Source organism: Pan troglodytes, chromosome Y (assembly GCF_028858775.2).
Source record: "Pan troglodytes isolate AG18354 chromosome Y, NHGRI_mPanTro3-v2.0_pri, whole genome shotgun sequence".
NCBI classification, from domain to species: Eukaryota; Metazoa; Chordata; class Mammalia; order Primates; family Hominidae; genus Pan; species Pan troglodytes.
In genome coordinates this window covers 35,493,250-35,564,065 of record NC_072422.2, presented here as the reverse complement: position 1 = coordinate 35,564,065, position 70,816 = coordinate 35,493,250, and the positions used below count along the sequence as shown (strand labels likewise).

The following is a 70,816-nucleotide window of genomic DNA, read 5'->3' as shown; positions in this document are numbered from 1 at the left end:
GCACATACAAACATCTGCATGAATCTTCTCTGGTTCACATAACAAAGTGCCACCCACGGTGCAGGTTAGACAACAGAATTTTATTCTCTCCCAGTTCTGGAAGCCAGAAGTCTGGGATCAAGGTGTTGGAAGGGTTGATTCCCCCTGGAGGCTTCGAGGGAGATGCCTCCAAAAGGAGGAACTGACTCTCTTTGACCAACATCACATGATAGCAACCTGCCAGGAACCAGGAACCAGAGACACGTATCCAACCAAAAGGCACCTGCCTCTTCCCCAGCTCCTGCTGGTTTGCGGGGCAACCCTGGGGGTCCTTGTCTTGCAAATGTGTTGTCTAGCTCTCCTCCTGAATGAGGCGTCACCTGCATTCTCCACCTGCGTTCTTTGGAAGAGCTTTGCAGCCTCTCAGGAGAGCTGCTCACCTGTCCCCCCTGCCCTGCTCATTGCCCTGTGCAAACCAGAGTCCTGCGATGCTCCCCAAAGGCTGGTCCCTACCAACCCAGGTTGCCTCTTACTTCTTGCAACAAGACAGCAAAAGACGCTGCAGAAGGATCGCTTACCTTGTTTGGAAAGAGTGCCCACCCTTTCACCTCGCTGGCAAACATTTTCTTGTGTCCTAATGAGAACCCCAAGGAATACCCCGGGATGTGAGGAGAGGGAGCGTCCGCCCGGCGGCCCGCCCCAAGGAGCCTGAGGCTGTCCTGCACACATCACCACACACACTCTCTGCATTGCAGTCCCATGTTTATAGAGAAGATTACAGGTGAGTTTCCAAAATCCCAGCCCATGCTGCCCCTACCTGACGATGTTTGATTTCCGAATTCCTTTAATTTTGGCAAGTGGATATTGGCTGTGGGTCAGCATAGATTTTTTCCGGTTATTTAAACAACCTTTCAGATGCTTTTCCTGGCATCATTAGCTGAATGCTTCTACTGACAGCTGGAATCATTCAAACATCTGAGACAAGAGAGTGAACAGGACGTTCACTTGTTACCGTGTCTCCTGGCTTCTCAACCACCACCCCTGAAATTCGCAGAGTGTCACTCTGGGGAGCCTGTGAACGTGGCTGAACGCAAATGGATTTAAAACTTGACAGGTGTTTCAAGCATGGAAAGGAATAAGGACTATAACGGTGAATAATAATAATAATAATAAAAGACAAATTAGGGATCAAGATCCAGTCTGTTTTTGTCTCATTTATAGTCTTTTCTACAAGAGGTTGTAGGCTGGTACCATTTCACTAGGTTAAAAGCCTACGGTGTCAAGAGGTGCTAAGCTTTGCTGCTGTCTCTTGCTTGGCAAGACAAGCTCCGAGTCTTTCTGGAACCGACAATTGTGTGTGGGCATTTTCTTGTTTCTGGGGTTCTTTGCATGCATAGGGGCTGATCTTTGATATCCACTCTGGACTCCTCTCTGCAAACCTCTGGACATGCCACAGACAGCAGCTGTAACGTAGTGAGGTCAGCCTGCTTACAACCCACGTACCAACCCCCTGGAGGTGATTGTCGTATGACTAACAGCAGGCCGTTAAGGAGAAAGTCATGCTTTACAAACGAGTCTGTGACTAGAAATCACAGGACCCGATGAATCCCTCAGAAACCCAAGAAGGATGGACTAACATTGAGGGGGTTGTGGACTGTCCAGCCGTGCAGGGACAGTCTCCAAGAAGATGCTTTAGACACAACGGTGAATTCTGCAGGCACTAGTTTGCGTGCAAGTTTAGGGTAGATATTCAAATGCATGAAGGATGTCAGTTTTCTTTTCTTTCTTTTTTCCTTCCTTCTTTCTTTCTTTCTTTCTTTCTTTCTTTCTTTCTTTCTTTCTTTCTTTCTTTCTTTCTGTCTCTCTCTCTCTTTCCTTCCTTCCTTCCTTCCTTCCTTCCTTCCTTCCTTCCTTCCTTCCTTCCTTCCTTCCTTTCTAAGAGTCTTGCTCTGTCACCAGGCTGGAGTGCAGAGGCGTGATCTCGGCTCAATGCAACCTCCACCTCCCGGGTTCAAGCGATTCTCCTGCCTCAGCCTCCCGAGTTGCTGGGATTACAAGCATGCGCCACCACTCCCAGCTAATTTTTGTATATTTAGTAAAGATGGGGTTTCACCATGTTGGCCAGGCTGGTCTTGAACTCCTGACCTCGTGATTCCCCCACCTCAAATTCCCAAAGTGCTGAGATGACAGGCGTGACTACCATGCCCGGCCAAGAGTGCCAGTTTTCTAAACATAGGCACACACTTTATTTAATCTACAAATGTTTAAAAATGAGATGTGCAGCCTGGCATAGTGGCTCATGCCTGTAATCCCAGCACTTTGGGAGGCCGAGGCGGGTGGATCATGAGTCCAGGAGATCGAGACCATCCTGGCAAACACAGTGAAACCCCGTCTCTACTAAAAATACAAAAAAATTAGCTGGGAGTGGTGGCGGGCACCTGTACTCCCAACTACTCGGGAGGCTGAGGCAGGAGAATGGCGTGAACCCAGGAGGCGGAGCTTGCAGTGAGCCGAGATCGCGTCACTGCACTCCAGCCTGGGTGACATAGTGAAACCTCGTCACTACTAAAAATACAAAAATTAGCCGGGTGTGGTGGTGCGCACCTGTAACCCCCAGCTACTCGGGAGGCTGAGGCAGGAGAATCTCTTGAACCCGGGAGGTGGAGGTTGCAGTGAGCTGAGATCATGCCACTGCACTCCAGCCTGGGCAACGAAGCGAGACTCCATCTCAAAAAACAAAAAAAACAAGAAAGCAAAAAAAAAAAGTTATGCGGTGCACCTTAACATATGCAATTTTTTTCTGTCAATTAAAAAATGAAGTGTGCTCAGGAGGCTGAGGCAAGACAATTGCTTGAACCCGGGAAGTAGAGGTTTCAGTGAGCCGAGATCACACCACTGCACTCCAGTCTGGGCAAAAGAGTGAGACTCCATCTCAAAAAAAAAAAAAAAAATGAAGTGTGTAAACATTTCCAAAATGTACCCAGTTGCAGGGAGCAATGTTGCATATGTTTAAACCCAGCACTTTGGGAGACTGAGCCAGGAGGACTGCTTGAGCGTAGGAGTTTGAGACCATCCTGGGCAACATAGCAAGACTTCATCTCTACAAAACGTAAACAAAAACATTAGCCAGGTGTGTGGCTGAAGTCCCAGCTCCCTGGGAAGCTGAGGCAGTGGGACTGCTCAAGCCGAGGAGTTCAAGCCTGCAGTGAACCACGATCATGCTACTGGACTCCAGCCTGGGCAACAGAGCCAGATCCCATTTCTACAAAAATAAAAAATTTAGGCCGGGTGCAGTGGCTCATGCCTGTAATCCCAGCACTTTGGGAGGCTGAGGCGGGTGGATCACGAGGTCAGGAGTTTGAGACCAGCCTGACCAACGTGGTGAAACTCTGTCTCTACTAAAAATACAAAAATTAGCCAGGCATGGTGGCACGTGCCTGTAATCCCAGCTACTCAGGAGGCTGAGGCAGGAGAATTGCTTGAATCCAGGAGGCGGAGGTTGCAGTGAGCCAAGATTGTGCCATGGCAATCCAGCCTGGGCAACAAAGCAAGACTCTCAAAAAAAAAAAAATTTAAGCAGGCATGGTGGTGCATGCTTGTAGTCCCAGCTACTTGGGGGGCTGAGGCAGGAGGATGACTTGAGCCCAGGAGTTGGAGGCTGCCGTGAGCCATGATCAGGTCACTGCACTCCAGCCTGGGCAACAGAGCAACACCTCATCTCTACAAAACTAAAAAATTCAACCAGGCATGGTGGTGCATGCCTGTAGTCCCAGCTACGTGGGAGGCTGAGGCAAGAGGATCTCTTGAGCCCAGGAGTTGGAGGCTGTAGTGAGCCATGATCAGGCCACTGCACTCCAGCCTGGGCAACAGAAGCAAGACCCCATCTCTACAAAAATAAAAAAATAACCAGGCATGGTGGTGCATGCCTGTAGTTCCAGCTACTTGGGAGGCTGAGGCAGGAGGATGACTTGAGCCCAGGAGTTGGAGGCTGCTGTGAGCCATGATCAGGCCACGGCACTCTAGCCTGGGCAACAGAGCAAGATCCCATCTCCACAAAAATAAAAAAGTTATCAAGGCATGGTGGTGCATGCTTGTAGTTACAGCTATATGGGACGCTGAGGCAGGAAGATGACTTGAGCCCAAGAGTTGGAGGCTGCAAGTGAGCCATGATCAGGCCACTGCACTCCAGCCTGGGAAATAGAGACAGATTCCATCTCTACAAAATAAATAAATAAATAAATAAATAAATAAATAAATAAATAACCAGGCATGGTGGTGCATGCCTGTAGTCCCAGCTACTTGGGAGGCTGAGGCAAGAGGATCTCTTGAGCCCAGGAGTTGGAGGCTGCCGTGAGCCATGATCAGGCCACTGCACTCCAGCCTGGGCAACAGAGACAGACCCCATCTCTACAAAATAAATAAATAAATAAACAAACAAATAAATAAATAAATAACCAGGCATGGTGGTGCATGCCTGTAGTCCCAGCTACTTGGGAGGCTGAGGCAACAGGATCTCTTGAGCCCAGAAGTTGGAGGCTGCTGTGAGCCATGATCAGGTCACTGCACTCCAGCCTGGGCAACAGAGCAAGACCCCATCTCTACAAAAATTAAAAAAAAAACAGGTATGGTGGTGCATGCCTGTATTCCCAGCTACTTGGGAGGCTGAGGCAGGAGGATGACTTGAGCCCAGGAGCTGGAGGCTGCTGTGAGCCATGATCAGGCCACTGCACTCCATCCTGGGCAACAGAGCAAGACCCCATCTCTACAAAAAAAAAAAACAGGTATGGTGGTGCATGCCTGTAGTCCCAGCTACTTGGGAGGCTGAGGCAGGAGGATGACTTGAGCCCAGGAGTTGGAGGCTGCTGTGAGCCATGATCAGGCCACTGCACTCCATCCTGGGCAACAGAGCAAGACTCTGTCTCTATAAAAAAAATAATAAAAATAAAGATAAAATGTACCCAGCTGATGATATTCCACAATCACTTCAGTGAAAATCTGGTTTCCTTTGAGCAGACTAGATTTCTTTTTCTGACAGAAGCCTTCCTTTTTCCAACATGCTTACCGGTCTGACTGAACTCTACATAAAACCCTCTCCATTTTTGTTTGTTTGTTTGTTTTGAGACGGAGTTTTGCTCTTGTTGCCCAGGCTGGAGTGCAATGGCTTAGGGCTTGGAGGGAAGCTCTTAATGAAATATTCTTAGAACCTTGTCAGTAGCCTGGGTGTCCTAAGATAATTGTGTGTATATGCACATACATACATAATGTATATATGTGTATATATATAATTATAAATAATATATAGTAATATATAGCATATATTATATATAATAATTTATATATAAATTATATATAGTGTAATATATAACATATAGTATATATAGCATATATTATATATAATTATGCACATAATATATATTTTATATATTATGCACATAATATATATTTTATATATTATGCACATAATATATATTTTATATATTATGCACATAATATATGCATATGTATAGCATATATTATATATAATTATGCACATAATTATGCACACATAATATACGATATATACTATATATTATGTATAGTATATTACACTATATAATATGTTATATGTAGTATATATACTATATATTATATATACGATGTAATAGTTATGTTATATATTATCTTACATTATGTATGTATTATATAGAATAATTATATATACTATATACTATATATACTACATATAATATATAGTATAGTATATTATAATATATAGTATAGTATATTATATAATATAGTATATTATACATAATATATATTATAATATATAATATAGTATGTACTATATATAATATATAGCATATATTATATATGTAATTCCAGGCTAATACATAATATATATGTTATATATATTATATATAATTCTAGACTAATATATGTTTGTATAATATATACAAATGTTTGTTCTGTTTTTTCTATATATAATATATATTCTAGGCTGAAATATATATTTGTGATATATAATATTTTATGTATGTATATATATTTATAGTATATAATTTATTTACATATTATATATTTATAATATATAATTAATTTGTAATATATATTTAATTTACAGTATATAATATATTTAATTTCTAACATATCTTATAAATTTACATATTAAATATATTTATTATATATGTATTTATATATTTATTATATATAATATTTATTATATATTTAAACATATAATAAATATATATATTTATTATATATTTAAATATATAATAAATATATATATTTATTATATATTTATTATATAATAAATATATATATTTATTATATAATAAATAAATATATATTTATTATATGTGTATTTATATATTATATATATTATATATAATATTATATATTATATATAATATATTATATATAAATATATACATATCTTATATATTTACATATTATATATTAATATGTAAATATTACATATTTACATATTATATATTAATATGTAAATATTACATATTTACATATTAAATATATGTATTATATATGTATTTATATATTATATATATTTATTATATATTTAAATATAAATATTAATTAGCCACCACACCTGGCTAATTTTTGTATTTTTAATAGAGATGGGGTTTCACCATATTGCCTAGGCTGGTCTCGAACTCCTGACCTCAGGTGATCCGCCCGCCTCGGCCTCCCAAAGTGCTGGGATGACAGGCGTGAGCCGCCTCTCCTGGCCTGGGCTGAAGTGTATTATAGGGTCTCTGCAGTTCTGCCAGAGGATCAGGAAGACAGCTCAGTTCAGAAGCCACGGGCCAGCGAGCATCTCTCCGGATTTCCAAAGCTTGGGTCAAACCTCTGCAGAAATGTTTGTCTGTTTTTTTTTTCTGGAATCTTCTTTTTCAGCTGCTGTCCCCAATCTCAGGCCTGATTTCATGCACTTTTATGCACTTTCAGAAGTGCACGAAAGGGACCAAGAGAAGTCTCATTTGCAGCTGAGGACAGCCCTCAGCAGCAGCTCATTAAACAGCCACTTAATGCCCAGTGTTTCCAAACTTGATCATGGCTTGAAGTGGGGGGATTTACACTGTGGAGGCAGCATCCTTTCTTAATCCAAAGCTGTCACCTCGGATGCTACAACGGTGTGTGAAAATCTCTTGGGAGCGACAGAACCCAGGGCCACATGGTCGGCAGAAACGAAATGAAGAAATTACAGTAATTTTCTAGTTTAACGAGGTCGCGTTCCTTCTGTTGTCATTCACCAGCTACAACGAGAGGAGCCCAAATTTTCTGCCCCTGGCATTTTTTTTTAAACAGAATTTCATATGCAAACAAAAATAGATTGCTCTAAAAATGAGTGTTTTGGAGGTTTTCGGTACAGGCAGGTGGGAGGGGAAGAGAGGTTTTCAATAAGGAGAGAAGGCTCACTTTGGAGAACTTGTTTCTGTGTCTCATGAATAGACTCGTTTTTTATTACTGCTTTTCAATTTTTATGGTTTTAGAGACAGGGTCTGGCTCTGTTGCCCAGGCTGCAGTGCAGTGGTGCAATCATAGCTCACTGCAGCCTCGACTTTCTGGGTTCATGCGATCCTCCTGCCTCAGCCTCCCGAGTAGCTGGGACCACAGGCGCCCACCACCACACCCAGCTAATGTTTTGGTTTTTTTTGTAGAGATGGGGACTGTCTATGTTGCCCAGGCTGGTCTTAAACTCCTGGTCTTAAACGATCCTCTTACCTCAGCCTCCCAAGATGCTGGGATTACTATCTCTGGCCTGGTTATCGTCTTTGTTTATCAATGGAAAGGTATGCATTTTGCAGATACCTGGCTTGTAGCTTTTTGGGGTTATTTTGACACGGAGTCTCACTGTGTCACTGAGGCTGGAGTGCAATGATGCAATCTCAGCTCACTGCAGCCTCCACCTCCTGGATTCAAGCGATTCTCTTGCCTCAGTCTCCTGAGTAGCTGGGATTACAGGTGCCTGCCACCATGCCCAGCTAATTTTTGTATTTTTAGTAGAGACAGGGTTTCACTGTGTTGGCCAGGCTGGTCTCAAACTCCTGACCTCAGGTGATCCACCCACCTCAGCCTCCCAAAGTGCTGGGATTACAAGTGTTAGCCACCGCACTCGGCTGCTTGAAACTTTTATAGAGATGGGGTCTTGCCCTGTCTCTCTAGCTACCATGCGATGGCTTGGAGCTTCTCCAGGTCATCTTGGTCATCCAAGTCCATATAGCACCAACATCTTCCTGAGCTCAGAGAGCACTGAAGGCAAATAGAGGCCCTTGCCTTCCCTTCCCTTCCCTTCCCTTCCCTTCCCTTCCTTCCCCTCCTCTTCCCTTTCCCTCCCCTCCCCCTCCCCTCCCCCTCTCCTTTTTCTTTTCTTTTCTTTTCTTCTCTTCTCTTCTCTTTTCTTTCTTTTCTTTTTTTTCTTTTCTTTTCTTTTCAATGGAGTTTCACTCTTGTCGCCCAGGCTGGAGTGCAGTGGTGCAAACTCGGCTCACAGCCTGGGCAACATAGCAAGAGTCTATCTCTACAAAAAAATACAAAAAATTACCTGGGCATGGTGGCCCACACCTGTAGTCCCAGCTACTTGGGAGGCTGAGGTGGGAGGATCACTTGAGCCTGGGAGGTCGAGCCTGCAGTGAGCTATGATCATGCCACGGCACTCCAGCCTCAGTGACAGAGCAAGACTCTGTCTAAAAAAATAATAATAATAAAATAAAATGAATGTATATCTCTGTCCTTTATGTATTTCCTCTCTCTCTCTCTCTCTCTCTCTCTCTATATATATATATATATATATATAATGGAGATATATAAAAATATATAAATATAAGAGATAAATATCTAAAGGACATAGATATATTTATTTTATATTATTATATAAAATACATATAAAGGATATCTATCCTTTATAGATCTATCTATATTATCTATATTATACTGTCTATATTATGATCTACTATTATGTTATATCTATAACTATTATAGATATATCTACATTATATTATATCTATATTATCTGTCTGTTATTATAATCTATTATCTATAATATCTATTATATTATCTATGTCTATATTATCTGTATCTATATTACTTACATTATTTATATATATGCTTTATAGATCTATCTATATTATTTATCTATCTACCTATATTATCTATGTATCTACCGTCTATCTATATCATCTATCTATCTACCTATATTATCTATCTGTCTTATCTTATCTATCATCTATCTATCTAGATATATCTCAATATATCATGTAGGTGGGACACGGTGGTTCACGCCTGTAATGCTGGCACTTTGGGAAGCTGAGACGGGTGGATCACGAGGTCAGGAGCTCGAGACCAGCCTGGCTAACACAGTGAAACCCCGTCTCTACTAAAAATACAAAAAATTAGCCAGGTGTGGTGGCATGCATCTGTAATCCCAGCTACTCAGAAGGCTGAGGCAGGAGAATCACTTGAACCTGGGAGGCGGAGGTTGCAGTGAGCCAAGATTGAGCCATTACACTCCAGCCTGGGTGACAGAGGGAGACTCCATCTCTCAAAAAATATATATATATAAATATATATATGTGTGTGTGTGTGTATATATATATCATCATATATATGTCATATATATAGATACCTATATATATCATGTGATATATATATGTGTGATCCAATTTGCTAACATTTTAGATGTATCTTTATAGATAAGACACACACACACACACACACACACACACATATACACACACGCACACGTGACCCAATTTGTTAACATTTTATGAAGGATTTCTGTGTCTGTGTTTGTGGCTGATGCTGGTCTCCATCTCTTTTCACAGTGTCTTTGCTTTTTTGTGGTTTTGGTGTTGAGGTCCTACGGGCCCTCCAGAATGATTTAGGGAGTGCCTCCACCCCTCCACTGCTGAAAAAGTTTGTGAAGGTTTGCTGTGTTTCCTTAGACAGAATTTGCTAGACAACCTGGGCCTGGAGATTTCTTTGGGAGCAGACTCTTCATCACAGCTCCGATTTTTAAATGCTAAACAGGACTATCCACATTTTCTACTTCTTCTGATGTCAGCTTTGGTGACTTGTGTCATTCAAGGAATTTGTCTGCTTCACGTCAGTTAAATTCATCGCCATAAGGTTGTGGATGAAATTCTCTTGTCATGTTTTGAATAGTGTTGGGATTTATAACTTCCCTCCTTCCTAAAACACTATCTTTCAGAGTCACCTTCTCTTGGTTTTTCTCCTACATCCCTGGCCACCCCCTCTGAGCCTGCTGCATCCCAACCTTTGTCTCGCCCTATAAACATTGCACTGCCCAGGGCTCAGTGGACAGACCTCTCCTCTTCCCTATGCATGTTTAAGCCGTGGGGGATCTCATCCAATCCAATGCAATAATTCCCAAATATATCCATGTCTATCTCATCCCAGTCTCCTCATGGAGCTCCCACTCAGCAATCCAAGAAATGACTCCACATCTCAGAGGTCCAGTAACCATCACAAATAAAACAAGCCCAAAACAGGCCACCTTTCATCCCCCTAAAACTCCACTTCACATCCTCTGCCATTTTGGTGAATGTGCCACTTTGTATGTGGTCAGGCACGTAGGTCACTGAAGCCCTTTGGTTACTTCGAATGTGAAAGGTTTATTCCAGCCTCTTGTCTCTCCTTGTTTTTTTTTTTTTAATTAAAAAATACATTTTCATAGATTTAGGTGGTACAAGTGACTATGTTACATGGATGTGTTGCGTAGTGGTGAGGTGTGGGATTTTAGTGTAACCCGTCACCCAAATAGTGAACATTGTACCCAACAGATAATTTTTCAACCCTCAACCCCTCTCCCACCCTCAGGCCCTCTTGACCTTCCAAGTCTCTAATGTCTATTATTCTACTCTCTGTGATCATATCCACACATGGTTGAACTCCCACTTACAAGTGACAACATGCGGTTTTTGGTTTTTTGATTCTGCACTAATGTACTTAGGGGCTGTGATGAAGAGCCTGCTCCCAGACAAATCTCCAGGTGCATGGATGAAGACCTCCAGCTGCATCTATGTTTCTGCAAATGACTTGAAGTCATTCCTTTTTCATGCCTGCATAGTACTCCATGGTGTATACATACCACATTTTTCTTTTTTTCTTGAGACAGAGTGTTACCCTGTTGCCCAGGCTGGAGTGCAGTAGCGCCATCTCGGCCCACTGCAACTTCTGCCTCCCAGTTTCAAGCAATTCTCCTGCCTCAGCCTCCCGAGTAGCTGGGATTACAGGTGCATGCCACCACGCCCAGTTAATTTTTGTATTTTTAACACAGACGGAGTTTCACCATGTTGGCCAGGCTGGTCTCAAACTCCTGACCTCAGGTGATCCACCCGCCTCAGCTTCTGAAAGTGCTGGGATTACAGGCTTGAGCCACTATGCCTGGCCCACTTTTTTTTAATCCTGTACATTATTGATGTACACTGAGGTTGATTCCATGCCCTTGCTATTGTGAATGGTGCTGTGGTCACCATCCAAGTACATATAATGACTTCTTTTCCTTTGGGTAGAAACCCTGTCTGAGGATGGCTGGATGGAACACTAGTTCTACTCTTGGTTGTTTGAAAAATCTCCATACTATTTTCCATAGAGGTTGTAATACTTTACGTTCCCACTGGCAGTGTACAGCATTGCCCTCTCACCATATTGTCACCAATGTCTGTTGTTGTTTGACTTTTTAATAATGGCTATTCTGCTGGTGTGCGATGGTATCTCATTACAGATTTGTTTGGAATTTCTCCTGTCCTTGTTTTATCTGCTTATCATGCCCTTCCCTCCAGGGTCTCATAACCCCTTCCCTCACTTCCCCAAGATTCTGCACTAAATGTCACTTTAACTTCCAACTCTTTCTTTTTATTAAAAAAAATTATTTCCATAGGTTGTTGTGAACACGTGGTGTTTGGTTACATGAGTAAGGTCTTTTTTTTTTCTTTTGTTTGTGTGTGTGTGTGTGTTTTTTGTTGGTGGTGGTGGTTGTCTTTTTTTTTTTTTAACAACAATAGTTGGCATTTATTGACCCAGATAATATACAAGGCAAGTCAACAATGGCATCATAAATATTAATGAAGTCCTTCCATAAACACTGTATGTTATCAGCGTTATTTCCCCAGTACATCTCTATAAGGACATTGAGTCATAGCAAAAAGTGAGTCAGTATAATTTGAGAGCCTGGACCATTAATGACTTAGCTATAATCAATTTAGTAAGTAAAACGATTTTCCATTTGAATTTGTTTCTTTGGTTATTAGTGAGATGAACACATTTGTAATATTTTAGTAGAATATTTGAATCTTTTAATAAATGACCCTCTCAACACATTTTCATTAATCTGTTGCAGGGATTGTTCATTTTATACTGACATGAGTAATTTCTTTGGTGGCGATTGGTGAGATTTTGGGGCACCCATCACCTGAGCAGTATACACCAAAACCAATTTGTAGTCTTTTATCCCTCACCCCCTTCCCACTCTTTCCCCCAAGTCCCCAAAGTCCACTGCATCCTTTTTTTGTTTTGTTTTGTTTTGTTTTGTTTTGTTTTGAGATGGACACTCAATCTGTTGCCCAGGCTGGAATGCAATGGTGCGATCTTGGCTCACTGCAAGTCCCCAAAGTCCATTGCATCATTCTTTTGTTGTTGAGACAGAGTCTCGCTCTGTCACCTAGGCTAGAGTGCAGTGGTGCAATCTTGGCTCATTGCAACCTCCACCTGCCCGGTTCAAGTGATTCTCCTGCCTCAGCCTCCCGAGTAGCTGGGATTACAGGTGCCCGCCACCACGCCTGGCTAATTTTTTGTATTTTTAGTAGAGACAGGGTTTCACCATGTTAGTCAGGATGGTCTCCATCTCCTGACCCCATAATCCGCCCACCTTGGCCTCCCAAAGCGCTGGGATGACAGGCATGAGCCACTGCACCCAGCCCAGTCCATTGTGTCATTCTTATGCTTTGCCCACTTATGAGTGACAACGTACAATGTTTGGTTTTCCATTCCTGAGTTACTTTACTTAGAATAATTGTCTCCAGTTCCATCCAGATTGCTAAAAATGCCATTAATTGGTTCCTTTTTATGGTTGAGCAGTATTCCATCATATCCTTGACTCCCCCAGCTCCTTCTAAACAGCTCCTGCACCCCATCTCCTTCTCTCTCCCTCCATCTCTCTTTCTCTCTCTCACTTTTTCTCTCTCTGTATTTAGAGACAGGCTCTCGCTCTGTCACTGAGGCTGGTGTGCAGTGGTGCAATCACAGCTTACTGAAGCCTCAACCCCTTGGGCTCAAGCAATCTTCCCACCTCAGCCTCCCAAGTAGCTGGGACCACAGGTGCACGCCACCATGCCTGGCTAATTTCTAGTAGAGAGGGAGGGTCCCACTATATGGCACAGGCTGGTCTTAAACTCTTGGGCTCAAGTGATCCTCCCACCTCAGCCTCCTGAGTAGCTGGGACCACAGGTGCATGCCACCAAGCCTGGCTACTTTTTAGTAGAGACGGGGTTGGGGGGTCTCACTATATTACACAGGCTGGTCTTAAACTCCTGGGCTCAAATGATCCTCCCACCTCAGCCTCCCAAAGTGCTGGGATTACAGGTGTGAGCCACTTCACCCAGCCCCAATCACTGTCAGACTCCCAGCCTTTCAGTCTACTTACCATCTTGTGAGATTGTATCTGATTTTCGACTGATGTATTTCCTGATTGGCTGTGTCCTCCAGTAAGATGGGAACTCGGTGAGAACAGAGAATGTACTTCTGTATTTCCCGCTCGTGTGCCTGGAAGACAAGCAGGTGCTCATCTAAGTGGGTGGATCTGTTTCTTCTTGCAGCTGTAAAAAGTGATCCTAAATGCAATGGTTCCAAACGGCACCTCTTCATCATCCTACGGTCACTGTGAGTCAGACGTCAGGCACAGCGTCTCCAGCTGCATCCCCTCCTCAGAGCCTCCTATGGCCACAATTATGAGATGCACGCAGTAGGCTCTGACTGGGGGTCCTAAGAGATGGTCCATGTCCGCATTCAGGCAGGTCGTTTGCCCAAGCTCAGTTCCTTGGGGTTGCAGGACTGAGGCTCCCAATGCAGGACCTGGCTTTGCTCTTGGAGGTGCTCATGGTCCTTCTCCTGCCCCCACCTGGGGCCCCTGTAGCAAGGGCAGGCTGAGTTTCTCTGTGCTTGGAACCCTCCTGATGCCGTCTTCTCCTTGTCTCTCTGACTCCAGGCACAGAAAGTTCTTTGCTATGGAGAGCGCATCTGATTAGATTGGACCCACTTGGATAAGTTTGGCAAACTGAATCCCATCTTTAAAGTCCCCTTTGCCATCCAAGGTCATATTGAAGCTTAGAAAATGATACCCTAAATGAAGGCTTTATCAGCAGCCTGAGAGGCAAATGTTTCTCTCTTTGACCTTCTCTTATCCTCCTGCCTCTCAGTCCCATTCTCCTCTGAGACACCACCAGAGAAACTAGAATTTTTCTTCCCCCCGACATGGGTCTTGGAATTCAGAACTTCTTTTCCTCAAAGACATCATAGAAACTAGAATTCTTCTTCCCCAGCATGGGTCCTAGAACCAGGACCCCCTAAGCCAGGCACTGTGGCTCACACGTATAATCCCAGCACTTTGGGAGGCCGAGGCGGGTGGATCACCTGAGGTCAGGAGTTCGAGACCAGCCTGGTCAACATGGTGAAACCCTGTCTCTAGTAAAAATACAAAAACTCCCAGGCGTGGTGGCAGGCACCTGTCATCCCAGCTACTGGGGGGGCTGAGGCAGGAGAATGGCTTGAACTTGGAAGGCGGAGGTTGCAGTGAGCCGAGATTGTGCCATTACACTCCAGCCTGGGTGATGGAGCAAGACTCAGTCTCAAAAAAAAAAAAAAAAAAGAGAGAGAGAGAAAGAAAGAAAGAAAGGAAAAAAAAGAAACAGGATCCCTTTTTCCCCAAAGACACCAGAAAAACTAGAATCCGTCTTCCCCAACACGGGTTCTAGAAACAGGAGCCCCCAAGCCAGGTGCGGTGGCTCATGCCTATAATTCCAGCATTTTGAGAGGCCAAGGTGGGCAGATTGCCTGAAATCAGGAGTTCAAGACCATCCTGGCCAACGTGGTGAAACTCCGTCTCGACTAAAAATACAAAAATTCCCGGGCGTGGTGGCGGGCACCTGTAATCCCAGCTACTGGGGAGGCTGAGGCAGGAGAATCACTTGAACTTGGAAGGCGGAGGTTGCAGTGAGCCGAGATTGTGCCATTGCTCTCCAGCCTGGGTGATGCAGCAAGATTCAGTCTCAAAAAAAAAGAAACAGGAGCTCTTTTTCCCCAAAGACACCATAGAAACTAGAATCCCTCTTCCCCAACATGAGTCCTAGGAAGAGGAGCCCCCAAGCCGGGCACGGTGGCTCACACCTGTCATCCCAGCACTTTGGCAGACCAAGGAGGGCAGATCACCTGAGGTCAGGAGTTCGAGACCAGCCTGGCCAACATGGTGAAACCCTGTCTCTAGTAAAAATACAAAAACTCCCGGGCGTGATGGCGGGCACCTGTAACCCCAGCTGCTGGGGAGGCTGAGGCAGGAGAATCTCTTGAACTTGGAAGGCGGAGTTTGCAGTGAGCCAAGATCATGCCACTGAACTCCAGCCTGGGTGACAGAGCAAGACTCAGTCTCAAAAAAAAAAAAAAAACAGAGAAAGAAAGAAAGAAAGAAAAAGAAACAGGAGCCCTTTTCCCCCAAAGACACCAGAAAAACTAGAATCCATCTTCCCCAACACGGGTCCTAGACACAGGAGCTCCCAAGCCGGGCGTGGCGGCTCACACCTGTAATCCCAGCACTTTGGGAGGCTGAGGCGGGCAGATCACCTGAGGTCACGAGGTCGAGACCAGACTGGCCAACATGGTGAAACCCCGTCTCTACCAAAAATAGAAAAAATAGCCGGGCGTGTTGGTGAGCACCTGTAATCCCAGCTACTCGGGAGGCTGAGGCAGGAGGATCGCTTGAACCCGGGAGGCGGAGGTTGCAGTGAGCCAGGATCACACCACTGCACTCCAGCCTGGGCGACTGAGCAAGAGTCAGTCTCAAAAAAAAAGAAAGAAACAGGAGCTGTTTTCCCCCAAAGACACCAGAGAAACAAGAATTCCTCTTCCCCCATATGGATCCTAGACACAGGAGCCCCTTTTCCCCAAAACCAGCCATAAAACCCAAAAATAAGACTCTAACTTTCCCTCTACCGTATCTGTATAAAAACCGGTCATAAGGAAATTCGCTGACATACATTGTTTGACTGAAGGTCCTATGACCCCCATTTCAGAGAATACCCTGCCCCACACCTAGAAGAAAGGAACGCTGCTCAGAGAGGCCGAGAAGATTCTAGACAGACAGGCCTGGCTCGGTTTCCCCACTTAGTCCATTAGCCTTAGGTCAAGCCCTTTTTGTGCAATCCTGTTTCTACAGGGCTTTGTTAAACCAAAGCACAAAAATGGATAATTTCCCTTTTATCTTTGGGTCTTCCTTTTGAAGCCTCCTGTGTACACACGTGACATAAATGTGTATGTGTTTTCTCCTATTTTTTTTTTGAATCGGAGTCTTGCTCTGTCGCCCAGGCTGGAGTGCAGTAGTGAGATCTCGGCTCACTGCAACATCTGTCTCCTGGGTTCAAGCGATTCTCCTGCCTCACCCTCCCGAGTAGCTGAGATTACAGGCATGTGCCACCACCACCATGCCTGGCTAATTTTTGTATTTTTAGTAGAAACAGGGTTTCACCATGTTGGCCAGGCTGGTCTCGAACTCCTGACCTCAGGTGATCCGCCCGCTTCGGCCTCCCAAAGTGCTGGGATTGCAGGCGTGAACCACCGCGCCTGACCTCTCCTATTCTTCTGCCTTTTGCAAATTAATTTTTCAGCAAACTTTCAAAGGGTGAAGCTCCCTTGGCCCCTACAGTAAGACAGTCACAGCTTCCAGGGATGAGGGTCTGGATATCTCTTTTTTTGAGGGGGGTGGGGAGATGGGGGCTGGCGTGATTCCATCCCCCACAGGGCTCAGGTACTATTTCATCACTCACAGAATCTGCAAACAGGACCCTTTCACAGCTGGCTTGATCCTGATGCCTGCCTGGGGGCAGTGATGCCTTCAGAGCTCTGTGAGTCTTTTTCCTCCAGGGAACACAGGAGTGTCTCCAGCACTCTGGGAGATCAGATCCTCCTAAAGCACCGCAGCCCATTTCGCAGCAGAAAGGATTTTGGGAAAGCAAATGAGCCGAATACAAGCTGCAGAGGGTGAAAACGATGGTGTCTCCCTCCAGACCGCAGTGGTGTCATGTACCCTCTGGACCCCCAGGTTGTCACCTCCCCTCCAGACCCCCACGTTCTCATGTCTCATGTCCCCTCCACACACCCACGCTGTCATAGCCCTGGGCATCGTGGCCTGTGTGCAGAAGAACCTCTCATCCTTGGAGACCCAGAGTCCCCAAATCACCTGGCCACACGGGGGACCCCAGTCTTTCTGGTCCAACCTGGAATCACGCCCTGAAGTCACGGAGACCTAAAGACCCCAAAACATGTCCCCCAAAGACACCTTACTGCGCCCTGGTGCAAGAGGCCTCACTCCCAACCTGGAAAGCTGCCTTCCTGACTCCCACACAGACCCCAGAGCTGCTGGGAAGGCCCTGGGCATTTCAGAACTCCCCTGGCCAAGCTCCTGAAACCCCACGAACTCTGTGACTCCTTTGAAAACAGGGGTGGGAGTCACTCCCACCTCCCCGCTGCCAGACCCAGGGCTACAGGGTCACGGAGGCAGCCTCAACACGTGTGAGAGGATGACAGCTGAGGCCAGCAGGCACACAGCAGAATGAATGAATGAATGGATGGATGAATGAATGGATGAATGGATGGATGAATGGATGGATGAATGGATGGATGGATGAATGGATGAATGGATGGATGAATGAATGGACGGATGAATGGATGGATGAATGGATGGATGAATGGATGAATCGATGGATGAATGGATGGATGAATGGATGAATGAATGAATGGATGAATGGATGAATGGATGAAGGAATGAATGGATGAAGGAATGAATGGATGAAGGAATGAAGTGAACCCAGGGCAGTCCCCTGCCTGCAGCATCTCCCCACACACCTCAGGGCTTTCTTAGCTGCGGCCAGCCGACGAGTGCCCTGAGCTAGAGTCCCTGAGTGACCAATGCAGACAGCTGTCCGCTCAGATCCCCCGGGACCCTCAGTCAGTGGCACAGAGTAGCTCTCCTGCCCACGCCTGCAGAAGCAGACATGCCAGGGTGGTTTATCCTGCGTGGCTGGGGGCGTGGGGGTGGCTGGGCTGTCGCTTGCTCCCACCCCTACCCCGGGTGCGCCCCCTGCCCCGTGCGCTGCGGGGGAGAAGCGCGGGGCGGTGCAGAGCGCAGAGCTGGGCTCCGGGCGAGAGTCCAGCCGGGTCGAGCTCAGGTCTCTCGCCCCAAGCTTCGCCTCGGGCCAGGAGGCTGAGCTGCGGGTGGAAACCGCCCTCCCCTGCCTCGCCCCGGGGCCCCCTCCCCCGCACTCCGGCCCGGGCCGGGCCGGCGGCTGAGCTCCCCAATTAGCCCGGTGGCACTCGGACCTCCCCCAAATCCCTCCCCCAGATCCCTGCCCCGCACGCTCCTGCCTAGAGACCCCGCGCGCTCTGCGCTCCCCGCCTTCCCAGCCACCGCAGGCCAAGTTCCCCAATGCGCGCAGGGCATGACCGGGGCGCATCCCTGGCCCCCCAACAGGCAGCCTTGGGCGGTCAGCGCGGGCGCCTTATTAGTGGGGTGGGATGAAGGGTTCCCCGGAGAGACGCAAGGCGAGCCCCCACCCACCCACCCACCGAGGCCCCGAGCATGGATAAGCGCCCCCAGTCCGGGCACCGTGGGGGACCCCTAGGGTCGTGGCCTCGCGGGCTGGTCCAGGAGCGCCCAGAAGCCTGGGGCGAGGGTGGGGGTGGGGGTTCCAGGACCGGCACGTGGGGGCCCCAGAACCCCTGCGCTCACCCGCGGGGTCGAGCTGTCTCTCCAGAAGCTGCGCTTGGTCAGGACTTGGGCCTTGTCCCCGCGGAAGTTCTGTTCCAGGGCAGCCCCCTGAGGCAGGAGGATGGGGAGGAGGCGGCCAGGTCTGCGGCACAAATTAGGCCATTAATTCCTGCCTGCTCCTAGAGAAGGCAAAGTTTCTGTCCTGGAATACGTTTCCAAAGACACAGCTTCTGGAAGGGGAAGGGAAAGGATGGAGAGACTGCGCGGTGCTGATTCCACCCGACAGGCAATGCTCGCGTTCCTTGGAGTGGGAGGGGTGGGGGCGATGAGAAACCTCTGGGGGATCGGGGCAGGTGGACACGCGCGCTCGGAGCTGTCCAAGGCCTGGTCTCCCCGGGGATGACCCTACCCAAGCGTCAGGTCCCCACCTCAGGGAATCCTCCCGTTCCTTGGAGTTGGGGGGATGGGAGCGATGGGAAACCTCTGGGGTCTTGGGGCAGGTGGATACGCGAGCTCTGAGCTGTCCAAGGCCTGGTCTCCCCGGCGCTGGCCCTATCCAAGGGTCAGGTGCTCACCTCAGGCCTCAGGCCTCAGCCGGGGAGGAAGGCGGTGAACCAGGCACGGCGCCCTGTGCGCGCTCCTCGCTCCCCGGAGGCTCGGGGCCGCCGTGTCCCCGCCGCGCCCCTGGGTGCCATTCGCGTTCTGCCGAAGCTTCTAGTCTTGGGAAGCAAAGTGTGCCTCTTCCTGGCTCTGCGCGGTGGACGTCTTCGTTCCTTTCATCTGCGTTTTGACGTTGGAGAGACGTGGCCAAAGACTGGGAGCCTGTTTGGGAGTCCTGCCAATTTCTTAAGCCGGTGCGTCCTGGGGACGAGAATCCCGCGTCTGGGGCACGGGCAGGAGGAAGGAAGGACCAGTTCTTCTTCTGTCCCCTTGCGGAGGCCCGTGCCAGAAGTGGAAATGACAATTGAAATACACCTCCAAGATGTATTCCTCAGAACATGAATGACCGCAGAAAGGGGGCTGAATTTATTCCTGGCGAGGGAGGGCCGCCCCTTGTTTGTGCAGCGGTGGCCTCCAGCAAACGGCCTTGCTGGGTTTCTTGTTCGTGACAAAGGCCTTTGCTCCCTGAAAAACATAACGTTTTTCTTAAACAAATAAGAGTTTTCTTAAATAAAACATAGAGGCCGTGTGATTAAATCCGAAAGGAAAGAGGTGTAATGCCCACCATATGTGGCAAAGTACATGCTAAGGTTTAAAAGAGAGAGAGAGAGAGAGAGAGAAGCAAATTGCACAGAAGGTCCCTGAGAAAAAGCAAACAACGTTTTCTCCTAGGAAGTTTTACTTTAAAAATTGCAAGTTTGCATGGTGGGGTATTTTAGAGACACCCGCTCCTGCACACACACACGTAGGTACTAGGACTTGTAGAAAAAGTGAGATAAAATGAAACAAGTAGAAAAAAAAATAAACCCACACAAAAACAAAGCTACATTCCCAAGGCAGGTCCTTAGACACATATGGTCAGCCAGGCCTGTGGAGAGAAGAAAAAACCAACCAGGGCCTACGTGCCCCTTTTGAATATTATAGACGTTGCCCTTGTCCACTGGATCAGTCTCAGCCATTCACGAGCCAGATTGACAAACCTCACTTTAAAGAAAATCTATTAGCTTCGCGCGGGCAACGTGGATGTTTGCGTCAATCAATAAACAGCGTCGGAGGGAGTAGAAATCCAGGTTTCTGAATTTAAAAGGGGAGGGGGGAGAAAAAAACAAACAAGAGTTCGTCTAGGAAACGTGTTGACACGTCTGTAAAATTCTGAAACCCTAAATCCATCCTTATACATATTTAATGTGCGGGGAGGGGTTGGTGGTTGTTATAGGGGCTGAACCTCGGTCAGAAACCATGAATACCCGCCCTTCCGTGCTTATCATTAATAGAAATGGCCTTTCGAATTACCTGCTTAAAAAGTGGGCCACACGGAAGGGGTATTTCTTGAAATAGCTGTAGGAGATATACCTAATGTCAATGACGAGTTCATGGGTGCAGCAGACCAGCATGGCACATGTATACGTATGTAACTAACCTGCACGTTGTGCGCGCATGTACCCTAGAACTTAAAGTATAATAAAATAAAATAAAATAAAATAAATAAAGTAAAATAAAATAAAATAAAATAAAAAGTGTTTCCTCCCTGGCTGGAGGACCCAGGAGGAGGCCCCAGTTTTCTGGTGGGGGTGGGCGTGGAGTAGGGGGCGGGGGAGGGATGAGGGCCTTAGGTTCTGCACTCAGGAGGGCTGGAGGCCCCAGAGGGCCCCGTACAAATGCCGCTCTGCAATTAAGAGCTCTGGGCGTGAAATTTGATTTAAAGTAAATACACTAGGTTCCAGAGAGCGGAGCTTCGTTGGAGCTAAAACTGAAAAAATATAATCAAAGCCATACTTTTCGGGAGTTAAAGAAATCAAGTGTTCAGTATTTGAAGGTTCACGGCTTCTATTCCCCTTGGTGCTGCAAATGAGAGAGAGAGAGAAAGGAGAGAGAGAAAGAAAAGAGAAAGAGAGAGAAGACATAGAAAGAAAGACAGAGAGAGAGAAGAGAGAGAAAGAGAGAGGAGAGAAGAGAGACAGAGGAGAGAGAGAAGACAGAGAGAGAAAGAGAGAGAGAAGAGAGAGAAAAGAGAGAGGAGAGAGAGAGAAGACAGAGAGAAAGACAGAGACAGAGAAGAGAGAGAAAAGACAGAGAGAAGAGAGAGGACAGAGAGAAAGAGAGAGAGGAGAGAGAGAAAGACAGAGAGAGAGAAGAGAGAGAGAAAGAGAGAAGACAGAGAGAAAGAGAGAGAGGAGAGAAGACAGAGAGAGAGAAAGAGAGAGAGAAGAGAGAGAGAAGACAGAGAGAAAGACAGAGATAGAGAGAAAGAGAGACAGACAAGACAGAGAGAGAGAAAGAGAGAGAGAAGAGAGAGAGAAGACAGAGAGAGAGAGAAGAGAGAGAGAAGACAGAGAGAAAGAGAGAGAGGAGAGAGAGAAGACAGAGAGAGAGAGAAGAGAGAGAGAAGACAGAGAGAAAGACAGAGAGAGAGGACAGAGATAGAGAGAAAGAGAGACAGAGAAGACAGAGAGAGAGAAAGAGAGAGAGAAGAGAGAGAGAAGACAGAAAGACAGAGAGAGAAGACAGAGAGAGAGAAAAAGAGAGAGAGAAGACAGAGAGAGAGAGAAAAAGACAGAGAGAAGACAGAGAGAGAAAGAGAGAGAAGAGAGAGAAGACAGAGACAGAAAGCGAGACAGAGAAAGACAGAGAAAGTCAGAGAGAAGAGAGAGAGAAGAGAGAGAGAGAGCAAATGACTTATTCCTTAAAATGTACCTAATTCACATAGAGAAAGCGAGGTTATTTGATAAAATGGGCCAGTGTCAGAGTTCCTTCCTCTTCGCAGCCATCCTAAGCGCGTTCGTCGTGTTTCCCCCCAGCAGATGCGTTCTAGAAAGCGCTGGTCAGGACGCATGGCTGCCCTATAGATTTCTTGGGGACGGGAGTGAGAGACGCCTGGACGCCCAAGCGGAACCCTCCAGCCTCCAAGGTCCTACAACAGATAACAGCAGCTACTGAGTCTCCTCTCTGGTTTCTTTTCCGCACCTGGGGAGAGAAAAGAGAAGGGGAGAAACGTCACCACCAGCAACTGCTCCCGGCCAGCAAGACGCACGGCGGGGAGGCCGGGGCTGGCCGCGTCCTGCAGCTCCTGAGCTGCGTGTCCGAGCTTTTCCCAGCCCCGCCTGCGTCTCCAGGGGCGAAATAAAAAGCAAATCTTGCTGGGACCAAGTTCAGGTCGGGGAACTCCGGGGCCTCTGCAGCCTCAGCCCTGCTGCGCGCTCCCCGCAGCTTCGGGCCTGTTGCGGGGAGTTGGGGAGGAATTCAGGGAAGGGGGGAACCAGGGCGGGATAAGAGGCTCCGGCTTGGTGTGGGCTGCATGAGGGGGTGCAAAGGCGAGGAGAAGCCCCTGGGATCCTGGCTCGTCTGCTGCGGGACCCCCAGCCCCGGCGGGCGGACCGCGGAGAGCGCTGTCCCGGATCCGGAGATTCGCTTTTATTTTGCAACTGCGGGGCTGGCGCGCGCGCGAGGGGTCAGCACCCTGAGCATTGGGGTTAATGCAACCAGGGCAGGTCCCTGGGGGGGCCCCCAGGAGCCAATAGGGGTCTTCCGATCACCCTGCGGCCGCCTCCTTTTGCCCGGGTCCTGACAACAGGGTCTCCCCACATTTTTTTTTTTGGTTTTGTTTTATTTCGTTTCCGCGCGTCTCTTTCTACTGCAAAGAGAAATGGGAGGGTGGACAAGGGGGTAGGAGCGGATCAGACGCCCAGGACGCAGCAGCCCGAGTCCGCACAGGGTTTGCAGGAGGTGGTGACCGCGCTGGGGACGCCAGGACGCGAATCAACCTCCGGGGCGCGCTCGGGGCCTGCGCTCAGAGCTTGGTGAGCTCGGTTTTGGAGCTTTCCTTTTCTTTTCCAGAAAGCTTTGTCCTTCCTTCCCTCCTTCCTTCCTTCCCTCCTTCCCTCCCTTCTTTCCTTTTTTCCTTCCTTCCCTCCTTCTCTCCCTCCCTCCTTTCCTTTCCTCCCTCTGTTCCTTCCTTCCTTCTTTCCCTCCTTCCCTCCTTCCCTCCCTCCCTTCCTTCCTCCCTCCCTCCTTCCCTTTCTTTCTTCTTTCTTTTTTCTTTCTCTTTCATTTCTTTCCTCTTCCTTCCCCCGTCCTCCCCCTTCATTGTCCCTCCTCCTCCTCCTCCTTCTCCTCCTCCTCCTTCTCCTCCTCCTCCTCCTTCTTCCTCCTCCTCCTCCTCCTCCTTCCTCCTCCTCCTTCTCCTCCTCCTCCTCCTTCTCCTCCTCCTCCTTCCTCCTCCTCCTCCTCCTTCTCCTCCTCCTCCTCCTCCTTCTCCTCCTCCTCCTCCTTCTACTCCTTTTCCTCCTCTTCCCTCTGCCATTTCTCTCTTTCCCCTTTGCGTTTTTATTCGCAGTCATTGTTTTTGTCCATCCACTAACTTCTCTGAAACCTGATTCTTTTGGGACACTCGGCAAAAGGCATTTCATACAGGGAGGCGGCCACATGCTGACAAGACACGGTGACGTGTGAAAAGTCTCTTCTCATCGGCTTGGTGTGGTGCTCTCTTCTCTCTCTCGCTGTCTCTCTCTGTCTGTCTCTCTGTCCCCTGTCTCTCTGTCTCTATTTTTCTCTGTCTCTCTCTGTATCTCTGTCTGTCTCTCTCTCTCCTCTCTCTGTTTCTCTGTCTCTCTCTGTATCTCTGTCTATCTCTGTCTCTCTTTCTCTCTCTCCTCTCTCTTTTTCTCTGTCTCTGTCTGTACCTCTATCTCTGTCTCTCTTTCTCTCTGTCTTCGTTCCTCTCTCTCTTTTTCTCTGTCTTTCTCTGTCTCTCTTTCTCTCTCTCCTCTCTGTCTCTTTTTCTCTGTCTCTGTCTGTATCTCTGTCTGTCTCTGTCTCTCTTTCTCTCCTCTCTCTGTTTCTCTGTCTCTCTCTGTATCTCTGTCTCTGTCTCTCTTTCTCTCCTCTCTCTGTTTCTCTGTCTCTCTCTGTATCTCTGTCTCTGTCTCTCTTTCTCTCCTCTCTCTGTTTCTCTGTCTCTCTCTGTATCTCTGTCTATCTCTGTCTCTCTCTCTCTCCTCTCTCTTTCTCTGTCTCTGTCTATATCTCTATCTCTATCTCTCTCTCTCTGTGTCTGTATCTCTATCTGTCTCTCTTTCTCTCCTCTCTCTCTCTTTTTGTCTGTCTCTGTCTGTATCTCTATCTCTCTCTCTGTGTCTGTATCTCTATCTGTCTCTCTTTCTCTCCTCTCTCTCTCTTTTTGTCTGTCTCTGTCTGTATCTCTCTCTCTCTCTCTCTGTGTCTGTATCTCTATCTGTCTCTCTTTCTCTCCTCTCTCTCTCTTTTTGTCTGTCTCTGTCTGTATCTCTATCTCTGTCTCTCTTTCTCTCTGTCTTCATTCCTCTCTCTCTTTTTCTCTTTCTCTGTCTCTCTATCTCTGTCTCTCTTTCTCTCTCTCCTCTCTGTCTCTTTTTCTCTGTCTCTCTCTGTGTCTCTACCTCTGTCTCTCTCTCCTCTCTCTCTTTTTCTCTGTCTCTGTCTGTATCTCTATCTCTGTCTCTCTCTTTTTCTCTGTCTCTGTATCTCTATCTGTCTCTCTTTCTCTCTCTCCTCTGTCTCTTTTTCTCTGTCTCTCTCTGTGTCTCTACCTCTGTCTCTCTTTCTCTCCTCTCTCTCTCTTTTTCTGTTTCTGTCTGTATCTCTGTCTATCTCTGTCTCTCTTTCTCTCCTTTCTCTTTTTCTCTGTCTCTGTATCTCTGTCTATCTCTGTCTCTCTTTCTCTCTCTCCTCTCTCTGTGTCTCTTTTTCTCCGTCTTTCTCTGTCTCTCTATCTCTGTCTCTCTTTCCCTCTCTCCTCTCTCTCTCTTTTTCTCTCTCTCCCTGTCTCAGGGAAGCATCAATAAAACCTCCAACAAGCACCCCCTTGTACACAGCCCAGGCCAAGAGAGGTGCAGACACTGCTTTCTGCCTGCAGCCGCCTGCTGTAAAACGTCAATGCAAAACATTTCATAAAGTCCACCCACTCTGCAGACTGGAGCTGCGGCCTCTCGGACAGCGTCTTGAATTTGCAACGAAAAACGTGTGTGGTAGAAAAAGCTCTCGTCTGGGTTTCTGACACGTTATCAAGCACTCAAACGCTGGGTGTCTCCTGCCTGTCTTTAAAGGGAAGGGCAGGGAGAGAATGTAAAAGCTCTGGTCAGAGAAGGGAAAGGGCTTTAGGTGAGAGGGGTGAGGCCGCCTCCGTGGTCATCGCAGAGAAAGAGTTGGAGTTTTACAGAAAGAAGAGATCTCTTTCACGTAGCCAGAAACTCTTAGGAAAAGCAGGGTGTTGGAAAGGCGGAAAGTGTGCCATGAATCGGACGTGCGTGATTTCAAACCCACTTGTCTGCAATGAGAATTACAATTCGGGCTTCAGTTGAAAAAGGGCCTTTGCTTTTTCTCCGAGGGAGGCTGAAGGGCCTTGAATAGCCACAGCTCCTGACTGGTGTCCCCATTCTCATTCCTGGAGGCTCGGAGACCCTGGCAGAGCGGAGTTTCCTACTAGACAAAGGGGTCCAGATTGCAGCCCAAGAAGGAACCTCAGGTCGGGGAAGGCCTGGGCCTCACGGGACCCCCAGGAAAGCCTGGTCCTTGGGGTTGGAGAAGACAGCTGAGCTGGGAGCACGGAGGGTTTTCGGTAGGGAGACAGTGAGCAGCTGTGAGAGGTTTATGGCGCAGTCCCCGGGGACCCAGTTTCCCAGCAGAGGAAGAGATGGGGAGGCCTTTAGAAGCAGAAAAGTTACCCGGCCTCTGAGGACCCCAGAAAGTTGCTCTAACCGAGAGACCCTTCTCCGAATCTCTCTCTCTGTCTGTCTCTGTCTCTCTCCCTCTTTCTCTCCCCCCTCCCTGTCTCCCTCTCTGTGTCTCTGCCTCTCTTTGTCTCTGTGTCCCCTGTCTCTCTGCCTTTGTCTCTCTCTGTATCTCTATCTCTGTCTCTCTTTTTCTCTCTCCCTCTCTCTGTCTCTCCCTTTCTCTCTCCCTCTCTCTCCCTGTCTGTGTCTCTCTTTCTCTCTCTCCATCTCCCAGTCTCTCCCTTTCTGTCTCTCTCCATCTCTCCCTGTCTCTCTCTTTCTCTGTCTCCATCTCTTTCTCTGTCTCTCCCTGTCTCTCTCCCTCTCCATCTCTCTGTCTCTCCCTGTCTGTGTCTCTCTTTCTCTCTCTCCATCTCTCTCTGTCTCTCCCTGTCTGTTTCTCTCTCTCCATCTCTCTGTCTCTCCCTTTCTCTCTCTCTGTCTCTCCCTCTCTCTCCCTGTCTGTGTCTCTCTTTCTCTCTCCCCATCTCCCAGTCTCTCCCTTTCTCTCTCTCTCCATCTCTCCCTGTCTCTCTCTTTCTCTGTCTCCATCTCTTTCTCTGTCTCTCTCTTTCTCTCTCTCCATCTCTCTGTCTCTCCCTCTCTCTCCCTGTCTGTGTCTCTCTTTCTCTCTCTCCATCTCTCTCTGTCTCTCCCTGCCTCTTTCTCTCTTTCCATCTCTCTGTCTCTCCCTTTCTCTCTCTCTGTCTCTCCCTCTCTCTCCCTGTCTGTGTCTCTCTTTCTCTCTCTCCATCTGCCAGTCTCCCCTTTCTCTCTCTCTCCGTCTCTCCCTGTCTGTCTCTTTCTCTGTCTCCATCTCTCTCTGTCTCTCCTTGACTCTCTCTTTCTCTCTGTCTCCATCTCTCTGTCTCTCCCTGTCTCTCCCTGTCTGTGTCTCTCTTTCTCTCTGTCTCCATGTCTCTGTCTCTCCCTGTCTGTGTCTCTCTTTCTCTCTCTCCATCTCTCTCCGTCTTTCCCTCTCTGTCTCTTTCTCTGTCTCCGTCCCTCTGTCTCTCCCTTTCTCTCTGTCTCTCCTTGTCTCTCTCTTTCTCTATCTCTCTCCATCTCTCTCTCTCCCTGTCTCTGTCTCTCCATCTTCCTGTCTCTCCCTTTCTCTCTGTCTCTCCCTCTCTCTCCCTGTCTGTCTTTCTCTATCTCTCCATCTCTCTCTCCCTGTCTCTCTCTCTCCGTCTCCCTGTCTCTCCCTTTCTCTCTCTGCCTCTCCCTGTCTCTGTCTTTCTGTGTCTTACGCACACCCCCAACCCACCGTCCCTCATGTCCCCCCACTGCTGTGCCATCTCACACAAGTTCACAGCTCAGCTGTCATCCTGGGTCCCCAGGCCCCGCCAGGGAGGGAGATGCGCCGTGGGGTTATGGGAGGAAGGGGACTCCGGGCCTCCTGGTGCCACAGCCGCGCCCCTGCCCACCCTCCCGGCCTCTCCCCAGGCCTCTTCCCGACAGCGACGACCCGGCGAGGTGCCTTTGCATGATACATGGAGCTGTTTGTCATTCTCTGTGATATCTGGCCGCCCCCGCTTTGATGGGAGGGCGCAGTGACAAAGACCTGTTTGTTAAGTTTCGAGGGCGTCTTTGCCTTCGGTTTTGAAGTCTGGGGAGGTGGCAGCGCCCGAACTATTGGGATCAGCCGGTGTGTGCATGGGGCAGAGTGGCCCGGGACACGGTGAGAGGCGCCGGCTGCCAGGGCTGGGCTCCTGGGAGGGGAAGGGGGAGGGAGGGGAGAGGCAGAAAAGGGGAGAGGCAGACAGAAGGGGAGGGAGGCGGAGGCAGAGAGGGAAGGAGGAAGATGGAGGGGGAGAAAGAGGGGCAGGAAAAAAAGGCAGAGACTGAGGAAGTGAGGGAGGGAGAGAGAAAGAGAGGAAGAAAGAAAGGAGAGAGAGAGGGGCAGACAGCAGGCCTGGGGGCAGGGGTCTCGGGGAGGGAGGGAAGGAAACAGGAGGGAGGGAAGGATAGAAGGTTAGGGAGGGAAGTGTGCAGAAGGGAGGAAGGAAAGGAGGGAGGGAGGAAGGAAGGGAGGAAGGAGGGAAGGAAGGAAGGAAAGGAGGAAGGAGGGAAGGAAGGGAGGAAGGAAGGAAGAGATGAAGGGAGGAAGGAGGGAGGGAGGGAAGGAAGGAAGGAAAGAAGGGAGGAAGGAAGGGAAGGAAGGAAGGGAGGGAGGGAGGGAGGGAGGGAGGGAGGAAGGAAGGAAGGAAAGAAGGGAGGAAGGAAGGGAGGGAAGGAAGGAAGGGAGGGAGGGAGGGAGGGAGGAAGGAAGGGAGGGAGGGAGGAAGGAAGGGAGGAAGGAAGGGAGGGAAGGAAGGAAGGGAGGGAGGGAGGGAGGGAGGAAGGAAGGAAGAGATGAAGGGAGGAAGGAGGGAGGGAGGGAGGGAGGGAAGGAAGGAAGGAAAGAAGGGAGGAAGGAAGGGAGGAAGGAGGGAAGGAAGGAAGGAAGGAAGGGAGGGAGGGAGGGAGGGAAGGAAGGAAGGGAGGAAGGAAGGGAGGGAGGAAGGAAGGGAGGAAGGGAGGAAGGAAGGAAGAGATGAAGGGAGGGAGGGAGGGAGGGAAGGAAGGAAGGAAAGAAGGGAGGAAGGAAGGGAGGAAGGAAAAAAGAAGAGAGGGGAGAAAGGAGAAGCAGGAGAAAGTAGAGAAGGAAGAAAGACAAGAGAGGGAGGGAAAGAGGGAGGAAGGAAGGAGGGAGGGAGGAGGAGGGAAAAGGAGGGAGGAGGGAGGGATGGAGGGAAAGAAGGAAGGGAGAGAAGGAAGGAAGAAGCAGAGAGCAAGGGAAGGAGGGAACAGGCAGGGAACAGGACAGCGGTTTCCCCGGCTCCTCAGCTCCTCCCCCTTCCCCTCAGCGCCTGACCCCCCAAACCTGAACCTGACCCAGGCTGCTGGGGGCCCCTTCCCTGCGCCCTGGGGTCCTGGAAAACGTCCCACTTTCTTTCCGCTGAACGACACCAGGGCCCGGCTCCCGAGCACCAACCCTGGGCGCCTTCGAGGCTGGACGGTCCCCGGAATCTCCCTCAAAAAACAGTTAAGGGAACCTCTCCAAAAATCACACCTCTCTCAGGACACTCCCCAGCTACAAACGCGATGGGAGAAGGAAAATGAGAGCATTTTACAGAAAATGAAAGAAATGAAATAAGAAAGAAAGAGAGAAAGAAAGAAAGAAAGAAAAGAAAGAAAGGAAGGAGAGAGAGGGAGGGACAGAGGGAGAGACACACAGAGAGACAGAAAGAAAGGAAATAGAAAGAAAAGAAAGGAAGGAGAGAGGGACAGAGGGAGAGACACACAGAGAGAGAAAGAAAGAAGGAAAGAAAGAAAGAGAGAGAGGGAGGGACAGAGGGAGAGACAGAGAGAAAGAAAAAGAAAGAAGAAAGGAAGGAAGGAGAGAGAGAGGGAGGGACAGAGGGAGAGACACAGAGAGAGAGAGAAGAAGAGAAAGGAAAGAAAGAAAGGAGAGAGAGAGAGGGAGGGACAGATGGAGAGACACAGAGAGAGAGAGAAGAAGAGAAAGGAAAGAAAGAAAGGAGAGAGAGAGAGGGAGGGACAGATGGAGAGACACAGAGAGAAACAAAGAAGGAAAGAAAGAGAGAGAGAGAGGGAGGGACAGATGGAGAGACACAGAGAGAAACAAAGAAGGAAAGAAAGAGAGAGAGAGAGGGAGGGACAGAGGGAGAGACACAGAGAGAGAGAGAAGAAGAGAAAGGAAAGAAAGAAAGGAGAGAGAGAGGGAGGGACAGATGGAGAGACACAGAGAGAAAGAAAGAAGGAAAGAAGGAGAGAGAGAGAGGGAGGGACAGATGGAGAGACACAGAGAGAAAGAAAGAAGGAAAGAGAGAGAGAGAGAGGGAGGGACAGAGGGAGAGACACAGAGAGAGAGAGAAGAAGAGAAAGGAAAGAAAGGAGAGAGAGAGGGAGGGACAGAGAGAGAGACACAGAGAGAAAGAAAGAAGGAAAGAAGGAGAGAGAGAGAGGGAGGGACAGATGGAGAGACACAGAGAGAAAGAAAGAAGGAAAGAGAGAGAGAGAGAGGGAGGGACAGATGGAGAGACACAGAGAGAAAGAAAGAAGGAAAGAGAGAGAGAGAGAGGGAGGGACAGAGGGAGAGACACAGAGAGAGAGAGAAGAAGAGAAAGGAAAGAAAGAAAGGAGAGAGAGAGGGAGGGACAGATGGAGAGACACAGAGAGAAAGAAAGAAGGAAAGAGAGAGAGAGAGAGGGAGGGACAGATGGAGAGACACAGAGAGAGAGAAGAAGAGAAAGGAAAGAAAGAAAGGAGAGAGAGAGAGGGAGGGACAGATGGAGAGACACAGAGAGAAAGAAAGAAGGAAAGAGAGAGAGAGAGAGGGAGGGACAGAGGGAGAGACACAGAGAGAGAGAGAAGAAGAGAAAGGAAAGAAAGGAGAGAGAGAGGGAGGGACAGAGGGAGAGACACAGAGAGAGAGAGAAGAAGAGAAAGGAAAGAAAGAAAGGAGAGAGAGAGAGGGAGGGACAGAGGGAGAGACACAGAGAGAGAGAGAAGAAGAGAAAGGAAAGAAAGAAAGGAGAGAGAGAGGGAGGGACAGAGGGAGAGACACAGAGAGACACAGGAAGAAAGAAAGAGAGAAAGAAAAGAAAAGAAAAGCGGGAAAGGGAGAAAAAAGTCCACTTTATTTGCAGAAGGTCCTTGGCAGGAACCGTGACGCGTTTGGTTTCCAGGACTTGGAAAACGAATTTCAGGTCGCGATGGCGAGCACCGGCTTCCCCTAAAGCACATTCAATAGCGAGAGGCGGGAGGGAGCGAGCAGGAGCATCCCACCGTGAAAACCAAAAACACAAGTATTTTTTTCCCCCCAGTAAATACCCCAGACGCCAGGGCGACAGCGCGGCGCTAAGGGAGGAGGCCTCGCGCCGGGGTCCGCCGGGGTCTGGCGCGGGCAGAAAGAATATAGATCTTTACGAACCGGATCTCCCGGGGACCTGGGCTTCTTTCTGCGGGCGCTGGAGACCCGGGAGGCGGCCCCGGGGATCCTCGGCCTCCGCCGCCGCCGCCTCCCAAGCTCCCGAGTCCAGGTTTGGGGACACCCGGCCCCTTCTTCTCACTTTCGGGGATTCTCCAGCCGCGTTCCATCTCACCAACTCTCCATGCAAGGGCGCGCCGCCACCAACTTGGAGCTCATCTTCTCCCAAGATCGTGCGTCCCCGGGGCGCCCGGGTCCCCCCCTCGCCATCTCAACCCTGGCGTGACCCGGGCGCTTCCTGGAAAGATCCAGGCGCCGGGCTCTGCGCTCCTCCCGGGAGCGAGGGCGGCCGGACAGCTGGGACCCTCCTCTCTCCAGCCGTGAACTCGTTGTCTCTCTGTCTCTCTCTGCAGGAAAACTGGACTTTGCTTTTCCTCCGGCCACGGAGAGAACGCGGGTAACCTGTGTGGGGGGCTCGGGCGCCTGCGCCCCCCTCCTGCGCGCGCGCGCTCTCCCTTCCAAAAATGGGATCTTTCCCTCTTCGCACCAAGGTGTACGGACGCCAAACAGTGATGAAATGAGAAGAAAGCCAATTGCCGGCCTGGGGGGGTGGGGGAGACACAGCGTCTCTGCGTGCGTCCGCCGCGGAGCCCGGAGACCAGTAATTGCACCAGACAGGCAGCGCATGGGGGGCTGGGCGAGGTCGCCGCGTATAAATAGTGAGATTTCCAATGGAAAGGCGTAAATAACAGCGCTGGTGATCCACCCGCGCGCACGGGCCGTCCTCTCCGCGCGGGGAGACGCGCGCATCCACCAGCCCCGGCTCCTCGCCAGCCCCGGCCCCAGCCATGGAAGAGCTCACGGCTTTTGTATCCAAGTCTTTTGACCAGAAAAGCAAGGACGGTAACGGCGGAGGCGGAGGCGGCGGAGGTAAGAAGGATTCCATTACGTACCGGGAAGTTTTGGAGAGCGGACTGGCGCGCTCCCGGGAGCTGGGGACGTCGGATTCCAGCCTCCAGGACATCACGGAGGGCGGCGGCCACTGCCCGGTGCATTTGTTCAAGGACCACGTAGACAATGACAAGGAGAAACTGAAAGAATTCGGCACCGCGAGAGTGGCAGAAGGTAAGTTCGTTTGCGCGCCGGCTCCAGGGGGGCCCTCCTGGGGTTCGGCGCCTCCTCGCCACGGAGTCGGCCCCGTGCGCCCCTCGCTCTGCACATTTGCAGCGCCCGGCTCGCCAGGGTAAGGCCCGGGCCGTCAGGCTTTGCCTAAGAAAGGAAGGAAGGCAGGAGCGGACCCGACCAGAGACGCGGGTGTGGGTAGGGGGGTGCGGGGAGACCCAGGGAGGGTCGCAGCGGGGGCCGCGCTCGTGGGCACCGACACGGGAAGGTCCCGTGCTGGGGTGGATCCGCGTGGCTGTGCCTGAAGCCGTAGGGCCTGAGATATCTTTTTCATTTTCTTTTTCTTTCCTTTCCTTTCCTTTTTTTGTTTGTTTGTTTGTTTGAGACAGAGTCTCGCTGTGTCGCCCAGGCTGGAGTGCAGTGGTGCGATCTCGGCCCACTGCAACCTCAGCCTCCCGGGTTCAAGCGATTCTCTTGCCTCAGCCTCCCCAGTAGCTGGGATTACAGGTGCTCACCACCGCACCCGGCTAATTTTTGTATTTTTAATAGAGACGGGGATTCACCACGTTGGCCAGGCTGGTCTCGAACTCCTGACCTCAGGTGATCCACCCGCCTCGGCCTCCCAAAGTGCTGGGATGACAGGCGTGAGGCACCGCGCCCGGCCTGGGTCCTGATGGCTTAGGATGTGTGTTTCTGTCTCTGTCTGTCTGCCTTGTATTTACGGTCACCCAGACGCACAGAGGAGCCGTCTCCACGCGCCTTCCCAGCGCTCAGCGCCTGCCGGGCCCCCCCCCCCGAGATCACGGGAAGACTCGAGGCTGCGTGGTAGGAGACGGGAAGGCCCCGGGTCAGCTCGGTTCTGTTTCCTTTAAGGAACACTTCATTATTATTTTATTTTTTTCCTTTGAACCTCGAGGCTTGATCTTGGCGAAAGCTGTTGGGTCCATAAAAACTACTCCCGTTGCCCGCAGGTGGCCGGGATCTGGATGGGGCGCGAGGGGCCCCGGGGAAGCTGGTGGCTTCGCGGGCGCGTCCTAACTCAAGGTTGTCAGAGCGCAGCCGGTTGTGCGCGGCCCGGGGGAGCTCCCCTCTGGCCCTTCCTCCTGAGACCTCAGTGGTGGGTCGTCCCGTGGTGGAAATCGGGGAGTAAGAGGCTCAGAGAGAGGGGCTGGACCCGGGGATCTCTGTGCACACACGACAACTGGGCGGCATACATCTTAAGAATAAAATGGGCTGGCTGTGTCGGGGCACAGCTGGAGACGGCTATGGACGCCTGTTATGTTTTCATTACAACGAGGCAGAGAATCTAGCCTCGGCTTTTGCTGATTCCCAGAGTTGAGGTGCGAGGGTGAATTCCCCAAAGGTAATTCTTCCTAAGACTCTGGGGCTACCTGCTCTCCGGGGCCCTGCATTCGGGGTGTGGAGTGGCCCCGGGAAATAGCCCTTGTATTCGTAGGAGGCACCAGGCAGCTTCCCAAGGCCCTGACTTTGTCCAAGCAGAAAGCTGGCTACGGTTTACAAAGCAGTCCCCGGTTTCTGACCGTCTAAGAGGCAGGAGCCCAGCCTGCCTTTGACCGTCAGAGGAGTTACTCCCTACCCACTGCTGCGGGCACCCGGCACTGTAATTCATACCCAGAGAGTTGGCCTTCCTGGACGCAAGGCTGGGAGCCGCTTGAGGGCCTGCATGTAATTTAAGAGGGTTCGCAGCGCCCGGCGGCCGGTTCTGTGGGGTTGCTTTTTGGTTGTCCTTCGCAGACACTGTTCTGCTCCTCTGAACTCTCTCTTCTCCCCCTGGACATGGACCCGGGAGAGCAAAGTGTCCTCCAGACCTTTCGAAAGTGAGAGGAAAATAAAGATCAGGCGAAAGACTCAGGGCCACAGGAGAGGAGACAGAGAGTCCCCGTTACATTTTCCCCTTGGCTGGGTGCAGAAAGACCCCCGGGCCAGGACTGCCACCCAGGCTACTATTTATTCATCAGATCCAAGTTAAATAGAGGTTGGAGGGCAGGGGAGACTCTGAGGTTACCGTGGAAGCCTGGAGTTTTTGGGAACGGCGTGTCCCCGCCGAGCCTGGGAGCCCGTGGGTTTTGCAAAGCCTGCGGGTGTTTGAGGACTTTGAACACCAGTTTGTCAGTTGGGCTCAATTCCTGGGGTTCAGACTTAGAGAAATGAAGGAGGGAGAGCTGGGGTCGTCTCCAGGAAACGATTCACTTGGGGGAAGGAATGGAGTGTTCTTGCAGGCACGTGTCTTTTAGGAGGTGAAAGAGAATGTGAAATCCACGTTGGAATAAGCGTCCACACTGAATGTAGCTCGGGGTGGGGTGGGAGGGCCCTGCTGTGGGTCGTGGAAGGAAGAAAGACAGAACAGAGTGCTAGTATTTACCCCGTTCCCTGTAGATACCTTGGATTTGTCAGCTTTGCAAGCTTCTTGGTTGCAGCGGCCTTGCCTGTGCCCCTTTCAGACTGTTTCCAGACTAAACTTCCAAATGTCAGCCCCTTACCCTTGACAGCAAGGGACATCTCATTAGGGCATCGCGTGCTTCTCATCTGTGCTCAGCAGGCCCGAGATAGGAACAGAGGGGCGTTGGAGATGCCACTTCCACCAGCCTTGGGTTGAAGGGGAGCGAGGGAGACACGTTTTAGTTAAACCCCTGAGCTTGGTCAGAGGCTGAATGTCTAAAATCAGGAAGAAAAGGTTTTTCACCTGGAAACGCTTGAGGGCTGAGTTTTCTGCCCTTCTGACTCCCCCAGCAAATACAGACAGGTCACCACTACTGGAGATGAGAAAGTGCCATTTTTGGCACACCCTGGTGGGGTAGGTGCCCGACCGCGTGTGAAAAAGTGGGAAGGAGAGATTTCTGCCCACACGGTTCACCACCCCCAGGCGCGGTGGCGCATTCAGGTACTCAGACGCGGTTCTGCTGATCTGCTGAGAAACAGGCTTCGGGTAGGGGCTCCTAGCTCCGCCAGATCCCGGAGGGACCCCCAGCCCTCCTGCGCTGCAGCGGTGGGGATAGCGTCTCTCCGTAGGCCTAGAATCTGCAACCCGCCCCGGGCCCTCCCCGTGTCCTTCCCGGGCGTCCCGCCGGGGATCCCACAGTTGGCAGCTCTTCCTCAAATTCTTTCCCTTAAAAATAGGATTTGACACCCCACTCTCCTTAAAAAAAAAAAAAAGAAAAAAGAAAAGGAAAAAAGGTTAGGTTATGTCAACAGAGGTGAAGTGGATAATTGAGGAAACGATTCTGAGATGAGGCCAAGAAAACAACGCTCGTGCAAAGCCCAGGTTTTTGGGAAAGCAGCGAGTATCCTCCTCGGCTTTTGCCTGATGGACCCCACGCAGTTTTTGCGTCAAAGCGCATTGGTTTTCGAGGGCCCCCTTTCCACCGCGGGATGCACGAAGGGGTTCGCCACGTTGCGCAAAACGTCCCCGGCCTCAGCCCTGTGCCCTCCGCTCCCCACGCAGGGATTTATGAATGCAAAGAGAAGCGCGAGGACGTGAAGTCGGAGGACGAGGACGGGCAGACCAAGCTGAAACAGAGGCGCAGCCGCACCAACTTCACGCTGGAGCAGCTGAACGAGCTCGAGCGACTCTTCGACGAGACCCATTACCCCGACGCCTTCATGCGCGAGGAGCTCAGCCAGCGCCTGGGGCTCTCCGAGGCGCGCGTGCAGGTAGGAACCCGGCGGGGGCGGGGGGGCCGGAGCCATCGCCTGGTCCTCGGGAGCGCACAGCACGAGTACAGCCACCTGCGCCCGGGCCGCCGCCGTCCCCTTCCCGGAGCGCGGGGAGGTTGGGTGAGGGACGGGCTGGGGTTCCTGGACTTTTGGAGACGCCTGAGGCCTGTAGGATGGGTTCATTGCGTTTGTTTTTCACCAACAGCAAACAAATATATATATATATACATATATATGTTATACAAATAACAAATAAATATATATGTTATACAGATAGGTATATTGTATATATTATAGATATTTGTTCGTCCTTGGTGCAAACACACCCGGTGAACCCATATATTGGCCCCTGACTGCCTTCGGTTCCCGTGGGATTGGTGATAGGGGGCAACACATGCAAACAAAACTTTCCCTGGATTATACTTAGGAGATGAAGCTACAGATGCGTTTGATCCAGAGTGTTTTACAAGATTTTTCATTTAAAAAAAATGTATCTTTTGGCCCCTGATTCCCCTCCGTCTTCCCGTGTGGCTGCATTGAAAAGGTTTCCTTAGGATGAAAGGAGAGGGGTGTCCTCTGTCCCTAGGTGGAGAGAAATAGGGTCTTCTCTTTCCTCCCTTTTTTCACCCACCGTTTCTATGTCCCTCCTCCCCTCTCCAGCCTTGTCCTCTGGTACAAACCACCCCCTCCTCCCTCCGGCGGTGGGGAGCGCAGGAGCACGTTGGGCATCTGGATGAGCAGAGACCATTAGCGGGGCACGGGGGCTCCCCGAGGAGCGCGCGAATTCCCGGTGCCCCATCAGACCAGGCACTGGGGGGCGGAGGGGCCTTGGGTGTGCGCAGAGGGACGGGCGGGCAGAGCCTTCCTCCGCATTCTAAACATTCACTTAAAGGTATGAGTTTATTTCAGGGGTGCTGCTGGGAGAGCCTCCAAATGGCTTCTTCCAGCCCCTGCCTGACAGTTCAGCTCCCCTGGAAGGTCAACTCCTTCAGTCCTTTCTCCTGGTTCTGGGCAGGGCAGAAGTGGGGGGGAGGGAGAGAGAGAGAGAGAGACGGTCAGGATCCCCGGACCCTGGGGACCCCGTCAAAAATAAATGAAATTAAGACTGCCGACCAGAGAGAGAACCGTGACAAAGCAAAGGGCGTTCAAAGCAAAGAGACGCACTGAAAGCCCGTTCCCGTAGGACTGGTTATGAGGTCAACACATTCAAACACAGCTTTCCCTGGATTTTGCTGAGGAGAGGAAGATACAGATGCATTTGATGCAAAGTGTGTTACATCTTTCATTATATGTGTGTATATATATATAAACATATATAAATATATAAACATACATAAATGTATGTAAATATATATAATCTATATAAATATATAAATATATATAAACACATATATAATATATAAATATATATAAACATATATCATATATAAATATATATAAACACATATATAATGTATAAATATATAAACATATAATATATAAATATATAAACACATATAATGTAAAAATATATATAAACACATATATAATATATAAATATATATAAACATATATAAAATATATAAATATATATAAACACATATATAATGTATAAATATATAAACATATATAATATATAAACATAAATATATATAAACATATATAATATATAAATATATTAACATATATAAAATATATGTAAATATATATAAACATATATAAATGTATAAAGATATAAATATATAAACATATATAAACATATATAATATATACAAACATAGTGTATATATATAAATATATAAAAACATATATACATATAAAAATATATATAAACATAGATACATATAAAGAAATATATATAAACATATACATATAAAAATATATATAAACATATATATACATATAAAAATATATATATATAAACATATATATACATATTAAAAATATATATATAAACATATATATACATATTAAAAATATATATATTTTTGGCCCTGATTCCCTTCAGTTGCTGTGGGATGGGTGATTGAGTCAACACATTCAAACACAACTTTTCCATCCATGTTGCTTGGGAGATGAGGATACAGATGCGTTTGATGGAGAGGGTTTTACAAGCTCTTTCATTTAAAAAGTGTATATATATATATATATATATATATTTTTTTTTTTTTTGGCTCCTGATTGTCTTCCGTCTTCCCATGTGGCTGCATTTTAAAAGGCCTCCCTAAGATCGTTCGGATTAAATCAACCCTCCCCAGGCATCTTTACCCAGGGCTGTGGTCCCCAAAGCGATACAGCCCAGGAGGGAGAGAGGCTCTGGTGACTTGGAGGAAGGACTGTGTCCCTCCTTAGGGCGTCTGTGGCCTCCGTGAGGGAAGGAAGCTGCATCAGACAGGGGTTTCCTCGCTGTCCACCCCTCTGGCAGAAGATGGATTGGGCTGCCCCGTATACATTAATGAAAAGATTAAAGTTTCGCTACAGGGGACATCGAGTTTATGTGTCATCTCCTGGTGTCTGTGTGCCTGGGATCTGCAGTATATCCCAGCCCTTGATGTACTGTTTCTATAAAAATAAATTACTTGTAATTTAATTCCACACTATTTGTTTCCGTAGTCTATTACCGACGAGAGCACGTTAGTTCAGCTGCAGAAAATTGGTTGTGGGGTGTGTGCGGACCCCGAGAACGCCCTAAAATAAAGACAAATCGGGGACAAGCTGGGGGTTATCGATTGCAGGGGTCGCCTGAAAATTTAACGACGGTAAATAACAATAAAAACAAACATGGGAATGCAATAAAAGACATAATTCTCCATCGCCGCGGGGGGAAAAGGATCCTATAATAAAGGCCAGTGCGCTTTGAGGGGTCATAAAAATCAATTAGTTCAAACCCCGACGTCCCGCGTTGAGGGGACGGGGACGAGCAGGGACAGAAAACGAACCATATTTGAATCCCATCTCTCTGTGAATTCTTGGGTCATGTGCGTTTCCGTACAGCCCGTCCCGTGCTGTGACCGGATAGAGTTTCAATTTACTGTGGAAATTTGCTGTAAATAAATTGAGCATCCGATAGAAGCTGTTGCTGATTAACCTTTTATTTTTAGCGTGGCCCTGCAAAGTCGTATCACCCAGCTGTCAGGCTTCTAATCGAAAGTTATGAGAGCACGGTGAGGGGCAGGCGGTAATTTAATTACAACAAATATCTTTGGGTTTATGGCGCAGAGCTAAATTAAATGTCATTATTCACTGTCTGTAATGGAAATCAAAAGGAAATCGCATTACGGCATTTGGGAAAGAAAGCGGGGAGTGCTCTTTAATGAAGAAATAACTGTCTTAACCAGTGTCACACACTTCACTTACCATATTCGGGCCTAATTGGAATGGATCGTGAATCACTCCAAGACTGATTTATTAGCGCTTCACGCAGCGGCTAATTCATCACTTGTATTCTTCATCATTTTTTTTTTCCTCTCCCCGTGTTGAAGGGAGAGTGAATGAGGCTTTCCACGTTTCAGGAGGATTTTCTTTTTTGAAAAAATGCCCTTCCAGAGGCTTTTGGGTGGCTGGCTCGCTTTCTGGGCCCTGGAGGAGACAGGCGGAGAGTCCAGGTGGGCATGGAGAGGCACAGTGGCGGGTCACCTGGATGGTCAGTGGAGGTGGAGGTCGGAAGGCGCCAGCTTTGGAAATTATTGGTGAATTTCGATGTCAGCACCAGGCAGGGGCCTTTTTGGCAGGGGTGTGAGGGACTTTGCTGGGAAACAGGATCAGGTTCTCCAGGCGCACTGCAGCCCGGCAGGACCCACTTTGGAAATGAAAAGCCACTTCCGAAAGCTGGGCTGGAAGCTCGGTGTTGGGTTCAAGAGCAAGTTCACGTTGCGTTGTGTAGACTCCTGGCTGCTCCCAAACTCTGAGGGTTTTCTGAGGTTCCCTTCATCATAGGGGCACCGGCCCCGGGCCATGCACAGTGCGTAAGGGTGGCTGTGGGCCGAGGGACCCAGCACGTGTTTTGCCCACAACAGCCGGAGTGACTGGTTCACTCACCGCCTTGGCTGAGAACGCCTGTCTCTGGACGCATCATTTCTCTTGGGCAGTGACTGCCTTGTGGGTCAGGGTGCAGCTTTTCTGCCACAGAAAAGCTGTTAGGAGGAATTAAGCGACTAAGACTGTCAGGGAGGTGGTGGTGGGGGAGAGGAGGGGGGGTGTCCAGATTACCAGGCATAGGCTAAACCGCCTGCACTCTCCAGCTGGTCTGTCTGTGGAGGAGGGGATTGTCAATACTGGGAGAGCGGAGGAGGCTTGTAGGAGGTGAGAGGGGGTGGAATTTGCATGCAAATCTTCACATGAGGCCTGTGTGAATTTCTCCAGCCTCCTGAGGGTCCCCTGCGCTATTGCACTCAACTTCTTGATAGTTTACCCCAAGACTCAGAAGTCCTCAGAGGGGCAGAATGCCCCCACCACAAAGCCTGCTATCCTTGGGCGTCCTCATGACCCTTGGTCATGAATGGGACCCTTTCATGTATGGGGACCCTTGGTAATATGAATGGGACGCCTTCAGCTCCCCAGGGCTTCCGAGGAGGAGGCCGAGAAGGGCAAAGACATTTTCTGGGCTTGGTGTGTCAAGAGCTAGATTGGAGAAGGGGCTGGATTTGGAACTCTTTAGCCATCAGCTCGCCCTCTCCGTTTGTGGCTAAAGTCTGAAGGTGGAAACTTCGGTTCTCCTACAGGGTCTACAGGAGTTGGGGGGCGGGGCACCCACACAGAACGCTGGAAAGTTCGACAGTCCACTTCCACTCTCTCGGAACTCACTTTTTCACCTTAAATTCATCAGTGGTAACGCACAGGTCTCACTTAGGCAGGGCACGGAGGATTTAACAATTTCTACTTCTAGGTCAGGCGTGGTGGCTCACACCTCTAATCCCAGCACTTTGGGAGGCCCAGGTGGGTGGATCGCTTGAGGTCAGGAGTTTGAGACCAGCCTGGCCAACATGGTGAAACCCCGTCTCTACTAAAATACGAAAATTAGCCAGGCATGGTGGTGAGCACCTGTAATCCCAGCTACTCGGGAGGCTGAGGCAGGAGAATTGCTTGAACCTGGGAGGTGGAGGTTGCAGTGAGCCAAGATCACACCACTGCACTCTAGCCTGGGCGACAGAGCAAGACGACATCTCAAAAAAAGAAAAAAAGTGTAAAACCAAGCTGTAAGGCCAGGCATGGTGGCTCACACCTCTAATCCCAGCACTTTGGAAGGCCCAGGCGAGTGGATCACCTGAGGTCAGGAGTTCGAGACCAGCCTGGCCAACATGGTGAAACCCCATCTCTACTAAAATACGAAAATTAGCCAGGCGTGGTGGTGAGCACCTGTAATCCCAGCTACTCGGGAGGCTGAGGCAGGAGAATCGCTTGAACCTGGGAGGTGGAGGTTGCAGTGAGGTGAGATCACGCCACTGCACTCCAGCCTGGATGAGAGAGCAAGACTCTGTCTCAAAAACAAAATAAAACAAAAACAAAACAAATATCAAAAAGAAAACCCAATTTCCAGTTCTAGGCCAGGTGCAGTGGCTCACGCCTCTAATCCCAGCACTTTGGGAGGCCCAGGAGGGTGGATTGCTTGAGGTCAGGAGTTCGAGACCAGCCTGGCCAACATGGTGAAACCCCGTCTCTACTAAAAATACAAACGTTAGCTGGGCGTGGTGGTGTGCGCCTGTAATCCCAGCTACTCGGGAAGCTGAGGCTGGAGAATTGCTTGAATCTGGGAGGTGGAGGTTGCAGGGAGGCGAGATAGTGCCACTGCAGTCCAGCTTGGACCAGAGAGCAAGACTCCATCTCAAAAACTAAAGAAAGCAAAAACAAAAAACAAGAGACCAGCCTGGCCAACATGGTGAAACCGCGTCTCTACTAAAATACAAAATTAGCCGGGTGTGGTGGTGGGCACCTGTAATCCCAGCTACTCGGGAGGCTGAGGCAGGAGAATGGCTTGAACCTGGGAGGTGAAGGTTGCAGTGAGCCGAGATAGTGCCACTGTACTCCAGCGTGGGCAACAGAGCGAGACTTGATTTCAGAACCACCACCACCACCACAACAAAACAAAACAAAAAACCCAAAAAACCCCCAATTTCCAGTACTAGGTAGTCAGTGATGCAGGGCTGGAGACAGAGGGGCGGTAAGTGTCTGGGAGCCCACCATCAGTCACCTCCCGGCTCCCAGAGGTGCAAAGTGCTTGGTTCATCCTCATGGGAAGGATGCTCCCTGGGGAGGCTGGGCTGGGTTCACAGGGCTCTTCACATCTCTCTCTGCTTCTCCCCAAGGTTTGGTTCCAGAACCGGAGAGCCAAGTGCCGCAAACAAGAGAATCAGATGCATAAAGGTGGGTGTCAGGACTGGGGGGACCTGAAGCTGGGGGATCCTGCTCCAGGAGGGATGGGGGGCGACGAGGTGCTGGCTACACCCAGGACCACCACACTGACACCTGCTCCCTTTTGACACAGGCGTCATCTTGGGCACAGCCAACCACCTAGACGCCTGCCGAGTGGCACCCTATGTCAACATGGGAGCCTTACGGATGCCTTTCCAACAGGTAGCTCGCTTTTTCTTCCTCTGAAGATCCCTAGGGACCTGCTGCTCCCCTCCCCTTTCCCCTATTTGCTGCCGCATCCTGACACTCCTAGTCCCTCCCTGCCCCTGCAGACTTCTCAGCTGGCCCTTAGAAAAAGAGCCTCTTTTCCGAGGAGGCATTTACAGGCACCTTGGCACCTATGAAATCAGGCTGGGCCAGGCAGGGTGGCTCACACCTGTCATCCCAGCACTTTGGGAGGCTGAGGAGGGTGGATCACCTGAGGTCAGGAGTTCGAGACCAGCCTGGCCAACACGGTGAAAACCCGTCTCTACTGAAAACACAAAGCTTAGCCGGGCGTGGTGGTGCCCAGGTACTTGGGAGGGAGAATCACTTGAACCTGGGAGGTGGAGGTTGCGGTGAGCCAACATCGCGCCACTGCACTCCACTCTGGGTGACAGAGTGAGACTCCAAGACTCCATCTCAAAAAAAAAAAAAAAAAAAAATCAGGCTGTAAAACTCCACTTTTGGGAAGGTGAACACACACAAGCCCAAACAGAAATCTGACAAAAACCAGAGGGGTGAAAAGCCCATACAGTCAGGCACCCCCACCTGGCTTGCTGCCTGGTTAAGAAGGGCGCAGATGCCTGTGCCTGGATATCAGAGATGGGACAGACACCCATTCCCTTTTCACCACCACCCCCGAGTGCCCGAGGGCCTGGGGCGTCTGCCTGGCCCCTGGCCCCTGGCTTGGGCTCTGCACCTCTGAGCTGGAGACACCCTACTCAGCTCCCCACTTACTTTGGAGTGAGCAGCGCTTGGGTGCCCAGCGTGGATTTGGGGCTTCCAGGGAGTTGGGGTTCGGTCGCGGAGCCCAAGCTTCCCAAGGGCGCCCCCGCCCTGCGCTGGCTTAGTGGCGGGGATGGGATGGGGGGAAGCGGGGAGCTGCGTGGAAGGAGGTGAAAGGTCACAGGAGGAGACAGCGCAGAGCCCACGTGCGCCCTGCCTGAACGCGCAGCGCAGCGCCCGGCTGCGGTGTCCCTTGCCTCTTCGGTCCCTAATTTGGGGGTCGGGAGTGCATGCGCGGGCGGAACGGGCTTGGGGGGGGCTCTGGCAGGGCGGACGCGTGGCCTCCCTTCTTCACCGTTTTATTCCAAGGGGACAGGCTGGGGATTGTATTTGGGCGCGTGTTTGGCTGAGGGTGCAGGGGCTTGGGGGGTGGCGGTGGGGAGCGGAAGGTATAAACGTATAAATCATAAGTAAACAACTCAGAAATGGACCCCGAGCGCTGGTCGCCGCGAGCTCTCCAGCTCTCCCTGGCCCAGGCCCGAAGGAGAGGGGTCCGCATCCCTCCGCGGTTCTCCTCTCCTGGGTACCTGGCCTTGAGGTGGGGGAACGAGCCCACTTCTTGTACCGTCTCTTGCGGGACCCAGTGAAATTAGGCCGTTGGAGCCCGAAGGCCTGCCTGGCTTTGCGCACCGGAGTCTTGGGGACCTGGTGTCCCCGGGAAAAACTTGGGGACTTGGTATCCCCGGGAGAGGCTTGGGGACCTGGTGTCCCAGGAGAGGCTTGGGGACCTGGTGTTCCGGGAGAGCCTTGGGGACCTGGTGTCTCTGGAAGAGGCTTGGGGACCTGGTGAACCGGGAGAGCCTTGGGGATCTGCTGTCCTGGGAGAGCCTTGGGGACCTGGTGTCTCTGGGAGAGGCTTGGGGACCTGGTGACCCAGGAGAGCCTTGGGGATCTGGTGACCCGGGAGAGGCTTGGGGACCTGGTGTCTCTGGAAGAGGCTTGGACACCTGGTGTCCTGGGAGAGGCTTTGGGACCTGGTGTCCTGGGAGAGGCTTGGAGATCTGGTGTCCCTGGAGAGGCTTGGGGACCTGGTGTCCCTGGAGAGGCTTGGGGACCTGGTGACCTTGGAGAGGCTGGGAGACCTGGTGTTCTGGGAGAGCCTTGGGGACCTGGTGTCTCTGGAAGAGGCTTGGACACCTGGTGACCCAGGAGGGCCTTGGGGACCTGGTATCCTGGGAGAGGCTTGGGGACCTGGTGACCTTGGAGAGGCTTGGGGACCTGGTATCCTGGGAGAGGCTTGGGGACCTGGTGACCTTGGAGAGGCTTGGGGACCTGGTGTCCTGAGAGAGCCTTGGGGATCTGGTGTCCCAGGAGAGGCTTGGGGACCTGGTGTCTCTGGAAGAGGCTTGGACACCTGGTGTCCTGGGGAGAGGCTTGGGGACCTGGTGTCCTGGGAGAGGCTTGGGGACCTGGTGTCCCGGGTGAGGCTTGGGGACTTGGTGTCCTGGGAGAGGCTTGGAGATCTGGTGAGCCAGGAGAGGCTTGGGGACCTGGTGTCCCAGGAGAGGCTTGGGGACTTGGTGTCCCGGGAGAGGCTTGGGGACCTGGTGTCCCGGGAGAGGCTTGGAGACCTGGTGTCCCGGGAGAGGCTTGGGGACCTGGTGACCTTGGAGAGGCTTGGGGACCTGGTGACCCGGGAGAGGCTTGGGGACCTGGTGTCCCGGGAGAGGCTTGGGGACCTGGGGTCCTGGGGAGAGGCTTGGGGACCTGGTGTCCTGGGGAGAGGCTTGGGGACCTGGTGACCCGGGAGAGGCTTGGGGACCTGGTGTCCCAGGAGAGGCTTGGGGACCTGGGGTCCCCGGGAGAGGTTACGGGGGCTGGTTGGGGGAGAGAACGTTGTGAGCCGAAGTCCCTGAATCCCTGCGAAGAGAGCGCATCTGGAGCTCCCCCGAGGGCATTCCATTTGTGGACCCCCCTCCCATGCGCTTTGCAGGGTGCTGTTCGGATTCCCCTGGCCGGGCTCCCGCGGATGCATCCAGTGGCAGCGCCAATTCTGGGCCAGGGGGAAGGAGGAAAGTCGGGTGTGGGGTGGTCTCCAGGGCTGGAGAAGGGGCGACGCTCCCTAGGGGAGAAGAGGCACGTTGGGGGTTTCCGGGGGCGCGGGGCGGAGCAGGCCCCCCAGTACCCATCCTGCGCCCTCACCCCGCCGGGTCCGCTCCTGCAGGTCCAGGCTCAGCTGCAGCTGGAAGGCGTGGCCCACGCGCACCCGCACCTGCACCCGCACCTGGCGGCGCACGCACCCTACCTGATGTTCCCCCCGCCGCCCTTCGGGCTGCCCATCGCGTCGCTGGCCGAGTCCGCCTCGGCCGCCGCCGTGGTCGCCGCCGCCGCCAAAAGCAACAGCAAGAATTCCAGCATCGCCGACCTGCGGCTCAAGGCGCGGAAGCACGCGGAGGCCCTGGGGCTCTGACCCGCCGCGCAGCCCCCCGCGCGCCCGGACTCCCGGGCTCCGCGCACCCGGACTCCCGGGCTCCGCGCACCCGGCCTGCACCGCGCGTCCTGCACTCAACCCCGCCTGGAGCTCCTTCCGCGGCCACCGTGCTCCGGGCACCCCGGGAGCTCCTGCAAGAGGCCTGAGGAGGGGGGCTCCCGGGACCGTCCACGCACGACCCAGCCAGACCCTCGCGGAGATGGTGCAGAAGGCGGAGCGGGTGAGCGGCCGTGCGTCCAGCCCGGGCCTCTCCAAGGCTGCTCGTGCGTCCTGGGACCCTGGAGAAGGGTAAACCCCCGCCTGGCTGCGTCTTCCTCTGCTATACCCTATGCATGCGGTTAACTACACACGTTTGGAAGCTCCTTAGAGTCTATTGAAACTGCAAAGATCCCGGGGCTGGTCTCCGATGAAAATGCCATTTCTTCGTTGCCAACGATTTTCTTTACTACCATGCTCCTTGCTTCATCCCAAGAGGCTGCGGAACGGGTGTGGATTTGAATGTGGACTTCGGAATCCCAGGAGGCAGGGGCCGGGCTCTCCTCCACTGCTCCCCCGGGAGCCTCCCAGGCAGCAATAAGGAAATAGTTCTCTGGCTGAGGCTGAGGACGTGAACGGGGGGCTTTGGAAAGGGAGGGGAGGGAGACCCGAACCTCCCACGTTGCGACTCCCACGTTCCGGGGACCTGAATGAGGACCGACTTTATAACTTTTCCAGTGTTTGATTCCCAAATTGGGTCTGGTTTTGTTTTGGATTGGTTATTTTTATTTTTTATTTTTTGCTGTGTTACAGGATTCAGACGCAAAAGACTTGCACAAGAGACGGACGCGTGGTTGCAAGGTGTCATAGTGATATGCAGCATTAACTTTACTGACATGGAGTGAAGTGCAATATTATAAATATTATAGATTAAAAAAAAATAGCCGTGCACTCTTGACCCCGTCAGCGTCCAACGTGGAAAAGGCGTTACCTCTTCTCCCAGCGCTGGCCGCCTGGCCACTGAGGGCCCTTTGCAAAAATCACGGGTGTAGAGATGGCCCTGGGCGCGCTGGGAGTGTGGTTGTGTTTCTGAAGGGGATAAAAGAGGGCATGGTGGTGCCAAGATATCAGTTTGGTACCTGAGCTGTTTCTGGTTGGGAAGCGTAAAAGCCAGGGAGAGATCCAGAGAGTTTTCAAGTTTTTGCAGATGTAGGTGGTTCCAGCTTTTCTTTCTCCCCTACTCCATCTTCTGCGTTCCCCCAGTTCTTTTATTTCTTTGTTTTTTATTTTTGAGACAGAGACTTGCTTTGTCGCCCAGGCTGGAGTGCAGTGGCGCAGTCTCGGCTCACTGCCACCTCCGCGTCCCAGGTTCAAGCGATGCTCCTGCCTCAGCCTCCCGAGTAGCTGGGACTACAGGCGCCCGCCACCACACCCGGCTAATTTTTTGTATTTATAGTAGAGACGGGGTTTCACCGTGTTGGCCAGGCTGGTCTCGAACTCCTGACCTCAGGTGATCTGCCCGCCTCCGCCTCCCAACGTGCCCCCAGTTTTATAAACAGCAGATAGCAACTTGTCATCACAGCTGGCATGGGCTGGACAGTTGCTTGAAATGACCTAACCAAAAACATTCAAGGGTTCTGCCCCCAGATTTCGGGAGATCCACGTTCCATGTTCTGATTGGTTTTCTGGGAACACAGCAAGGGGTTTGGTGACCTCTAAGAAGATCCATCTGCATGACTGGCATTAGTTACCACAGCCTGCCCAGAGAGAAACTATCTTCTCCCAACATTTACTAACATCCACTGGTCAACTCTCTTATTTCCATAACACATTTGCATCTTTCTGGATTCAAGCTTGGTGGTTTTCTTTCCTAACTTCTGATTTAGATACTTCTCCCTGAGGTAGGGATAAAAGAAAAAAAAAACAACTTCTTTTTTTCTTCTGCATAACACTTTCTATCTTGTCACTGAGCTGAACTGTAGATCCATTTGGACCCGTCTCATTTGTATCTTCTGATATTCTTTATACAAACCAAAAGTCCCCTTCAACATTTTTTATGTTACAATGTTACAACCGCTGTAAAATGACGGAGAGAGAGAGAAAGAATCCCAGACATTAACGGTATTAGAGAGTTTGCCTCATTCATCCATTTTTTTTTAAAGCTGGAAATTTAAAAAAAAAAAAAGAGAGAGAGAGAGGCTTTAATAGTTAAGCTGAAATTTTTATCGAAAAGAAGAATTGCATTTTGAATCTTTGGGAAGTAGGTTCATTCATCAGAGTATGTAACCCTTTGGAAAAGTGGTTGGTAAGATATGTACAGCCCTAGATTTTTTTTTTAACCAAAAAGGCTGAGTAATTTTGAAAAATGGAAACATAACAATGTGTCATCATTTCCTCCCAAGAAAAAGCTCACTCCATGTGAGTAGAAAGACATATACCTGGTCCCTGTAGAATCTGAACGTTTCTTTTTAGAGACGGAGTTTCAATCTTGTTGCCCAGGCTGGAGTGCAGTGGCACAATCTCGGCTCACCGCAACCTCCGCCTCCCGGGTTCAAGCCATTCTCCTGCCTCAGCCTCCCGAGTAGCTGGGATTACAGGCAGCTGCCACCAGGCCTGGGTAACTTTCTGGTATTTTTAGTAGAGACAGGGTTTCACCCTCCTGAGTAGCTGGGATTACAGGCAGCTGCCACCAGGCCTGGGTAACTTTCTGGTATTTTTAGTAGAGACAGGGTTTCAGCCTCCTGAGTAGCTGGGATTACAGGCACCTGCCACCAGGCCTGGGTAACTTTCTGGTATTTTTAGTAGAGACAGGGTTTCAGCCTCCCGAGTAGCTGAGATTACAGGCACCTGCCACCAGGCCTGGGTAACGTTTTTGTATTTTTAGTAGAGACAGGGTTTCAGCCTCCCGAGTAGCTGGGATTACAGGCACCTGCCACCAGGCCTGGGTAATTTTTTTGCATTTTTAGTAGAGACAGGGTTTCAGCCTCCAGAGTAGCTGGGATTACAGGCACCTGCCACCAGGCCTGGGTAATTTTTTTGCATTTTTAGTAGAGACAGGGTTTCAGCCTCCAGAGTAGCTGGGATTACAGGCACCTGCCGCCAGGCCTGGGTAACTTTCTGGTATTTTTAGTAGAGGCAGGGTTTCAGCCTCCTGAGTAGCTGGGATTACAGGCACCTGCCGCCAGGCCTGGGTAACTTTCTGGTATTTTTAGTAGAGACAGGGTTTCAGCCTCCCGAGTAGCTGGGATTACAGGCACCTGCCACCAGGCCTGCGTAACTTTTTTGTATTTTTAGTAGACAGGGTTTCAGCCTCCTGAGTAGCTGGGATTACAGGCACCTGCCGCCAGGCCTGGGTAACTTTCTGGTATTTTTAGTAGAGACAGGGTTTCAGCCTCCCGAGTAGCTGGGATTACAGGCACCTGCCACCAGGCCTGCGTAACTTTTTTGTATTTTTAGTAGACAGGGTTTCAGCCTCCTGAGTAGCTGGGATTACAGGCACCTGCCGCCAGGCCTGGGTAAGTTTTTTGTATTTTTAGTAGAGACAGGGTTTCAGCCTCCTGAGTAGCTGGGATTACAGGCACCTGCCACCAGGCCTGGGTAACTTTCTGGTATTTTTAGTAGAGACAGGGTTTCAGCCTCCTGAGTAGCTGGGATTACAGGCAGCTGCCACCAGGCCTGGGTAACTTTCTGGTATTTTTAGTAGAGACAGGGTTTCAGCCTCCCGAGTAGCTGAGATTACAGGCACCTGCCACCAGGCCTGGGTAATTTTTTTGCATTTTTAGTAGAGACAGGTTTTTGCCGTGTTGGCCCGGCTGGTCTCAAACTCCTGACCTCAGGTTGACCTGCCCGCTTTGTCCCTCGCAAAGTGCCGGGATTACAGGCATGAGCCACCGCACCTGGCCTGAATCTGAACTTTTAAAAGGGAGTTACTGACTCTCAACTGTGCGGGGACGGTTTCAGTTTGATTTAATATGGAAAGAGGGCCAAGTGTCACCCTCACAAATGGGTCCCCGAAGCAGATCAAACGCAGAGAACTGTGAGGGTGGAACACGAGTGTCTGTGGACACTGGCTGCCTTTGGCTTTTCTCCTGCGAGAGAAGTTGGGTGACTTTCTGTAGGTGGATGAGTGATCCCCGAATGAGTGTGGGGTACGTGTATGCTAGCTGCTTCTTTCTCCCTGAAACTTTCGGATGGAAGGAAATAAGAAATTCAGCTTGGGCTGTGACCAGTTCTCACCACCAATACCCTCTTCTCTCTCCCTTCCCTTCTCCTTCCTTCCTTCCTTCCTTCCTCTTTCTTTCTCTTTCTTTCTTTCTTTCCTTTCTTTGTTTCTTTCTTTCTTTTTCTTTCTGTTTCTTTCCTTTTTCTCTTTCTCTCTTTTTCTTTCTCTTTTCCTTTTTTCTTTCTTTCTTTCTTTTTCTTTCTTCTTTCTTTGTCTTTCTTTCTTTCTTCGATGAAGTCTCACTCTGTCACCCAGGCTGGAGTGCAGAGGTGCAATCCCAGCTCACTCCATCGTCCACCTCCTGGCTTCAAGCAATTCTCCTGCCTCAGCCTCCCAAGAAGCTGGGATGACAGGCACCCACCACCATTCCCGGATAATTTTTGTATTTTTTAGTAGAGACCGGGTTTCGCCATGTTGGCCAGGCTGGTCTTGAACTCCTGACCTCACATGATCCACCCGCCTCGGCCTCCCAGAGTGCTGGGATTACGGGGTGAGGCACCGCGCCCGGCCTCCTCTCTCTTTTTCTGGGATGTGTAGGAGGGACTGGGCTGATGAGGTCCCTCTGTATGTGATGTGCGTGGGTTTGGTTTCCCGGAAGGCCCTCCAGAGACACGTTTGCGTGAACATTCAGCGTGGAAACCACACACGTCTCTCCACAGGAGGTGAGAAATTGAATTTATGGGGTGGGTGTACGCTGGCGATTCTTGGTGCTTTTTTCTCCAAACAAGGTTCTTTTGAAAGTCACGTTCCTGCTTTCCCTGTGGCTTCCTGGTTAGCTCGCTCGCAGAGCAAGGAATACCACCCAGACAGCAACGTGGGCTGTGTTCCGTTGTAACGCCGTTGCAGAGAGAGGATTTGGTGTGTGAGATCCGTACCAGCTGCAGCACACTGATAGGAACACGTTGCTGGCCGAACTGAACGATGCTGGGTTGTGTCCTGATTGATACGTATTTTCTTCCCTGCCCTCCCCAAAACTTGGCCAAATACTCCATGGAGGGTTGTCACTCGCCCCGGTTGAGCAAAACGCACTTCTTCCTTCGTGTGGCTGTTCTGGTGAAATCTATTTCTGACATATCCACTTTTCTCTCTCTTTTCTCTCTCTCTGACGGCGAAGCACCCACAGGGAGAAGGAATTGGATGTATCGGATGTTGCTATTAGATTTTCTTTCTCCGTTCGAGTCTCTGACTGGTGCATACTTTGCAAAGGTCTGTTCCTGGCAATTGCCAGGAGTTAGAAAAATGCGCCTTCTCTGGTGGCCGTTGGGGTGGGGATAGGGGTGTGATTTCAGAGTCAGTGGTGACAGGGCCCCTTGGCTGTGGCTCTCTTCTCCAGCGCCGCGAGTAAAGAGATGGGACAGATTCTGTGCCTCTGTACGATTTAGAGTGTAACTGACCACATCCAACACCCATTTTTCCAGTTACAAAGCTGGTGGTGCGATGGGCTTGGTGTCTCCCGTACGGGAAGGAGGCCTTTGGGCTGCTCCAAAGACGCCCTGTGGTAGGAATGGCCTCTCCATCCCGCCAAAGTCCAGCCAGGCCCCCGAAATGGTCCCATTTCCTTGGAAGCCTGAGTTTCTGTTCTGGTCTTGTTGCTGTCCTTGGCCACGTCAGCACGTGGGAGCATCTGTGGATACTGCAGAGTCTGGGGACAGCTGGGCGTTTAACCGAAATGAAGCCGAGACGAGTTTCAGGTTTTGGTGCCAAGCTCTGGTCAGGATGAAAGGGAAATACCAGAGTCGTCTGTCCTCACCTCTGGGTTTCATGCTGACCTTTCTAACATATTTTTTCCCGTAAGAACAAGCAGAACCCTCCAGCTCCCTTTAGCTCCACAGTTTTCCCGGGGACATAGCGACGATGACGCACGGCAGCCACTCCAACGACACACATTTTGGAGGCTGGAAGCTGCTTGTCTCCTCCAGCTTTGGGAGGTCTGGGGAGGAGAGAGGCTTTTGGTGCACACGTTTGACATTAAAAAAAAAAAACAAAAAAACTGGTGCCTAATTTATTAAAGAGAATTAGCTTAGCGAGTATATGCTGATTCTTCGACACACGTGGGTAAGTTGATGCAATTTATAAATGTTTTATTGAAATTTGATATTTAATGAGAAGCCGGTGAAGGAATGTAGAGAATATCCAGTTTCAAAGCTATGAAATGTGCTATTTATTGAAAGGGGATGGCTTCACGAGTTCAGCCCATTGTACGTGCAGGTCCCGTGGGAAGGAGGCAAAAGCCCCTGCTTCTTACTCTGTGATGTATGTGGATTTGTTATTTATTTTTTTCCTTGGTCGGACATTCATAAATATGTACTATTTTAATTATGTCGAGTGTAAATTTGACATCGCGTTGCATTTATTTTTATATTTCTGAAAACTGTTGCTTTTTCTTCCCCCCTCTCATTTACGAGGAGCCTGTTATGATTGACGACATAGCGGCCCCCGCGTTCGGGTTACGAATACATCTACAGATATTTTCAGGGATTGCTTCAAATGAAAAGAAATCACACACCGTTTCCCAAACCAACAGTCTTCACATTTCTATCCCTCTGTTATTGTCGGCGGGCGGTGAGGGGTAGAAAACAAACAAACAAACAAAAAACACCCTGAGTTTCTCTGGTGACACCCTCATTCTCCTAACGTTCAATAATCTCAATGTTGAGTTGCAGCAACCGACTGTATTTTGTGACGCCCCGTAGTATGAATGTACATCTTGTAAAACTGAGATATAAATAAACTTATAAATATTTGTATTTAAGTGTTAAAAAAAAAAAATTCTCAACCTCTCCCCTGAGGACAGGCTGATTGGGGAAAAAAAAAAATCCTGAGTCGGCCGTGGCTGAAAACAGAGTGTTGTTCTGGGACCAGCAGCCCCGGGTGCTCCGTGCATTTCTGGGGTGGGTACCTGGTGTTGCCCCCCAGCCCTAGATCGGGAGGTACCATTGACTTTTGCTTGTATCCCATCTGCTTCCTTTACTGAAATGTACCTCCCTGCTTCTCAGCCAACGTTCCCCCAGAAGGTGGGAAAAAAACAGAGGAAAAAGCCCTGATCTGAATCAAGTCAGAGCTGCTAATTTTCCACTTTCTTTAATTAATTAATTTATTTTTTTTGAGACTGAGTCTCGCTCTGTCGCCCAGGCCGGAGTGCAGGGGCGCGATCTCGGCTCACTGCGACCTCCTCTGCCTCCCGGGTTCAAGCGACTCTCCTGCCTCAGCCTCCCGAGTAGCTGGGATGACAGGCACCTGCACCACCACGCCCGGCTCATTTTTGTATTTTTAGTAGCAATCGGGTTTCACCGTGTTGGTCAGGCTGGTCTCGAACTCCTGACCTCGTGATCCACCCGCGTCTGGGCCCGGCCGGTGATGTGTGTGCTTTTAACTTTTATTTTGTTCCAGTTTTCGACACTGGCACGGATTTTCCAGCACGGTCTTGCAAGGATGATTGAGTCATTTTTGAGACAAAAAATATAATAATAATAAATGGAAAAAGAAATCGACTTTTAAAAATGACAAATTTTTTTTTTTTTGGCATAGATTTTTCTCTCTTTATGTAAAGGAAAGTTCATGATTGGATTTGGCCGGCCTGACTGCTTCCCGGCTGTGATAAAAAACACATGTGAGCTGGGAGGGAAGTGGGGGAGGGACACACAGCTGCCCACACAGGGTTCCCACTGCGGTTACAGGGTGGGCAGTGCTGGGGGAGCTTTCTCTGTGGGGGGCTCAGAGCCTGAGGACAGGTGAGCCTCTCTGACACCTCCCCAGTTGCCTGGAGTCTAAACGGTCCGTTGTCTGTACCGTCCGTTTTTCCTGCTGACTCCTGGTAGTTCCTGAAAGCTTCTCTTGGCCAGAGAAGGGGTTTCAGAGGCCGTGTGTCCAGGCCATTCTGCAAAGTGCAACTTGACCGTTCTTTTCCTTTTGTGGCCCGCGCGTTCTGAAGCTCAGAGCCCTCTCTTCACCCAGCCTGCGTGTGTCTTGCCGGACAGAAGAAAAATGGTGCTTTGCGTGTTAGCAGAGGTGCTTTTCATGGCTGACCTCAACGCGTCCATCTCCAGCCTTGACCAAGCTGTTTTTTACGGGCAAACGCAGGCAAGTTCTGAATGCACACAGTTATTTCATGGTTAAAATATTCAGCTTTGGCCGGGTGCGGTGTGGCTCTCACTCCTGTCATCCCAGCACTTTGGGAGGCCGAGGCGGGTGGATCACCTGAGGTCAGGAGTTCGAGACCAGCCTGGCCAACATGGTGAAACTCTATCTCTACTAAAAACACAAAAATTAGCCGGGCGTGGTGGTGTGTATCTGTAACCCCAGCTACTCAGGAAGCTGAGGCAGGAGAATCGCTTGGACCCAGGAGGCGAAGGTTGCACTGAGCCGAGATCGCGCCATTGCATTCCAGCCTGGGCGACAGAGCCAGACGCTGTCTCAAAAAAATGAATAATAAAATAAAATAACAGGAACTAAATAAAATAAAACGTTCAGCTTTGTTCTGCAAATCCACTCCTATGGTTTCACGTGGTTTGAGAGACCCTGTCCCTTAGAAATAGATGTTTGTTGCCAGTTGTAATGAATCTGTTTCAAAAATGAACAGAATATTCAAATGGTTCGAGAGATCCTTTCCCTTAGAAATAGCTTGTTGCCAATTGCAAAGAATGTTTTTCAAAAATGAATGGAATCTTCCTGGATATCTCTTCCAGATCTTCATTTTTTTTGCATAGTTCAACCTGAAAAGTAAGTGTCTCAGCCCTGAATTTCTTTCTGACTTTTCCATGGGTTCTCTTGCAGACTTCTCTGGACTTGACCACATTTAAAAAAAAAAAAAATTAACTTTTTCACACGGACACAGTTTCAATAGGAATGAGATCTTTGAGTTTTTATGTAACAGATTCTTACCATCAGTTCTCAGATTCCCAAATTACACACAAAAAGCCACGGGCTTCGCCTCCTGCTAACATGTCCTTCTGTTTCTGAGGCTTCTGTTGGTGTTAGACTTTCATCTTTAATAGCAGACAATGTAGGGATTTAAAGAAAAATGCAGAGAAAGCAAAAACACTGACCAAACACACGGAGATAAGCTTTCTAAAGCCTTTGTTCGTGGAGTTGTCGTTAAAAAAAAAAGTTGTTTTAAACTTTGCAAGCATGCCTATATTGAACTCATAAGCAAGAGAGCCAAGAAAAACAGTGTCGGTCGTCAACTCTACACGTTTTCCCAAAACCGACGTATTTCAATTTCTTTTGTTTGAACTCACAGATGCTGAGAGTTAAAAGTTAAATTTTTGTCATGAACAATAATGGCCAAAACCACAGTTACTTTTGCACTATAGCATAATAAGAAAAATACAGGCTGGGCTCGGTGGCTCACACCTGTAATCAAAGCACTTTTGGAGGCGAAACAGCCAGATCCCTTGAGCCCAGGAGATTGAGACCAGCCTGGGCAACATAGCGAGACCCTCATCTCTACAAAAAAGGTTTGTTACATATGTAACAAACCTGCACATTGTGCACATGTACCCTAAAACTTAAAGTATAATAATACAAAAATTAAAAAAAAATTCACCAATCAACTGCCTGCTGGTGCCTTCAAGAGACTCACCTAACACATAAGGACTTGCATAAACTTATAAAACAATTCAATGGAAGAAACCTTGAAAGTATTCTGAGAAGACAGTATAATAAACTGATTTCTAAAAAGGCTATAAAAAATTGAATAAATCATTGTTGGGTATCCTGTGATTAAATACAATGCAGCCAATAAAAATTACAAAATGAATAAACATTTTATAACAATTAAAAAAAAGTCAAATAATTAGGCAGGCATGGTGGTGCTCTCCTACGGTTGAAGCTATTCAGCAGGCAAGAGGATACTTTGTTTTTGTTTTTTAATTTTTTTTGAGACAGAGTCTCGCTCTGTTGCCAGGCTGGAGGGCAGTGGCCTGATCTCAGCTCACTGTAATTTCTGCCTCCCGGGTTCATGCCATTCTCCTGCCCCAGCCTCCCGAGTAGCTGGGATTACAGGTGCCCGCCACCACACCTGGCTAATTTCTTTTGTATTTTTAGTAGAGACGAGGTTTCCCCATGTTGGCCAGGCTGGTTTTGAGCTCCCGACCTCAGGTGATCCACCCGCCTCAGCCTCCCAAAGTGCTAGGATGACAGGCGTGAGCCACCGCGCCCGGCCTAGGAGGATTATTTGATCCCAGGAGGTGGAGGCTGCAGGAAGCCATGATTGCACCACTGCACTCCAGCCTGGGTGACAGAGTGAGACCACATCTCTAAATAAATGAATAAATACAGGCAGAAAGTTTTTTTTTTTTTGGATGGAGTCTCGCTCTGTCACCAGGCAGGAGTGCAATGGTGCCATCTCAGCTCACTGCAACCTCTACCTCCTGGGTTCAAGCAATCCTCCTGCCTCAGCCTCCCGAGTAGCTGGGACTACAGGTGCCCGCCACCACGCCCGGCTAATTTTTTGTATGTTTAGTAGAGACGGGATTTCACCGTGTTAGCCAGGATGGTCTCGATCTCTTGACTTTGTGATCTGCCTGCCTCAGCCTCCCAAAGTGCTGGGATTACAGGCATGAGCCCAGGAGTTCAAGACCAGCCTCAGCAACAAAGTGAGACCTTTTCTCTCCAGAAAATCAAAAATTTAGCCAGCTGTGGTGGCTCCTGCCTGTGATCCCAGTACTGTGGGAGGCTGAGGCAGAATTGCTTGAGCCCAGGAGTTCGAGACCAACCTCAGCAAAAAGGACTCTCTCTCTCTCTCTCTCTCTATATATATATATATATGAGTTTCAAAAATTGCTGGGTGACCAGCTCATCTACTGGTTTTCCCCTTGGGGAAGTGAAATTGTCATATATTGAAGATTTCCAGGGAAGCTGTATTGAATGAGAAACAAACTCAATCTGTTCATGTTTAAAGAGCTGCAGTGCGTTTGCCGTGTTTCCCATAAAACTGCACTTCCAAAAGACACGCTGAGAAAGGAGACCAGGATTTGTAATTCAGAAATTGGAAAGCAAGTTAGGCTGGACGTGGTAGCTCACGCTTGTTGTAATCTCAGCACTCTGGGAGGCTGAGGCAGGAGGATCACTTGAGCCCAGGAGTTCAAGACCAGCCCGTGCAACATGGTGAAACCCTGTCTCTCCAAAAAATAAAACATTTAGCCAGCTGTGGTGACTCATGCCTGTAATCCCGGTACTCTGGGAGGCTGAGGCAGAGTTGCTTGAGCCCAGGAGTTCGAGACCAGCCTTGGCAACAAAGTGAGACCCTGTCTCTCCAAAAAATAAAACATTTAGCCAGCTGTGGTGACTCATGCCTGTAATCCCGGTACTCTGGGAGGCTGAGGCGGAGTTGCTTGAGCCCAGGAGTTCAAGACCAGCCTCGGCAACAAAGTGAGACCCTGTCTCTCCAAAAAATAAAACATTTAGCCAGCAGTGGTGACTCATGCCTCTAATCTCAGTACTCTGGGAGGCTGAGGCAGAATGGCTTGAGCCCAGGAGTTCGAGACCAACCTCAGCAACAAAGTGAGATCTTGTTTCTCCAAAAAATCAAAAATTTAGCCAGCTGTGCTGGCTCATGCCTGTAATCCCGGTAATCTGGGAGGCTGAGGCAGAGTTGCTTGAGCCCAGGAGTTCAAGACCAGCCTTGGCAACAAAGTGAGATCTTGTTTCTCCAAAAAATAAAACATTTAGCCAGCTGTGGTGGCTCATGCCTGTAATCCCGGTACTCTGGGAGGCTGAGGCAGAATGGCTTGAGCCCAGGAGTTCAAGACCAGCCTCAGCAACAAAGTGAGATCTTGTTTCTCCAAAAAATAAAACATTTAGCCAGCTGTGGTGGCTCATGCCTGTAATCCCAGTACTCTGGGAGGCTGAGGCAGAATGGCTTGAGCCCAGGAGTTCAAGACCAGCCTCAGCAACAAAGTGAGATCTTGTTTCTCCAAAAAATAAAACATTTAGCCAGCTGTGGTGACTCATGCCTGTAATCCCGGTACTCTGGGAGGCTGAGGCGGAGTTGCTTGAGCCCAGGAGTTCAAGACCAGCCTCGGCAACAAAGTGAGACCCTGTCTCTCCAAAAAATAAAACATTTAGCCAGCAGTGGTGACTCATGCCTCTAATCTCAGTACTCTGGGAGGCTGAGGCAGAATGGCTTGAGCCCAGGAGTTCGAGACCAACCTCAGCAACAAAGTGAGATCTTGTTTCTCCAAAAAATCAAAAATTTAGCCAGCTGTGCTGGCTCATGCCTGTAATCCCGGTAATCTGGGAGGCTGAGGCAGAGTTGCTTGAGCCCAGGAGTTCAAGACCAGCCTTGGCAACAAAGTGAGATCTTGTTTCTCCAAAAAATAAAACATTTAGCCAGCTGTGGTGGCTCATGCCTGTAATCCCGGTACTCTGGGAGGCTGAGGCAGAATGGCTTGAGCCCAGGAGTTCAAGACCAGCCTCGGCAACAAAGTGAGATCTTGTTTCTCCAAAAAATAAAACATTTAGCCAGCTGTGGTGACTCATGCCTGTAATCCCGGTACTCTGGGAGGCTGAGGCGGAGTTGCTTGAGCCCAGGAGTTCAAGACCAGCCTCGGCAACAAAGTGAGACCCTGTCTCTCCAAAAAATAAAACATTTAGCCAGCAGTGGTGACTCATGCCTCTAATCTCAGTACTCTGGGAGGCTGAGGCAGAATGGCTTGAGCCCAGGAGTTCGAGACCAACCTCAGCAACAAATGAGATCTTGTTTCTCCAAAAAATCAAAAATTTAGCCAGCTGTGCTGGCTCATGCCTGTAATCCCGGTAATCTGGGAGGCTGAGGCAGAGTTGCTTGAGCCCAGGAGTTCAAGACCAGCCTTGGCAACAAAGTGAGATCTTGTTTCTCCAAAAAATAAAACATTTAGCCAGCTGTGGTGGCTCATGCCTGTAATCCCGGTACTCTGGGAGGCTGAGGCAGAATGGCTTGAGCCCAGGAGTTCAAGACCAGCCTCAGCAACAAAGTGAGATCTTGTTTCTCCAAAAAATAAAACATTTAGCCAGCTGTGGTGACTCATGCCTGTAATCTCAGTACTCTGGGAGGCTGGGGCAGAATGGCTTGAGCCCAGGAGTTCGAGACCCACCTCAGCAACAAAGTGAGATCTTGTTTCTCCAAAAAATCAAAAATTTAGCCAGCTGTGCTGGCTCATGCCTGTAATCCCGGTACTCTGGGAGGCTGAGGCGGAATTGCTTGAGCCCAGGAGTTCAAGACCAGCCTCAGCAACAAAGTGAGACCCTGTCTCTCCAAAAAATAAAACATTTAGCCAGCCGTGGTGACTCATGCCTGTAATCCCAGTACTCTGGGAGGCTGAGGCAGAATGGCTTGAGCCCAGGAGTTTGAGACTAGCCTCATCAACAAAGTGACACCCTGTGTCTACAAAATAAATAAGTAAATAAATAAATTAAAAATACATAAAATTAGCCAGGTATGGTGACTCATGCCTGTAATCCCGGTACTCTGGGAGGCTGGGGCAGAATGGCTTGAGCCCAGGAGTTCGAGACCAACCTCAGCAACAAAGTGAGATCTTGTGTCTCCAAAAAATCAAAAATTTAGCCAGCTGTGCTGGCTCATGCCTGTAATCCCGGTACTCTGGGAGGCTGAGGCAGAGTTGCTTGAGCCCACGAGTTCAAGACCAGCCTCGGCAACAAAGTGAGATCTTGTTTCTCCAAAAAATAAAACATTTAGCCAGCTGTGGTGGCTCATGCTTGTCATCCCAGCACTTTGGGAGGCCGAGGTGGGCGGATCACGAGGTCATGAGATCGAGACCATCCTGGCTAACACGGTGAAACCCCGTCTCTACTAAAAATACAAAGAAAATTATCCGGGCGTGGTGGCGGGCACCTGTAGTCCCAGCTACTCAGGAGGCTGAGGCAGGAGAATGCCGTGAGCCTGGGAGGCGGACCTTGCAGTGAGTCGAGATCGCGCCACTGCCCTCCAGCCTGGGCCGCAGAGCAAGACTCCATCTCAAAAAAAAAAAAAAAATTGCTGCCCAAGCTGTGTTTGCACCACTGCCCTCCAGCCTGGGCAACAGAGCAAGCCCCAGCTTTCTGCCACCTCCGCAACCAAGAAAGCAATTCACACAGAAATCAGTGCGTCGTGCAGTGACCTCTTCAGAAAACCAATGAGTTTTCCACCTGACGAACCGTTTCCGAGCCCCATTCAGAAGAACACATCCCTGTAACTGCAGGGCAGATTTACTCACTGATACCTGTTTAAATAAAGCTTCCAGCCTCTGCACGGGGTCTGTCTGGAAGCTCCTGTATCTGTCCCACATTCTTGGAATCACAATGCACCCTTGCAAGGAAGATATGTATTTAAACGGAGTGGATGTTATGGTGAGAAAATGCTGCCCATCCTTCTAGAAGACAAAAGCCACACAAAATACATCACAAGAACCAGTTTTTTTCAGAGAAGAACCTGCACAAAGAACCTGCCCCCCCCCCACACCCGTGAATTAACAGGATGTATGTTTTATCATAAAAGCACAAATTTGTTTCCTATGCACTCTCTGAGGATTTGGCCATATGCAAAGATGTACAAAAACCTTCTGTTTCCCCAGGGAACCGTAACCCATCTGAAAAGATGCCCTTCTCAGAAGCGCGTTGAACGATTGTTGGAAAAGATAAAATACGACGTGCACACACAGAGTAGAGAAATGTCACCCATGCAAATTGTGTGTTTGAATGTAACACATTCAGGAAGCTAAATGGGGTATGACCACACATTTGGGTTGATTTATTTGGCGAGTGGAAGGGGCAGATGGAAATGAATACTGCTGTTTTCCTTTGGAAGGCCATATATGGGATTACCAACAGGATTACTTTGGAAGTTTAGCTTCTGCAGGTGGTCTCTCTCTCTCTCTCTTTTTTTGAGACACAGTCTCACTCTGTTGCCCAGGCTGCAGTGCAATGGTGCGATCTCGGCTCACTGCAACCTCAGCCTCCCAGGTACAAGCGATTCTCCTGCCTCAGCCTCCCGAGTAGCTGGGATCACAGGTGTGCACCACCACGCCTGGCTAATGTTTGTATTTTCAGTAGAGATGAGGTTTTACCATGTTGGCCAGGCTGGTCTGGAACTCCTGACCTCAGGTGATCCACCTGCCTCGGCCTCCCAAAGTGCTGGGATGACAGACATGAGCCAGCACGCCCGGCCCCAGGTGGTCTTTTTAGCGGGTATTAAAGCAGTTTTCTCTCTGAGCCTTAAACCATGAAGATAGAGAGACTCAGTGTATGGGTTTTAGAGTTGTAATTTTATAAAAATAAGAAAAAGTCGACCTATCATTGATGGTTAGTATTTTTTGTAGCAGTTGCATGCAATATTAGGATAAGGCATGTTCTCAAAAAGAACTCTTTTTTTTTTTTCTTTTTTTTTTTTTGAGACGGAGTCTCGCTCTCTCACCCAGGCTGGAGTGCAGTGGCGCAGTCTCGGCTCACTGCCACCTCTGCCTCCCGGGTTCAAGCGATGCTCCTGCCTCAGCCTCCCGAGTAGCTGGGACTACAGGCGCCCGCCACCACGCCCGGCTAATTTTTTGTATTTTTAGTAGAGACGGGGTTTCACCGTGTTAGCCAGGATGGTCTCGATATCCTGACCTCGTGATCTGCCCGCCTCGGCCTCCCAAACTGCTGGGATTACAGGCGTGAGCCACCGCGCCTGGCCTTTTTGTTTTGTTTTGTTTCTAGATGGAGTTTTGCTCTTGTCGCCCAGGCTGGAGTGTAATGGCGTGATCTTGGCTCACTGCAACCTCCGCCTCCCGAGTTCAAGTGATTCTCCTGCCTCAGCCTCCCGAGTAGCTGGGATTAAAGGCACCCACCACCATGTCAAGATAAAGTTTGTATTTTCAGCAGAGACAGGATTTCACCATGTTGGCCAGGCTGGTCTCGAACTCCTGACCTCAGGTGATCCACCCGCCTTAGCCTCCCAAAGTGCTGGGATGACAGGCGTGAGCCCCTGCGCCCGGCCTTTGTAACTTTATTAATTTTTTTAATTTTTTTTTTGTTTTGTTTTAAGAAAGACAGAGTCTTGCTCTGTCACCCAGGCTGGAGCACACTGGTGCGATCATAGCTCACTGCAGCCTCAAACTCCTGGGCTCAAGCGACCCTCCCACCTCAGCCTCCTGAGTAGCTGGGACTACAGGCGCCCACCACCACACCCAGCTAATTTTTTTGATTTTTACTAGAGACGGGATCTTGCTTTGCTGCTGAGGCTGGTCTTGAGCTCCTGAGCTCCAAAGATCCTCTCACCTCCACCTTCCAAAGTATTAGAATTACAAGCATGAACCACTGCCCGTGATCTCCAAAAAAAGGACTGTTATGTGGATGTTCTAGCTTCCTGTTCTCGTCTTTTCTTTGTTAATTGTACAGTTTGAGGGTGTGTGTGTGTGTGCGCACGTGTATGTGTGCAGTCTCCTGATTTCACGTATTTAATTGTTTACTGTGTAAAGATACATGTTGTTTTTAAATTTTATTTATTTATATTTATTTATTTGTATTTTTGAGACAGAGTCTCACTCTGTTGCCCAGGCTAGTGGCGCGATCTCAGCTCACAGCAACCTTTGCCTCCTGGGTTCAAGCGATTCTCCTGCCTCAGCCTCCCGAGTAGCTGAGATTACAGGCACCCGCCACCACGCCCGGCTAGTTTTGTTTTGAGACGGAGTCTCACTCTGTTGCAGGCTGGAGTGCAGTGGTGTGATCCCGGCTCACTGCAACCTCTGCCTCCCGGATTCAAGCGATTCTCCTGCGTCAGCCTCCCGAGTAGCTGAGATTACAGGCACGCACCACCACACCCGGCTAATTTTTTATTGGTAGTAGAGACGGGGTTTCTCCATGTTGATCAGACTGGTCTTGAACTCCCAACCTCGGGTGATCCACCCACCTGGGCCTCCCAAAGTGCTGGGATGACAGGCGAGGGCCACCGCGTCCAGCCTTCTTCTTTTTCTTCTTTTTTTTTTTAAGATGGAGTTTCACTCTGTTGCCCAGGCTGGAGTGCAGTGGTGCAATCTCGGCTCCCTGCAACCTCCACCTCCCAGGTTCAAGAAATTATTTTGCCTCAGCCTCCCGAGTAGCTGGGACTACAGGTGCCCGCCAGCACACCCACCTAATGTTTGTATTTTTTTGGTAGAGACGGGGCTTCACTACATTGGCCAGGCTGGTCTTGAACTCCTGACCTCAGATGATCCTCCTGCCTCGGCCTCCCAAAGTGTTGGGATTACAGGCGTGAGCCACCATGCCCGGCCAGACATCATGTCTTAGGAAATCAGAAAGTGGGTAGTTTCTGCACTCTGAGGAGAAAAAGAGACGTCCGGCGAAGAGAAAGGAGAGGGAAAGGATATCTCCTCTTGTCTGTAGCCCGTTCTCAATCGTGAGTGAGCCAATTGCCAGAAACTGAGGGTGCATCGTTTGCCCAGGCAAGCTTCTCAACATGTCTAAGTACTTGTTAATGCTGAGAAGCTCTCCAAGGTACTGCACTCCAGCCTGGGTGACAGAGCACGACCTTGTCTGAAAACAATTAATTAATCAATTAATTAATATAATGAAATCATACTGAACCCAGGAGACCATTGGGGTGGGCGGGGCTGCGGTTGGAAGGGAACAGACAATATGGTCAAATGGACTTTGCTCCAGTCTCCTTCCCCATCTCTGCTCGCCAAGAACCTCTGGAGGGAGCATGGGGAAGATGCTTTGGGAATCTGTAACTTCTTGTCTTGTAAACAGAATATCTAAGTAATTGTTAATGCTAAGAAGCTCTCCAAGCTACTGCACTCCAGCCTGGGTGACAGAGCACGACCTTGTCTGAAAACAATTAATTAATCAATTAATTAATGTAATGAAATCATACTGAACCCAGGAGACCATTGGGGTGGGCGGGGCTGCGGTTGGAAGGGAACAGACAATATGGTCAAATGGACTTTGCTCCAGTCTCCTTCCCCATCTCTGCTCGCCAAGAACCTCTGGAGGGAGCATGGGGAAGATGCTTTGGGAATCTGTAACTTCTTGTCTTCTAAACAGAATATCTAAGTAATTGTTAATGCTGAGAAGCTCTCCAAGCTACTGCACTCCAGCCTGGGTGCCAGGGCACGACCTTGTCTGAAAACAATTAATTAATCAATTAATTAATGTAATGAAATCATACTGAACCCAGGAGACCATTGGGGTGGGCGGGGCTGCGGTTGGAAGGGAACAGACAATATGGTCAAATGGACTTTGCTCCAGTCTCCTTCCCCATCTCTGCTCGCCAAGAACCTCTGGAGGGAGCATGGGGAAGATGCTTTGGGAATCTGTAACTTCTTGTCTTCTAAACAGAATATCTAAGTAATTGTTAATGCTGAGAAGCTCTCCAAGCTACTGCACTCCAGCCTGGGTGCCAGGGCACGACCTTGTCTGAAAACAATTAATTAATCAATTAATTAATGTAATGAAATCATACTGAACCCAGGAGACCATTGGGGTGGGCGGGGCTGCGGTTGGAAGGGAACAAACAATATGGTCAAATGGACTTTGCTCCAGTCTCCTTCCCCATCTCTGCTCGCCAAGAACCTCTGGAGGGAGCATGGGGAAGATGCTTTGGGAATCTGTAACTTCTTGTCTTCTAAACAGAATATCTAAGTAATTGTTAATGCTAAGAAGCTCTCCAAGCTACTGCACTCCAGCCTGGGTGCCAGGGCACGACCTTGTCTGAAAACAATTAATTAATCAATTAATTAATGTAATGAAATCATACTGAACCCAGGAGACCATTGGGGTGGGCGGGGCTGCGGTTGGAAGGGAACAGACAATATGGTCAAATGGACTTTGCTCCAGTCTCCTTCCCCATCTCTGCTCGCCAAGAACCTCTGGAGGGAGCATGGGGAAGATGCTTTGGGAATCTGTAACTTCTTGTCTTCTAAACAGAATATCTAAGTAATTGTTAATGCTGAGAAGCTCTCCAAGCTACTGCACTCCAGCCTGGGTGCCAGGGCACGACCTTGTCTGAAAACAATTAATTAATCAATTAATTAATGTAATGAAATCATACTGAACCCAGGAGACCATTGGGGTGGGCGGGGCTGCGGTTGGAAGGGAACAGACAATATGGTCAAATGGACTTTGCTCCAGTCTCCTTCCCCATCTCTGCTCGCCAAGAACCTCTGGAGGGAGCATGGGGAAGATGCTTTGGGAATCTGTAACTTCTTGTCTTCTAAACAGAATATCTAAGTAATTGTTAATGCTAAGAAGCTCTCCAAGCTACTGCACTCCAGCCTGGGTGCCAGGGCACGACCTTGTCTGAAAACAATTAATTAATCAATTAATTAATGTAATGAAATCATACTGAACCCAGGAGACCATTGCGGTGGGCGGGGCTGCGGTTGGAAGGGAACAGACAATATGGTCAAACGGACGGTCCAGTGGACTTTGCTCCAGTCTCCCTCCCCATCTCTTCTCGCCAAGAGTCTCTGGAGGGAGCATGGGGAAGATGCTTTGGGAATCTGTAACTTCTTGTCTTGTAAACAGAATATCTAAGTAATTGTTAATGCTGAGAAGTTACAGATTTCCAAAGCCTTTCTCCAGGCTACGGACAAGGGTCATGGGTTACTCAGTGTTACGGAAAGAATGACATGGAGATGTTTCTTACATCTTAAGGAAGCATGAGGGGCCAGAGTACTTTACTCTGAGTGTAGACGGTATGTTGGCCACGCCTGTCCCAACACCACCAATGGTGGCACCGAAGTTTTGTGTTCCTGCCCCACATTGCTTCTTCTTTTCTGATGTAAACACAAGTGATATTCCTTGGAAACCATGCTGCAGCAAGAGGCCATCTGACTACTAGTGATACCCTGTAGCTCACCTACAGCAGCTCACTTGGAGCAGCTCACCCATAGCTCAGGTATAGCTCACCTGCAGCGGCTCACCTGTAGCTCACGTGTAGCTCACTTGTAGAAGCTCACTGGTAGCTCACCTGCAGCAGCTCACCTGTAGCTCACATGTAGCTCACTTGCAGCAGCTTACCTGTACCTCACCTGTACCTCGCCTGCAGCAGCTCACCTGTAGCTCACCTGTACCTCACCTGCAGCAGCTCACCTGTAGCTCACCTGTACGTGAGCCACCGTACCCGGCCAGCAAGATCCCATTTCTAAAATAAATACACAAAAATTAGCCGGACGCGGTGGCGCGTGTCTGTAGTCGTAGCTACTCAGGAGGCTGAGGTGGGAGGATTGCTGGAGGCTGGGAGGCAGAGGCTGCAGTGAGCCGTGATCCAGCCACTGTACTCCAGCCTGGATGACATAGCAAAACCTTGTCTCAAAAAACAAAAACAAAAAAACAGAACACACAAAAAACCCACACACACCAGAAAACAAAACGAAAAGCAAAAAGGAAAGAAAAGAGAGCCAGGCCCCGAATATATATTTCCTTGGAGAACCATTTGCAAAGAGCACACTTAAGGCCGGGTGTGGTGGCTCACGCCTGTCATCCCGGCACTTTGGGAGGCTGAGGCGGGTGGATCACGAGGTCAGGAGATCGAGACCATCCTGGCCAACACGGTGAAACCCCGTCTCTACTAAAAATACAAAAAATCAGCCGGGCGTGCTGGCAGGTGCCTGTAGTCCCAGCCACTCAGGAGGCTGAGGCAGGAGAATGGCATGAACCTGGGAGGTGGAGGTTGCAGTGAGCCGAGATCGTGCCCCTGCACTCCAGCCTGGGTGACACAGCGAGACTCCATCTCAAATAAATAAATAAATAAATAACAAAGAGCAAACTTAAAATTGTCTCAGAAATCCCACGGGATATTGGATCTCCCTCATGCCTATCTGATGACACTTTGAGTGTCTGGGGCTCCGTGCCTATTTTCTGGGGTTCCCAGAAGCTGCCGTGCTGAAAGTGTGGCTCTCGGGGACATGGCACAGGTGTGGATGTCTGTTTTAAATGTCAGGCGTTTGGACGTTGAGGAACGTGAGGCTGAAGGTCGCCTTTGCCGACCCCCTGAGTTTAGGGTCCTGCCTTTTAAATCTTCTGAGCACTCTGTGTTCACGCAAGCGTCCCATCTGTTTGGGTGGCCGTGCCGTCTGCATCTGTCTCGAACCTTCACAGCTTTGCGGAATATCCTGTTTCTCAATACGGATGGAGAAATACGAGACGCGTTTTCTGGGTTATTTTAGTCGTCACGGAGAACCCCAGACTCGTGTGTGCTAATGACCTCATTAATGATACTCTGAGGCAGACAGCCCTGCCTGATCTTAAGGACATTTTTTAAATTTCTTTTTTTGTTGTTGTTGTTACAGGATCATTCATATAACGTAGGAAACCGTGATCAGTAGCTTTCAGGATATTTGCAACAGGGTGTGACCATCTGTTAGACTCCAGAGCGTTTTTATCACGCTGAAAAGAAACCCCAAAGCCCCTTCAGCCATCAGTCTCAGGTTTCTCCATTTAGCCTGGGCAACCATTAACCTGCTTCCCATCTCTCTACACCTCTCCTACTCTGAATATGTCTATATACGTGTGCATATATATGAGCATCTATGTGCGTGTGTGTACATATAAATATATGTGTGTATATGTATATATGTGTGTATATATGTGTGTATATACGTGTAAATATATGTGTGTATATATGTATACATGTGTATATATAGTGTGTATATATCTGTATATATGTGTGTGTATGTGTATATAGTCTGTATATATGTGTGTATATATGTATATATGTGTGTATATATGTATACATGTGTGTATATATAGTGTGTATATATCTGTATATATGTGCGTACATATGTATATATGTGTGTGTATATGTGTATATAGTCTGTATATACGTGTGTATATATGTATATATGTGTGTATATATGTATATAAGTGTATATATGTGTATATATGTATATATGTGTATATATGTATATATGTGTATATGTGTGTATATATAGTGTGTATATATCTGTATATATGTTTGTACATATGTATGTGTGTGTATATGTGTATATAGTCTGTATATACGTGTGTATATATGTATATGTGTGTATATGTATATATATCAGTGCATATATGTATATATGTGTGTATATGTGTGTATATATAGTGTGTATATCTCTGTATATATGTGTGTATATATGTATATATCTGTGTATATATAGTGTGTATATATCTGTATATATGTGTGTACATATGTATATGTGTGTATGTGTATATAGTCTGTATATATGTGTGTATATATGTATATGTGTGTGTATATGTATATATATCAGTGTATATATGTGTATATATGTATATACGTGTATATATATCTGTGTATATATGTATATATCTGTGTATATATGTGTATATATGTATATATGTGTCTATATGTATATATAGTGTATATATGTGTGTACGTATGTATATATTTGTGTGTATATGTGTATATAGTGTGTATATGTGTATATATGTATATATATCAGTGTATATACGTGTATATATGTATATATGTGTATATATGTATATCTGTGTATATATGTGTGTATATATGTATATATGTGTATGTATGTATATATATCAGTGTATATATATGTATATATGTGTATATATGTACATATGTGTGGACATATGTATATATTTGTGTGTCTATATGTGTATATAGTGTATATGTGTATATATGTATATATGTGTGTATATACGTATATATGAGTATATATGTATATATGTGTATATATGCATATATGTGTATATATGCATATCTGTTTATATATGTGTGTATATGTATATATGTGTATATATGTATATATATCAGTGTATATATGTGTATATATGTATATCTGTGTATATATGTGTGTATATACGTATATATGTGTATATGTATATATATCAGTGTATATATGTGTATATATGTATATCTGTGTATATATGTATGTCTGTGTATATATGTGTATATATGTATATATGTGTATATATGTATATATAGTGTATGTGTGTGCTTATATGTATATATGTGTGTATATGTATATCTGTGTATATATGTGTATATATGTATATATGTGTATATATGTATATATATCCGTGTATATATGTGTATATATGTATATATGTGTATATATGTATATCTGTGTATATATGTGTGTATATATGTATATATGTGTATATATGTGCTTATATATATATGTGTGTGTATATATGTACATATGTATATATATGCACTTCTTTTTCCCATTCAGCCTATAAGTACGAGGCAGGCCATGTTCATTTATATTAAGAAATATGTAGACTGCCAAATGAGGCAATCGTATTTCTGAAGCCAGCCAATGCAAACCCTCCTTCTTTCACAAGGGACGTCTCCCAGGCAAAAAGAAAAAAAAAAAAAAAGTCAGCTTCGCAAGATCGCTTACCGTGAGCGGAAAATGCAGTTAAGAGAGCCGGCCAGCCAGGCTCCCGACGGCAGCGTGACGGGTGGCATGGACGACGCTGGGAGAACCACGGGGAAGATGGGTGATACGATGCTCCTTCTAATTGACACCTCTAGGTCCAGGGCAAATTAATGATGAGCTTGGACCGCGTTGCCACCGGTTCGAATGGCCTTTGCCAGTTTTCTCTGCACAGAGCAGCGTTCGGCTTCACATTTTTGCCTCAACTTCATCCACTTGGTCTGTTTCTGAAAAGCACCTTCTCCTCTGGCATAGAGCTTAGAATCTTGTGGCGGGTCATGGGGTCTGTCATTTTCTCTTATTTTATTTATTTATTTATTTATTTTTGAGACAGTGTCTCACTCTGTTGCCCAGGCTGGAGTGCAATATGGTGCAATCTCGGCTCACTGCAACTCTGCCTCCCCAGGTTCAAGCGATCCTCCTGCTTCAGCCTCCCGAGTAGCTGGGACTACAGGCACCCGCCACCACGCCTGGCTAATTTTTTGTATTTTTAGTAGAGATGGGGTTTCACCGTGTTGGACAGGCTGGTCTCGATCTCTTGACCTCGTGATCCCCCTGCCTTGGCCTCCCAAAGTGCTCGGATGACAGTCGTGAGCCACCGCACCCGGCCTATTTATTTATTTTTGAGACAGAGTCTCACTCTGTTACCCAGGCTGGAGTGCAATGGTGCAATCTCGGCTCACTGCAAACTCCACCTCCCAGGTTCAAGCGATTCTCCTGCCTCAGCCTCCTGAGTAGCTGGGACTACAGGCATCCGCCACCACACCCGGCTAATTTTTGTATTTTTAATAGAGACGGGGTTTCACCATGTTAGCCAGAAAGGTCTCGATCTCTTGACCTCATGATCCACCCACCTTGGCCTCCCAAAGTGCTGGGATTACAGGCATGAGCCACCACACCTGGCTAATTTTTTTTTTGTATTTTTAGTAGAGACGGGGTTTCACCATGTTGGTCAGGCTGGTCTCGAACTCCTGACCTCAAATAATCCTCCCAAAGAGCTGGGATTACAGGCGTGTCATTTTTAAATTTTCATAGAGATGGGGTCCTGTTTTATTGCTGAGGCTGAACTGGATCTCCCAGCCTCAAGCAATTATCTTGCCTCAGCCTCCCAAAGTGCTGGGATTACAAGTGTGAGCCACTGCGCCTGGGTCAGGCTTATGCAGTTTTTTATTTTTATTTTTTTTATTTTTTTTGAGATGGCGTCTCACTCTGTTGCCCAGGCTGGAGTGCAATGGCACGATCTCGGCTCACTGCAACCTCTGCCTCCCAGGCTCAAGTGATTCTCCTGCCTCAGCCTCCCGAGTAGCTGGGATTACAGGCGCCTGTCACCTGCCTAATTTTTTCTTTTGTTTTTGAGA

The 70,816-nt window shown here is 49.0% G+C and overlaps 1 protein-coding gene across 2 annotated transcripts; it reads left to right on the top strand.

Annotated features, from left to right (window-relative positions):
• The first annotated feature begins 23,165 nt into the window (after positions 1 to 23,165).
• LOC107971217 (short stature homeobox protein) lies at positions 23,166 to 62,413 on the top strand. 2 transcript variants are annotated; one of them, XM_024353158.3, is made up of 6 exons: positions 23,166 to 23,421; positions 31,720 to 32,431; positions 35,892 to 36,100; positions 42,385 to 42,442; positions 42,564 to 42,652; positions 61,777 to 62,413. In XM_024353158.3, exons 2-6 carry the CDS (start codon positions 32,155 to 32,157, stop codon positions 61,819 to 61,821), a joined length of 678 nt encoding a protein of 225 aa, XP_024208926.1. In that variant the 5' UTR covers positions 23,166 to 23,421; positions 31,720 to 32,154; the 3' UTR covers positions 61,822 to 62,413. The 2 variants fall into 2 exon arrangements, with proteins under 2 accessions (XP_024208926.1, XP_054533201.1); XM_054677226.2 differs by lacking the exons at positions 23,166 to 23,421; positions 61,777 to 62,413 and adding an exon at positions 45,642 to 52,853 and having other exon boundaries at positions 31,338 to 32,431.
• Positions 62,414 to 70,816: the final 8,403 nt, after the last annotated feature.

What these genes read in the sequence shown, in the direction of transcription:
- LOC107971217 (XM_054677226.2), top strand. Translation starts at nt 32,155, where the DNA reads ATGGAAGAGCTCACGGCTTTTGTATCCAAGTCTTTTGACCAGAAAAGC. An exon ending in AGAGAATCAGATGCATAAAG is followed by an intron (nt 42,443 to 42,563) that starts GTGGGTGTCAGG and finishes CTTTTGACACAG; the next exon opens with GCGTCATCTTGGGCACAGCC. An exon ending in TACGGATGCCTTTCCAACAG is followed by an intron (nt 42,653 to 45,641) that starts GTAGCTCGCTTT and finishes CCGCTCCTGCAG; the next exon opens with GTCCAGGCTCAGCTGCAGCT.